The 72,089-nt window shown below is 38.4% G+C and overlaps 1 protein-coding gene across 2 annotated transcripts; it reads right to left on the reverse strand.

Annotated features, from left to right (window-relative positions):
• Nucleotides 1–29,157: 29,157 nt before the first annotated feature.
• Nucleotides 29,158–58,589, reverse strand: RASSF9 (Ras association domain family member 9). Of its 2 annotated transcripts, none has more exons than XM_009674579.2 (2): nt 58,339–58,589; nt 29,158–32,829 (listed from the first exon to the last, which is right to left on the reverse strand). In XM_009674579.2, the coding sequence occupies exons 1-2, from the start codon at nt 58,383–58,385 to the stop codon at nt 31,560–31,562; spliced, it is 1,317 nt and encodes a 438-aa protein (XP_009672874.1). In that variant the 5' UTR covers nt 58,386–58,589; the 3' UTR covers nt 29,158–31,559. The 2 variants fall into 2 exon arrangements, with proteins under 2 accessions (XP_009672874.1, XP_009672875.1); XM_009674580.2 differs by lacking the exon at nt 58,339–58,589 and adding an exon at nt 57,907–58,189.
• Nucleotides 58,590–72,089: the final 13,500 nt, after the last annotated feature.

Consider the following 72,089-nt stretch of genomic DNA (forward strand, 5'->3'; position numbering starts at 1 on the left):
ACTTACTGCACCACTTTGACAGCCTTATCAGCTGATCTGCTTCCTGCAGGAATAATGGCAGGGGTTGCTCGGCCCAGCTTTCCTTGGCAGCTTTACCTGCAGTAAGACTGTACCACAGCTATGTCTATTGCTCTTGGTTGGAAGAAAGTCAAGCAGTGACATAGCTGTTGCTGTGCAGGAGCGTTCTCTGGCTGGAGCTCAGCTACCAGGGAATAAAGCTTGGAAAGCTGCCAGTTAAAGTGACTTTTCCTCCTGCTGACTGTAGAGAGCTTAGGCAGGGAGAAGCAGGGCAAGACAATTCTGGGAGCAGCCTGGCAAGGGGTGCTGGCTGACACACGGCCTGTACTGTGAAAATACGGCCTATATCTCTTGCGCCTTCCCTGGAATCCATCCCTCCCCTTGGGGTGAAACACAAATAATCACTGCACAGCTCTCACCAGCGCTCGTGCTGGATGTCATAGAACTCAATGGAAGCTGTGGGCAGGGAAAAGCATTGAAGCTTATCAATCAAGCGTATATTGCCAGGCTCAGCCTCAGACAATGATATTGGAACATAGTCCTAATTTTTATACTTTCTTGCCAGAAGTCACATGGTATAACAGAATATAATCACTTATGCACACGATATTAACAGATATTAACATTATATTAATAGAATATCCAGATCAAAGAGAGACATCATGGTATTCTCCTGGCAAAAAAAAATTGATTCGACTAGACATTGTGTAAACACATCTGATGAGCTGGGGGTTTTTTTGGCTTTCATACAGGGGTCCTTCATCTTAGACTCAAATTTGCCTAGCTCCTTTTATACCTAGTAGTGGCATGCTGCTCAGCAAGCTGCTAATCCTATTGGTGGGAAATCCTCCAAATAGCAAAATACAGTTTCCTCTCCTAGTGTAGCCAGGTCAGAACTACAAATTCCTCTGTTCCTGAGGTCATCCACCTGTATCGCAGTTTCCTTTTCTTCTGGATGGGAGGAACAGTAAGCCCACACACTAAAGAATAGGGTCTAAAATTCAGAAAGGACTACTTCACAAAATGTGAGATTGATACCTGTATAGTAGTTCATGTGAAATGTAAGATTACTTCAGGTCTTGCTTGGCTGGGACATGCATTGGGAAGAGCTAGAGTGACTTCCTCGAGCAAGGAGAGGGAAAAACACTGCACCTGCCATAGTATACATCCACATTACCCTATGTTCAGTGCACAGAATAAATTTTTTACATTAATGTAGTTTTGTCTGGAATAATTGATATACAATAATATAAAATAACTGATTTTGCCAGTCTAGATGATTGAATAATACTCGCACAAGGTTCCAAAAGCTGGGTAGTGCCACACCCTTGTGGACCTAGCTTGCATTTCTTTGCAGTTATTGCTATCTTGGCTGACTAGAGAGTACTGGATTAATTAATTTAAAAAAGCAATTTCATATGCTACTTTTAATTTTACCAGCTGCAGTAAAATCATCCATTATTTCTTCTCCTGTGTACAGTGCCACAGGAATGCTCTCTCGCCTGGCTAAACAGTCTCATTTGCATAACTGCAACTTGCAGATGTGGCTTTTTGAGATTTTAGTAATAGGAACATGATCTAGAATTTGATTCTATCACATTTTTTCTGTGAAGTCATGTCTCGGTAGATATTTTCAGATGGATTAGTTTTCTCTAATAATTGTCACTTAGCTTAAAGTCCTTTTTTGGTGTTTATTATTTACTTACTTCTAATTCAAGATGAAGGTGTGCAGCTCTGTCACATCTGCTGTGATAGCTATACTATCTGAAATGCTTCACCGATCTAAGTTGATCTTCTACTTTTTGTAAATTGAATAGAAATTTGAAATTACTTTTATCACATCCCAGAAGATGCAGCTGAGCTGTCATTAAACTAGTTGTCTAAGCCTGAAGATCAGGCTTTTAGGTAAAACTCCTGTCTTTATTTGCACTGAAACTGACAACAAGAATTACTCAAGAATTTAATAATTAATTAAGACTTTTATATTGTTTTTGTTTTGGGAATAATGTACTGATACTGAAAAACAGGTTATATCAGATTATAAAATTCAATAGAAATTAATGAGTCAATAAACATAAAGAAATTAGTATAAGCTTTCAAAATTTCAGGCAGAAGCACTGGTTTAAACCGAATTGCCTTTAACAGAACTTGAGTACTTCCGCATTTCATGGGCAAAGATGCAACATTTCTAAGGGGAAATTCTAGATCCATCCAGAATCCAGTCAGAGAACCGATTTTTCTTTCTTCTTTTTTAATAGTACATGCATAGATCAGTAAAGCGTCAGGATCAGGTTGCTTTTAGTTTCATCCAAAATACTTCAGTCATCCAACAGATCAAAGGCTCAGCAAGGGAATAGGAGCTCAGCAAGCAGAAATTCCTCTACCTTGCAGCTTGTCAGTTCACAAGTAGCTGATAGCCTTTTTTTAGTTAGAATTTCAACAGTTAGTAAAATCCTAAATCTACTTTGCACACATGCTAGGCCTAAACAAATAAAGTGTAAATTCTAGCAGAAAATGTGAATATGAATGCCATTAATGATATATGCAACCACATTCTTTGTGACTCTGTATGTAATATATTGACATCAGTTAACATCCTTTCCATCAAGATACTCTTCAAAACATTTTCTGAAAGATGGATATTTTCATTTATACAGCAATTTAGTCATGCCTTATGACATGGAAGAAAAAAGATTCATAATTACAGTTAGATGGTTACTTAGAAACAACATCAGCCTTTTTTTAGATTAAGCTATGTCATTTGCTCTATACTCTTGCAGAAAATATTTTATTCCACTGAAAGTTTCTATACTCCTCACTGAAGAAAGGACCCAAGCTGCATTAATCTGTATTGTGTCTTAGATTAGCTGACCTACCTCACCTCACTTCCAACAGCAATACTACAGGGTCACTTCGTCTTCTGGGAGAATATTTCAAAATTCCTAACACCTCACTAACTAGAGTGTTCTAAGAGCTGGTTCGCAAAGTCATTGCGAGGTAGCAGGGCTGTTCTTCTCAGATGTGGAAATGGTCTGGATCGTTGTTACTTATATCTCAAGCACTCCTAGCTCTGCATGTGCTCCAGGTGAGGGTGAAACCTTGAATCCACTGCAGAAGTTGCTCTGCATGTCTGTTTTGTATATGGAATAGGTTAGTTGTGTTAAGCGACTGAAGGCTAATCCTCATAAAAACTGAAGAGCAGAGGAACAAGGGCAGGTGGGGAAACCCCAGTAACTTCAGAGCACATGGAGCACCTTGACCAGCTGCTCCCAGGGCTGTCCCAGGAGGGCGACCAGCCCTGCCGTCCAGGAGCGACACCCATTGTGATAAGTCAACAGAAGAGTCTGTCTCCAGATCCCCTTACAGACAGAGGGACATTACTGCCTACAGGGGTATGGGACTCATTATGGGACACCAGGAAGACCATTTGGGGATTTTGCAAGACTTATTATGGGATGTTTAGGAGAAAGACAGGGGAAGTGAGGGATAAGGTAGACTGAGGAGGAGCAAGCTTAGGAAAATGAATAAAAGGATAAAAGGCCAGACACCTGCAAACAGATTGCTGGTCAGTATGTTTGGCTGGCCATGCTCTTCACCTAATAACTGCAGTCTATCCTGTCTTTTCGTTAAACTCCATTTCTAACTATTTTCTTGTGTAAGGGGACTTTCTACTCTGTGTCCAAGTAGATATAGAGAGGTCTAAGTTTCAGCAGCTGGAGTCAAACCACAGGTCATACAAGCGTGATCATCTAGGGTGCCAGCAAATGGAGAGACTGGAGTATGTGCGTGTTGTATGGGCATGTTTGCCAGTGTGTAAGCGTTAGGGAACATCAAGCTGGACTAACTGATGAGCAGGATAAGAAGCTTTAGAGACAGGTATCAGTGGAGCCTGAGTCTGAGAGTTGGCTACTGGAGGTACCAAGGTTCCAAGCCAGCTACTGGAGACACTGTGGGGTCTGAGGTCTGGCTACTGGGAAGGCAGTGGATCTGCACCAGCTACTGGAGAGAATGATGTGTGTGTGTGTTTCTGTGTGTCTGTGTGTCTGTATATGAGTCAAGCGGGAAACCAGGGCCGACCACTGTTCAGATTAGGTATCGAAGAAGGGTTACCGGAGGGATCCATAGTTCATGTATGGGGCATGCATGTGTGTGTGGGTGCATGTATGTGTATCTGTGCAGGAGGCGGTCTAAACACCTGCAAATGGAGTGGGGCTGAGGGCCTTGGAGGCTTGCATGTCCAGATGCCAGCCACTAGGCTGCCCTGGATATTCAGGGGCCAGCTACAGGATAAACTGAGTATCTAAGATCAGCTACTGAATGCATGTATCCTGCATACAGTCCTATGTAGTCATATGTACATACATATACATGTACATATTTTCCACTAATGGGTTTGATTAGCCTGGCCTGATCAGCCAGAAAAGGGAACAGAATCAGGCCATTTGTGTTGTTTGTGTTTGCACGAGGGCTCTAAATTTGCTATATGCATTGATCTGTATGGTTGTGTATGTATGTATATATTTATTGTGTTTGTGTGTGCATGTGTGCCTATTTTCTAGCCTTGCTGCTGGCTGGATGTGGGGCCATGGAGCTGTGGCAGCCTTGTCTCTGGTGGGTGACCAGATCCACCAACTCCTACAGGTTGTTAGAATCCAGGTGACCTTCAGCAATGAGCTCTGAAGCACAGAAATAGTGAACCTGCATTTGCAGTGGGACATAAAGCCTGGATCCACAGTATAGTTGTCAGTGATTCTCCTTTCAAAAAATGACTGAAAATGACAAAGATTGTGATTAATTTCTAAAAGATGGATATCCCAGAATGTTACCAGCTGATTAGTTAATTAGAAGACAAGTGCCAAACCTGCAGTGGAGATTCATTAAGTGATGCCAAATGTGGTCCACCAACAGCAGATAGGAGTAACTACTTTATCTGAAAGAGAAGGCAGCTCTTGGAGAATGGGTTTTTCTGGCCTGAATGGTCATCAGTGGCGCTACAGCTACTTGTCCACCTAAACCCAGCAAGTGAATGTTAATTTCAAAAGATATTTTCAAATCTTTTTGCACCAAGGACCAATTTTGCAAATACAAGTTTAGGATGTAGGTGTTGTACAAAACCAGTTTGGCAAAGAGAACGTGTTTGTAACTGTTTGGTAAGAGAATATTATAACTTAATTATCAATTCAGTTTGAGAGACACAACCAATCTCCCTCCTGCCTCAGTGGATGAAACTAAACCTTGATCTAAAAACCTCTGGCACACTACAGTTGGATTAACAGTTACAAGAAAGTGTTGATGTGTGCTTTTCACATGTGAAGAGAAGATACCCATACCTTCAAAAGCACCTAGATGTTTTGGATCAAAGCTAGGTGTATAACCTTGGCTTAGTGTGCCCTACGTAACATCTTCAAAGCTAAATACGATCATTTTACACAAGAGGGTATCAAAAAACTGCCGGCCTAGTCCATGCAGTCAGAAACTGCTAGAATAAGAGCAGATGAAGCATGGAGAGAAGAGTTATTTTCTGGGTCCGTACTTACCTTGTAAGATGATTTAATTGAGCAGTGAGAAAATCTGTAATGGAAAAATATAACTTTGTGTATAACCGTTGTATAAATCTGTCTCAATAACTTTTATACTATCTTCTTCTGCAATTACAACATTTTATTAATAAAAATTAAAGTACAAAAGGCAAAAGCCATATTACCCAAACCACTGAAGGCTGATGATTATATAATGCTAAGAAACAACGTAAGTAAAATAAAGATTTTATTATTCTATTATGGTTTATCCCTTTGATAGATAGAGATGATGCAACTAGATATAGATTTTATCCATTAAAAAGAAAAAAAGGACTATATTTCGCTTCACGTTCTGCTACAAGATTATGGCCATAGTTTAATATATTGATTAATTTTGCATAATACTAGCATTTATATGCTTTTTTAACTGAAATTTTCTGGTAAATAATATCCAGATCAACGAGAAGTATGTTTTAAAAGGTACATTTTTAAATAAAAACTCTGAGCAGAAGAAATATCATTACAATTAAAAAAAAAAAACCTACAGGTGTCGTTAGATTGTCTGTTTCAACATCCTTTTAGGCAAGGCAAGTCTTGCAGTATTGTTCTACTTGTAGTGGAAGAAGGAAATTTTTCACTGTCCAGGACATGAACATGTCCTTTAGTATCAGGCAGTGTGATAAGCTGGTTAGATTAGGACTAAAGGACATCTTCCTTTAGTCATGACAAGAGATGATGTCTTCTGTCTACATTCTTGCCTCACAGTGACTTGGCTGAGGGAAAAGGGCATGTCAGGCAGAGAAAGGGAAGTGTAATGTGTTCAGTATCTTTTGGTGGCAGCAAGCACTGGGAACTCCCTTCCCTGAGGAAGTTCAGCAGCTGCTCTGAGCGTCCCCTGCGTCAGGCAGGTCCTGCCAGGAGCAGCGGGTGGCCAGAACACATTGACTCTGGATCCATGGAAATGACACTAACGAACTACCTGAGAACAAGCATAGGTACCTGCAATTTACTGCCTCTGCAGGGCACCATGGATGGTTAAGGATGGAAGTCGCAATTCAGCAATGTTCTTTGCACCATTAAATTTAAAAATGAGAATGTCATGTTAGGTACAACATATGCCTGTCCTCTATGCCTGTCTATCTGGGTTGTAAGGTATAAATAGGGATGGGGTTTAGGTAACAGCTGCAGCAAATCTGCAAGAACAAGGTCCAACAGTGTCCTTTTTCAATATGCTTTCTTAGTCCCAAGGCTGATGTTATAAGTGCTGTGTCCTTGTAGCCAGGATTCCAGACATCAGATAAAGGGACTGGAGTTTGCGGGGGGCGGTGGGAAAGAAAGAAAAAGAAAATTTGAATAGTCTGATGACATTCTCTATACCCCGGGAGTTTCCAAATTAGACTGTCTCTAAATTCAAGGCTAGCTCATTAGTCTTCTACTTTACTTTCTCTGTGAGAAAGTTTCTGGTTCCTGCTTTGTTCTGGAGGGCACTAACAGTCTTTCTAAGCTTTCACTGGCAATAGGAATTGCAGACAAAGCTAGACCTCCTTCTGCAAGGATTAAAAGTAAATTTTTGTCCTAAAATCACTGTTGTAAGATGGAAAGACTAGTTTGGCTTGCAAACAAATGGCATGTCCTGGGAGTTTCAAAATGTATTTTTAGAAAAAAACATATGCTAATCAAGATATGCCCTAGATAGTTGAAACAGCATGATTCACAAGGGAAATTCATTAGCCCCAGTGCTGAGTAGTGTTACAGCTCTCAGGAAATCCAATAAAATAGGTGATGGCTTAAAGAAAAGAAATAGCTTTCCCCTAGTTAACTCCTGTGGGCTTCTAGCCATTTTTTTTTGGCTCCTGTCTTTTCCTTAACTCGTTTACTGTCACGCAGAGGATCAGATTGCCATCTAGGAAAAGAGCAGCAGCACTCCTCACTCCACCTAGAACAGACCAGCAGATCATTAATGGTGTATATAGCTGCAAACTAAATATGCCCTGTCTTCCGCAACACAGTTCATCATACAAAGGGGACTAGACAGGTACAGTGACAAAATGCAGCTAAATCATAAACCCAATGGACTTACTGAAATAAAATTAGGTGTTAGTTTGTAGGTAATTTGAAATATCATGCTTCAAATTTGATAAAATAATGCCTGTCATCTCTGAACAATAATAAATAACTAATAAATCAGTGATAATGTAGAATATTAAGATTCATTTTATTCCTTCCCAATTTTTGAAAGGTGAACGACTGACAATGGATGCAATGCAACAGCTCTTGTATACCTGCTTATCCATGATGACGGTTATGACTGATATTTATTAATATAACTTCTCACATTTTTTTTTCCTATTTTTTCTTTTATTAAGAGGGTATTTCTAGAAAGTGGAAAAGGAATAGAAGAGAAAAACATCCAGGAAAATGTTAGCATTGTGCCAGACTCTGTGAGTTTGGTCTGGAACAGACAAGGCAAGGGGCCAAAGGGACAACTGGCAACCTACAGGACTCTTTTAAACCCAAAATCAGCCTTGGTGACAGGAAAAATTCTAAGATACCAGAGCAAATTCACTCTTGGCAAAGTTTCAGAGAATAGCCTCAGGGCTTCAGCGAGGAGTCATTCTTCTACCTGAACCATGAATAAGGACATATGAAAGCTGTTTCAGAAAGGCTGGGAGCTCCTGCACAGTCACCATGTCTTCACTGCCAGGTTTGAAGCCAAACTAACTGACTGTCCAGACTCCCTTTACCCTCCAGAGATCACTAAGGACAGACTGAAGAATATTTACAACTCATAACATTTTCAAGCATGTCCTGGGCAACAGCACAGCCACTATCGTATTTGAGTTGAACATGCAGACTAGGGGAAGAGGCAGGTGGAGGTGAGTCCCGGATGCTTGCTGCATTTCAGACCAGACTCAGCTAGCTCAGGAATGCAAAAAATTATCATGTATCCATGGCCCATTAGTCTCATTAATCCAATTCTCTTTAGCACAAGCTGAAAAAAAATCCTCTATTCTTAGGCGGTAAGGTAGGCTTTTCTTTGCATGTATTGGAAATTAGCAAGGCCTTTCCCTTTAAAATAATTAGTAAGACCTACCCAAAGTAATTTAAAAGTTTCCACATGACTACCTCTTTTAATGTATGTGGGCATTTTTCCATGAAAATAGTTCACAACTGCAATCCAAACTGAAACCAGTTTGCTAATGCTAGGCACTGTTTTCTGTGGTCATTCTCCCAATGCTCTGCGCTCTACGTCTTTCAGTCTGAATCTGGTGTAGATTATACCACTATTTATTTTTGAAGAAACACACAACCAAGCTATTTCTTTTGCAGTGAACAAAAAAAGTGCAGAAGAAAACATCTCTTGTTCACTTTGCTTATTGAGTGTAGAATGTGATAGCCTACGCTTTCAACTGCTCGTCCCCTGAGCATTATATTACAGTGTTACACATATTTTCCTGTTCAACTCCAAACAAGTTCTCACCAACATCTATTTTGATTAGTATCCCAATTCATCAGGCTTTGACAAGTTGAGTTCTTATTAAGTTTCATATTTATCTGTGTTGTCAGCTCCTCTGTGCCATTTTTCAGTGGTGTGGACTTCAAAAGGGATGCTTCGGTAGCAACTATAAAAAATAAATATTGTATATTAGATAGACTTTGCAATATTAAATGGACTTTGCAATAGTAAAATATTGTGAATACATTAAGCATATTATCTACCTTTTATTCTACTTATTTATTTAATTTACTCTATTAATAAAATATCTCTTTAAAGTATTTTTCACTAAATTAAATTTCCCCATTAAAATCATTTTCGGATCTATTAAGAATGAAGGAGAATGACAAAATCGTTCCACTTACCACTTACTAAAAGTATAGGAGAAGAACAATGCAACATGAAACCTCATTACAAAGCATTAGAGCTCTACACTTTGGTGAACCTTACCCAAAAATTTTGGTGTATAGAAGAGCTGTAGCTTGTACTAATAAGTTCTCTTAAAAATCAAATACTTCTCAAAATGAAATTAATAAACACCAGCTAATTCACTGTGTATAATTTCCAGTCATTCATGCTTGTAGAGGTCAAAATAATTATAAAACAGGGCAGAAATCATCATCTGTGTTAATTTCTTTTGGTTGAACATTGTACTTTTCTAGCAGTACCATTTTCCTTTTATTACGGCATATTTATGTTTTAAAGATTTTGGTTTACAACAGTAGTGAACGCAAGTGAGCCTCATGAAGTGTAGATAACAGCAAGCAATGCTGTGTCTACGTGCACGCAGAAATAAAGGATCGAGCTTCCTGTTGCAGATTACGCAAACGCCAGCCATTGTTAGCCAAAGGAAACTCCTTTCCCTAGTATCTCAGCTTAGATCTGATCAAAATGTTTCAGAGAGCCATTAGGGCTTGACAAAGTTTTACCGACGGTCATTTTTCTGGCAGATTTCCTCGGAGCCTTCTGGGAATGCTAGTCTCCAAGGCCTCGTGCCTGCAAACGGTGCAGGGCTCGGGGCTGGGCACCCTCAGCCCCAGGCTCTGGGCCAGGCGGTCTGCCAAGTTCCCAGGGCCCCTCCGGCTCTCGCGGCCAGAAAGCCTCAGAGCACCAAGAGCCCTGCAGCTGCAGGCCTTCCTCCAGCGAAAACAGCCCAGTATGCCAACCACTCCTCAAAAGAAGAATAAAATAAAATAAAGGCAGCTGCATATAACTGCGCTTAGCTGTATTTACACCACCTGTTCTGGATGGCGATGTATGAGCCATTTTTGTCCATGTTGTACGGACAACACAGGCAGCTGCATGTTCTTCTTCTCGCTCATTTGTATGAAAATGTCACAGGAAGGGTGAAGCGCTGGCAGGGTGCTCTGAATATAGTCTACTGACTTTCCAGGAATTCTTCCATTTAAACCCAGCTGCAAACATTTCCAAATAATGATTTTTTTCCTTCTCTTATAACCAGGAATAACATTTGTAACAGTGATAATTAAAAAAAAAAAAAAAAAAAGACCAGACAACATGGCATTGGTTTTAAGTTGACTCTGCATTCTTTAGAGAAATACAAAACATTGTTTGAGATTCTTTTAAGAATCTCAAACAATAAATATTGTATACAAGTAGCGTAATTATTCACATCGGATCCCACTGTTAAACAAGAAATAATGAACTGTGAACATAATTTTAAGATATACATTAGGAAAAATAACTGTTAGTACGGGTAGTTTTGTGTAATGAAGTAGTTATTGAACCATTTAAATGCATATTCCCATTTTCAGTTTTATTTTAAATAATTTATCCAGAATTCATTTCATTTGGAACACTTTTTTTTGTCTCATTATAAATTATTTCTACTTCAGTTGTTTTTCTTCTTTTTTGCAGCTCTCTTTTCTCTGTCAGTATGCTTAAATTAATGACATTTTCATTTAATATATTCCTATCCCTTTTAATTTCAGATATTGCATTAGAACAGCAGCATATAATACACAGGACTAGTGGAATATTATATATATTGATATACAATAAATGACTTGATCCTAACCGGAAGAATTTGATTACCAGCCAACATTTTTTTCATTAAACAGAAGAATCAGAGATTTTTTTTTTTTAATCTGGCACCCTAATGGCTTATTGAACATTTAAAAAAAAGAAGGTAAAAGAGCTGAGTAAAAGCCACAAGGATAATATAAAGCATTACAAGGGATCAGCAGGAAGAAAAGAACTGAATTTTTGAGGGCAGCATATAACTGCAAACTCTTCACCTTTTCTTACTGAGGCATTTTCAACTTGCTTCCTTTTAACTTTGCCTTAGTTTTCTGCCCATTATGCCTCTTCAGCTCTTACAATGTTTCTGATTTTGTTATATATTTCTTTTTCAATTTCTATCCCTTTTTATCCCTGACAGATAATCGAGAGGAACCAGACTGCCAAAAAGAATTTTGAGTCCTTCTGTGCATTGTAGAACATTTTCAGTTATGTCATTGTAACATTAGAAAGCCATTTTTAGTATTTAAGCAGCTTACCAATTTATTTATTTAAATTTAAACATTTGTTTTTAAGCACAGATAACTGGTCGAAACAGGATTTCGGTGTTTTGTTTTGTTTTGTTTTCTTTTCTTTTCTTTTCCTTTTTGTTTTTCACTATAAATTATCTCTAGTAAGGAAAATGTTCAAGTACATATTAAAATTCAAGTGTATAGCAGCTTCCCATAGAGGTCAAAGTGAAATTGGTCACATATATGTGTTTTGATTAGAACAACAATTACATTAATGTTCTCAATGCACCACCACCATCCTTCTAAAACTGGAAGCTTCCAAAGGAAGCGATCACTCACAGCCAGCTCTTTGTAGGTCTGCCCATCTGACCAGTCTGCATGTACCTTATTGTACTTAGATGCTTATCAATTAGAAAACTGCTTGGAAATGTAGGAGATTTATCTATAGGCCTCAATTCTTAAAGGTACTTGCACATCTGTTGAAACTGGAGGTAGTTAGGTATATAAACACCTAGTAGTTAGCCTGAAATTTAGAACAGTGTTCAAGGATCTAACTTCCATTGGTTTAGGTTCCTAAATGCCTTTCAGGATATTTGCCATAAAGGCTTGAAAATTTTTACACATTTAGCTTAAATTTTATTCTTCACTACAGCCTTACATTTTTGGTTGCATGCCTTTTATCATGTGATGTAAAATTCCCTCAGGTTTCCTGTCCTCACAAGCAATAACTGCTGTGTAATTTTAATAGGCTTTACCATGTGTAGTAATTTACTTGAAGATGTCTATGGCATTAATTTCTATCTTTTAAAAATTCTAATATTAAGTATACTCTTTGACCTGCCTTTACCTGTCATGCTGGGCCTGCTTTCGCTTCTAGTAAAGTGGATTTCAAACTCCCCTTGACTTCACCAGATGCTAGAATAGTCCAATAGTAATGTTTATGTATAGTAGGCCAAAGGAAAGAAGTCTCCACAGTATCTGTGATGGACTATGTACTATCTCCCTAATGGCACAGTAACAAATGTCCTGCAAATTAGGAAAACTAGCATGAGTATGCACGCACTAATGTCACTGTGTTTCAGTATTTCTGATGCTTCCTCATTGCTATGTGATCAGCATATTATATGAATAAGTGTAATCCACAGGTCATTTCCATGAGAATGAATTGTTCAGTTTTACTGTTTACTTGGATAGGCTTTCTATAAAAAGTGTAAGAAACATTTATATTTCCTTTGTATTCTATGCTGCAGTGAAGAGCAATATCTGTTTCCATTATGAATCACTTAATCAGACGGCAATGCTAGCCCTGCAACATAAAAGCATAAGAAAGGCAAGCCTCTTGCTATGCAGAAAAGGTACATTCAGGATCCTGGCAATGTGAGAAGATCATGATGGCTGGGAAAAAGCTGCAGGGCAAGAGAATTGGGTGGAGAGAGGAGGGAGGGAACCACCTGTGGATCAGCTTTTAGCAGCGAACTGGCATGGCTCTAGGTATTTTTGAACCCTTCCATTTAATTCTATCATGGAAGCAAATTACGACTGCAAAAAAATTCCCCCAGAAAGATACTGCTATCTCAACAGTGGTAGCACTGTTGAGAGCAATTTCAAAAGTAAGTACTTCTGAATTTCAATAGAGCCTTGCCACAGACGAGAATTACAGTCCGGTACGTTGCGTAATTTTGCACTAGAAACCTTATAAGAGGAGCTGCTGCATAGCTAGGAAAATAATCTGAAGCCTATTATAGAACAAGAGAGTAACTGTTTGTGGGAACTGTAAAAGTGCTAGCAATGAAAAATAAAACAGAGAGGACAATCCTTTAAGAAATCAACACAGTAAGTTGTGCATCCTAAAAATAACTACGTGAAAGCATCAGAAATCAACAGGTCAGTTTACAGAAAGTATATAATAATTCAATTTGTCCTGATGCCTGAAAAACTGGAGCAAGAAAACGAATTCACAATCTGTCTAACATAATTAGGTCAATTTAACCTGGAAACAATTTTATTTGGCAGGAATCAATAAATATTATATTGAAGAGAGCTCTGGAAGGGATTGTGTTCTGATTCACGAGGAACTGAAATACTACAGCAGACAAAGGCTTTGGACCCAGTTCTGATATTAAGTATGCCACTGTTAATAAGACTAACTTTACTAACGGGTTTTCCAGTGCAAAAGTGAGACCAGAACCAAATTTTTCAAACTACAAGACTTATTTGGAAGAGGTCAAAAGTAGGTAATAAAGAAAATAGCTTATTCTTCTTACAAGTTTTGGTAATCAGAAGAGCCACTGTGGAATGTGGAATGAAAAATACAGACAGTCTGTTATTCTCAAAGGGCCATGAGAGAAACTGATTCAGTTATTTCCTATCAGAAAAAAAAGTTGTCAGATACTATGTTCACACTTTCCATGCCCGCATAATTTATTTCACACGATGACCTTGAGTATGACGTGTTAAGTAGCATATGTTAAAAATGATAGCACAGATAAGTGTGACAGAAGCGAAATGACAACTTATTTTTAGTGGAAATTTCCAAAACAGCCTCAAGAGGTATGGCTCACTGGATGGTTTTCTAAGCGAATACAACATAAACTCCATAAATAGTACATCTGGAGATCTCATCACTATATTAAAAAGGGGGGGAATTTTTATTGTTGTTGCCTATAGCCTCTGAGTTACAGTTGGGGCAATAGGATGTGTACAGAGGATTGTAGGACTTGGGTAGCTTTGCTGTGCAATCCTCAAAAGTAGACTCTCCCTCTACACAATCTATAAAAGTCACACAGCTCTACCTGTGGCGTTTTGAACTCCAAACAGCCCCTGTGTGTCATAACCTTACAGCATGTTGCCACAGTATATTTTTGCCAGCCTCATCAATTATTTTCTTCACATTTGTTATTTCTCTGAGGTCTTGTATCCTGGCCATATTGCCAAAGGCTCCTAGACTGTAACCTGCCCTATATGAGAATTTCAAAAGCATCATACTCCATAGAAAAAGCATGAAAGAGTCCTTCTTGTAGTTTGGAATCACAAAAGAAAATAAAAGTGAAAGCTCATGTTACTGTCTCCCATGCTACTTTGAACACATGCTTAAAACGCTTACAAACTGGAATGCTGCTACCCAGTATAGCCACAACAAAGAGTAGTTCTTTTTAAAGTGTGATGGAAAGCTATTTAGAGTGTTATAGGCAGAAATGTCTGTTTAACAATTTTCTTCACTTTCCATCATTCTAGGACTCCAGCACAGGGGACCATTTTATTCAAAGCGCTATTTCAAAGCGAGATTTCTGAGATTTCTGTGGATAAATTCATAACATGGAAGTCAAAGTAGTAAATGCAAATAGTCCACATTTATACTAACTAGAGATATATTCTCATTTTTAATTGCTGTCCAATTCACAAGAGCACTTTAAGCATGTGCTTGCTTGCTTATATTACAAAGTTTTAACATTAATGGCCCCATTGGGATTATTACTATTGACTTCAAAGGGAACCAGATTAGGATTTATACAGATTTGGCTGGTAGCACTGCTTATTATTAAAGACCTTCTTTTAAGTTGCATAAAACTTTGCCAAACTTCAACCATTTAGGCTGAAATTCCATATGCTTCATAGCTGCCTCAGGCTGAATTCCTCCGGAAAACTCCAAACAAAACAATTCAGTTCTTTTCAAGAGCTAGGACTGACTGGGCAAGAAGAGTGGGACAGGGAAACCAGGGACTATGAGTGGGATTGGGGATGTCTGGAAAAGGAGACTTGACCTGGGAGTGGCAGAAGTAATTTGGGACTACAGGGAAAAGCTAAGAGAGGGAATCAAGAGATATGTGGTAGAAATGACAAAGTAGTAGGGAGGAGTAGCTGGGACTAAGATATTATGGATAGGAAAATATGGCTAGAACAAGACATCCTGAGAGGGAAAAAGGTACAACTGGGAAATATGCATGAGGTTAGAGAAGCTGGAACAAAAGGGTGGTTTACAATGCTAGAATAGCCTGTGTTGTTGTGTCTTCTCTGCAGCTTGGAGCAGAACCCTGAGCTGCAAATGAAACTGATGGAAGCCAGTACTTTGAACTTGTACCTGTTACTGAATGCCATATGTTAATGCCATATAAGTGAAGTTCTAAAGAATCCTCATTAAACATACAGTATTAATGGATATGCATGACCATAATCTCTTTGTGCTTCAGCCTCTTTTCTTCTGAGAGTGGCTTGTACCAAGAAATTTGTAAGTCTTTGTGAATCTTTGGTGAGTCTTTGATTCCAGTGGTGCTTTCCACAGAGAAATCCAGGTGGGATTTATTAAGTCTTCTGGATGTCTGAACAGAGTGCAATTCATAGCAGAAGGCCATAGAGGGAACAAGAACAAAATAATGTACGAAACAGTGGCCCATTATATGGTAAGTACTTTTGCTGCACTGAAAAAAGGAGGGTCCTGCTGAAAAAACAGAATGCGTTAATGTGATTGGTACCTGTATATTATAATGTATGAAGCCAAAGGAAGTGCACTCATTTTGTGAAAGAAAGCTAACCCTGACATTTGAGTGCTTGATATTGCAGTTAAATAATATTTTTTAATGTAGTTTTTTTGGATAGTATACTTAAAAAAAGAACTCTGATTCTGCAGTCTCCGTGCAGGTGAATGCCCTTTGCGTGACTAACATAAATATGAAAAAATAGTAAGCTATTTGTATGCTCAAGATGTTAACGACTACATAACTGATTCTGTTCTCTAAATGGAAATATTATTTTAAAAATTGCAATTGTGTTTCCATATACAGTACCTGCGCATCTACAGAGGAGAAAGGAATCACTGTATTTACTTTGTTTTTCATATAATGCTATAAGTTATCATTTAAGTTTGTTGCTAAAAAATTCACAAAATATTTTTACCATTAAAAATGAAACTTCTGTGTTGGAAATCCTGGATTTTTTTTTTACAAATGGCTATATTTTTTTTACATAATCCTAGAAATCCCAGAAAAGCTATTGTTATCCTTGTTGCTACTACCTGTGTCTCTGTGAGAAAATGGATTAAATGGAAAAAGTCTTCTAGAAAGAAGGCAGATTTTAAAAACCTCTAGTCCCAGCAATAACTGTACTGTGGATCTTTTCATCCTTCTAAATGGGAATTGATACAAAATAATGAACAGAACACTATTTTCGGACTCCGTGATCTCATTAAAAATCCCAACTCTACCACTGACTGTCTGGTTGAGTGATCCTGGCCAACTCTGTTCTCTTCCTCTGCCTTGCTTTACCTTGGAAAGAGTGATACTAACATTTTTTCATAAGGTGCTGTGAGACCTCACAATGAAAAGTGTTAGAAAAGCAATTCTTTCATAAAAGCTACTACTGAGATGGTCAGATGCAATTAATTTGCTACTACGTGTTATATTAAAATGCAGGTCACCATTTTTCCTGTCCTGCCTTCCCAGCGTACGCTTGCACGTCTAAACACGTGCATGAATCCTGTCCCCACATTGTGAGTCAAACGGCTTCCCCCATATATATCTATGGAAGAACTCGTCTCTCTCAGCAGGTGCTCATACAACATAGCTTTTCAGTTCGGATGCCATATGAGAAGGAAAATTTTCAAAACAGACCCCATGGAGTCACTGTTTAACAGAGCCAAGTCACTGAAGCAAGTGGCAATGATGCTAACAGTAATAGCTTTGTCTCTTGCTTTTGCTGTGAAACTGTTTCAAGACATGAGCCTATGGTAATAACAGAAGCTGTGACATCTTATTATATTTTTTAGCAATGGCAGGCCCTATGTCATTCATTGCCACAGCAGGACACTTCTGAGTATGCCCCATATGGTATATCATAAGCCAGAAAATTCAAAGTGAATCCTACATGCTATTCTTAACTCATATGCACAGCATGTCCTTTTCAGTGTGAAACAAAGTGGTTCCACAAATGTAATAAAGAAGCTGTTGTCTAACTTCCACACACTTGGCTTCTACACCCAGCTATTGTTTTTGGAAAGTGACTGTTGGTAAACACTGAAGAACTCTGGGCAATGACTCCTTCAGCATGAGGAAACAATGATCTACTAAAAAACTGATTGTTGTTTTATTGTATACTTAATTGATATTCAATGCAAATAGACTTACTGAAAACAGACCATGATGCCTATCATACCTCCAGTTAGTGGCAAAGTTATGGGGAACACACTCAGCGCAGCCTTCCTGGGGCCTGTGGTCACCAGTGGCTGCAGATACCAGATTACAAGCATGGCGAAAGACCAGGTTGAGGCCTAGATGAGAAATTGGATAAGACCAGATCTTTTCTTCCTTTGAAACAGGAAGCCAACCACATTATATAGTAGCCTCAAATCATTGTGTCCCAGGATCTCGTAAGCTAAGTGAGCCCACTTCTAAGGAAATAAATCCATATACGGCATATTCATTCTCTTTCCTCTTCCACACCTTCTTGTTAGCAGCAGAGTATGGGGAGGAAATGTTATTACTAGTGCTCTTGTCCTTGCTTCTCCTTCCCATTTCTTCTTTACTCTTCAGAATTCACTCATAACTGGAGAGTCCAACAGAGGCCTGCTGTATTGGATGTCTGGATTATCGCTGATCCAGGTTCTATCAATGGACCCTATTGAGCTTTTGCTTCTGCAAGGACTAGCTCCATCCTTGCAAATCCCAAGGTATTTTAATTGGGAGATATTCCCAAAGAAGGTTTGAAGGTGTTTAGATATAGCTGAGATGCAGGTAAAGCAATCTGAATTGCATTAGATATGCTAAACCACCAATCACTTTGTTATTTTGTTGTGACATTCAGGCTTGGCTAGAAAAGTCTAGTTGAAAAAATTGCAATTTTGTTTATTTTATCATTCAAATTCACTATCAAGAATTGCAGCCCTCATAATATCAACATTGTATTATGACCTGAGCAAAGAGTCAGTGGATACTATGGACCAATCATATGTCTACAGATGCTGGACTGCAAAAATCTTAATTTACTAGTGGAATCAATAATTTGGCCAATATGAAATAATGAAATCAGCATGAATCTTTCCCTTTTGTAGCTTGACAGCCACAATAAGACTGTGACCATTCTGATAGTGCAGCTTATCATGTGTGAAGTAGGTATTAAGCAAAAATTTGCTTTTTACAAGATCAGATGAGTATGTCTAAAGTGAGAAGCAACTGAAGAATTAAGACAGATTTCAAACAATGAGTGAATATTTTTCAATAGTTCACAATTTTTATTTCTTTCACTTGTGAAACAACTTTTTTCTTAGAAATCTGCACTGCCATAACCGGTTTTGAGTAGTTATTCCTGAATCTGTTTTCTCTCTAGCACTTCCTTCCTCTGATGTATTTATAAAATACCTTATGTTCCTTAATTCTTTTGCCTACCAGCGTATAGCTGGTTTATGAATGACTTCAATGTCAATGTTCCTGTAAAATTTTACACTTCTAAGTCACATGCAAATTTTTGACATGTATTAAAAAAGTCTATGCAAATTAAAAAAAAGAAAAGAAAAGAAAGTTACTAAAGTTTTCCATTTGTAACATGAAATCCATAGCACAGACCTGCCAATGACACAACGCTTTCTTGTTTTGGACTACTAGCATCCTAAATTGAGACACCTTTGTGCTGAACACTGCACAAACACATGATGCTTCCAAACAGCATAACTGAAAAACTGCTTCTGATGCTTGTGACATTCTATTGTATTCATCATCACTGTATTTGCTGCATCAGCCCTGACATTGCTTTGGGATGCAGCATAAGGTTTCCTCAAGACTCAGCCCCGAATTAAGTGTGCCAAATTCCCTGCCAATTAGGTACAGTCGGATTACTATTTCCACCTTCCCAACCCTTGAGCAACTCCTCTTATTTTTTAATGCTTCATAGCTTTCATAGGCCTCATAGTGAGATTGCATTTCCAAGAACATCTCTAGGCTTTGAGAAACTCTCAGAGCAGCAGTTCCAGTTCTTCTATTGTTAAGTATTTGTCTGTTCCCAAGAATATTGTATCATTTGCAAAGTTAGATAAGGAAAGATGCATGTAACTTACTAGAGAGGAAAGTCATGCAACTAACTCTGTGTGAAAGAGCTGTTCTTTTAAGGGATAAATTGAACCTAAATTGCGGATGTTCTTATGCTTTCACATGCAATTTGCTGCTCAGCATGGGTGTGTATATTCAGAGATCAACATAGTTCTTGAGGGAAGCAGGCTGTTTTCAAATAACTTTATTTAATAAAAGGCTATTTGAAAAATTACTTTCCAGAGGCTGCTGTCAGAAAAGCATGACATTTGCACCAATAGTCTCTCAACTTTGATGTATAGTAAATTATCCAATTCCCATTTCAACAGATGGAGTGCAGCAATTAGGTGATGTCTCATATAGGACCATCTGAATTTTATTAGCTGATGCCTTTGCTGAAACTAAAGCTGAAGAATACACTGGAGCATTTCTATTTCGTTTGATCACACCTTAAATGAGATCTTTCATCTTATTTTTGTCATTCAGGGTAAACTGCCATTGTATTGAACTCTTCGCATGCTGGAACTTGAACAATATGTGATGAATTGTGGGTTCAACGCACAAACATAACAGCAGATGTACAGCAGGAAGTATTTACTACAACCTGCCATTCCAGTGAAGTTCTACTGATAATTTAAAAGTGATTAGAATTTGCTTAAGCCTATTTCTTAATATTTTGCTGGAAAAGCTTTTGGTTTGTTTTGCTTCACTTTGCCTGTTTTAACTAAAGGCTTTCTGCTTTCAGTATGGATATAGCAGTATCAGAAGAGAAGAATGAGAAAGTAAAAACAGACATTGATATTAAATGAGTTTCAATTAAATATACTGTTGTTGACCTAAGTAGTTTTCATAAGGTGCTTTACAAAGCATGAGCGAGAATACCATGTAGGACAGAATGTTTTTGTTTAAAATATTGAGAGAGAAATTGATCCTTCTCAGTCTGTTCACTTAATTGACTAACTTGCTTCAGCCAAAGCCCCACCAGGTCTCTTAAAATAGGTCTCAGGGGTATTAAAATTCCCTGTGTCTGTGAAGGGAAATAATTAGACATCAGACACCTCTCCTCCTCTATCACTTTTTCAAGTTTTTGATCAACCCCTCCCTACCATCAGGTCAGATACTTTATTTATTAAGTGTTCTGATATGCCTCTTCTTAACTTTTCTTACCAGGGATCAGTTTTCGGGCTCTATTTTTGTGAAATTTACCCTAGATTCCTCTCCAGCCATGACCAGCTTGTGATGTACAGATAGCTACAAGGAAGGTAAGTTTAGATCAACAGAGGAAGAAATGGAGAAGGGGTAGAAGAACTTTTGTCCTGCAGTTTTCTGGGATGGGGGTCATCTGAAAAGTCCCTTGTGTGTAAACTTCTGGAAACGCTCTGACTGCAAAAGATGAAAATGCCCTTTTTCCATTACTGACACAAGCTTTCATTTTTCTCTTTTTTTTTTTCTTTTTTTTTTTTTAGGCAAGCACCAGAGAACAAATCAATGGCTTGTGATTTAAAAGGGTATATGTCAATATTAAGCCCTATGACACTGTGTTCTGATGTTTTTGACATTTGTTCTGAGCGCATTTAATGTACCTCTTATTCTTTAACTTTACAACAACTTCTGAGAATTTACTAAGCTGGGAACTAGCAGTATAAGCCTGACATGACTACAGGACTTCTGTTCATATGCTTGATGATTATAGTGAAAATATAAAGAAAAAAATGCAGAAGTCATCTTTGCAGCTGTAGTTTTATAGCAATAGGTTGAAGAGACCTGAGTGTGACTGTATGACAGAAAGTTAAAAGAGCCTAAACCCACTCAGATTTTAACCCTAATAAAATAAGACCAAAACTGTTTTTTAAAATTTTATTTCATGTACTCACATTCAGCAAGTCCACGCCCAAAGTGAAATAGCGAATGGAATATTAAACACTAAGAACTAAAACTGAACATTAAGAGTTAAAGCTGAAGTAGTTGGAAATTTATAATGCCTTCTAAAAAAGGATGTGGCATGCAGCTAAAAGCTAAAACAGAAGACAGAAGAATAAGTAATGCATCTGGGTTATAGTATTTCCCTTCTTTTGCACAAGTAAAGAAAAATTAGGAGCTTACTTCATCTCTCTTATTTTATATGGCAAATTATTTTACCTTTAATTCATTCTCCTCATCTTCTTCCCACCCTTTGTCAGTCTAGTTCACAAAATACTCCTACTCTTTTTCAGCCCTGTAATAGTACCTTAATTTCAGCAGGAAGAAGTAGGAAAGTTTACTGTGTGGCCAGGGCTTTGTCAGTCTAGTTCCTCAGCACCTTAGTTCCCGCTTCTCTTCTTAGGCTAAAGTACTCCATGGTGTGGGAAGGAATGACAGAGTCTAGATGGGAGGGAAAGTCTTATGTTAGCAGCTTATGACAGGTCCAAAGCTAACTTTGTTTATTTTCTGGCTCTGACAGAAACGTCACAATTTTGAATGGCCCAGTCACTCTGTGTCTAGTAAAAAGCTGATGTTTCCTTTGTCTGCTTAGGCAGTCGTTGTACAGGCAGATGAAATTTTACACGGTTTAACATCATGGCTGATGTACATTGCAGAGTAGTCAATACTTCTTTCAACTGCCAGAAGGGAAAGTAGGAAAGAACTCCCAGTTTGACTTTTTTATGTAAGAAGTTTTTGGTTAGGCTATGACTACGACCAAGCCTGCGAACGTAACAATTCCAGAACAAGTAAACTAGCCAGTTTCGGAAAAATGGTGCTTGTTGTAAGGAAAACATGTTATGCCAGTGTTTCAGCCCTCCTCTTCTCCTTCATCATTTTCTGGTAAGATTTTGTGTCCGAGCAGATGAAAATTTTAAGTGCAGATTTTAAGACCTAAGGATCATCTGGTTTGATGTGTGCCTAACACAGGCCATAAAATTTCACCAGTAATTCTTGTAGCGGAGTATATCATCTTCCCTTACTATGTAAGGGAATACTGTCAAGCCCAATAATTTGTGGTTTCCTAGAGCATAAAAACATCCTGTCTCAATTTAAGGAGTCCTGGCCATGATGAATTTCCTTCTTGCTTGGTAATGGATGATTACTACTGCTGCAGAACAGTTGTTTCTAATTTTCATTTTGAACCAGAAACAAATCTGGGGCTGCCATATGATATTAGTGGGCATGGCCTGAAAGTCTGCCACACCCCCAACAGGGGATAAAATATTCTGCTTTATATCTATGCATATATCCTCACTCTGTTGGCTTCTTCTAACCATGAACATTTTGGGCATCATCTGTTATGGTTGGGTCCCCCTTAGCCCTTACTCTATTTTCAGCTATTTTATGTTTTAAAAACAGCTGAATTAATTTCTCCTTCAGACCTCTCAAAAGCCATCCCATACCACAGAAAAGAGAAGGCAGGGATTGTCTGATGTGTCATGGGATGTAACAGACAGTGGATCATGTGATGATGGTGCTTCCAGCTTATATAAGATTATGGTACCACAGTTCAAATGTGAGACTCACAAGTTTCTGCCAGACAGCATAAATTTGCCAACTTCTGCATAACTTTGCAGCTTCTCTCACTCTGGGACCTCAGCTACCACATGCAACTGGTCATATCTCAGCCTGGCTGACTGCATCAGGCACATGGGAACAGGGAGCAGGAGCGTGTCAGCACAGGGAATGCCTGAAATACTAGCACTGCAGCAGGGAAATTTGAAAGGGGAGGAAGACAAATACAAATGCATGAGTCATAACAAGTCCATTCACAGTGTATTTCCATACCTTGTTCACTTAAAAAAAAAACAAAACAACTTTCCCACAATGAAATCATGTAGATAGTTTCTTTATGTTCTTTATGACTTAGTGAATTTCCACTCTCACTGCCAATCTCTTCTGTAATCTGTAAAATCATGTATTTGTCTTATAAATATATTTTGAAAGTATTGTTAAAAAGTCTATCTCAAAACTGTAGTGGCGGCACTAACAAACTAAGGTAACCAAGGTACTGAGTAAAAATGCTACTTGGGGAGAGTCATGGTCTAAAAGGAAGGAAAAAACAAGTGTAAATCCACAGAGTATAGATCTAGATTAAAAAAAAAAAACATAAGAATATTACTTAGCAATATAAAAGATGAGGTAATTCAATAGTGTGTAAAAAATCACCATCGTTCCCCCCCCCCCCCAAAAAAAAAAAAAGGGAAATCACATACAGAATGCTCAGAAACAGTGGAGGAGTAACTGGGAAACACAGCAAACCGTTGCGCTTCTATGTAAAAATAACAAGGATATTGACTTATTTTTAGAAAACAAATGCATATATTAATTCATTGTGTTATTCCACTAAATTTACCACGAGTGTAAATAGGAATAAGTATATTACTCACTTGAAATGAGGAGGAACGCAAAATATTTTTGAGGAAAATTCTATACTTTCTGTGTACCACTTAGGAGAGTCCAATGATGGCATCAAAGCAATTTCTCTGATGCCAGATGTCAGGAAGCTGTTCTGATGGACATTTTTTTTTTTACATATGGCTCTGCGACTGCTGTGGTTCAGTAAATTTAGCAGTGAAGAATTTTTTGAGGAAGCTCCATGACTTAAAACTACACTATTACCAAGCCAAGAATTCAAACACATTAGCAAGACCTCCAGACCATGAATTTAGCTTAAAGATCATAAAAAAATTGTTGTTTTTGAACTAGCTTCTTAGGTTTGAGCAAAAATGATATGTGGATCATTTTTCGTCTTCTGCAATGCTAGATCTGGAAGTTTGCTTTCTCTCCACCACTGAAACCGGTGTCCCATGTATTCACAAAATTCCAGAAGTGAGCTTACTGGGAAATTGCAAGAGTTCATAACAGATACTCTTGCCATCTTCACCAACATTCAGCTGCAGAAAAGAAACTAACGTTACACAGCAGATGCTGTGAAATGGCTTTGTTTTCCACTCAGTAGTCATACGTAATTGATCAGTCTTTTCTGAATCTCATGGAATTTTACAGCAACGAAACAGTTACTCAAGCACAGAACTTAGCCTTCTTCTAAATGCCTATGATTGCATAGCTCAAATATTGACTTAACTACAAACACTCTCCGTCTGTAACTTTAGACATCAAAAACAAATATATGAAATATGTCTTGGAAAACAATACCAAAAGCAGCAATATTTTCGAAGTGGCTAATCTTTATAGGAAGGAATTGTATGATTTTTCTTCAAAACATTTGAGCTAAAATTTATTTATATCATCCCAGCTTCGCTACGAAGAGAAATGAAAAGCAACTAAAGACCTGCTTGTTAATACAAAGTCCTTCCCAAAGAAAGAGGTTTAAAACTACCGAATAAAATTGTTTTCATAGGAAAACAATGATCCAGATGGCAAAAAGTAAGCAACCCTTGAAATGACTAAACTTTAAGAGGAAGCCTGTGCCTCGTGGGGTCCTCATCGGTAACAGTTTCATAGCAACCATTTCAAGCTGTCCCCTTTGAACATACCAGAACAGACTAGTGAACATTAGCTAATCCATATATTGCTAATCAACTATTCTAAAAATGTGTGACTGTGCAGTACAGCTCTGGGTTTATGATTGACCTGGCCCTTTTTAACATGAAATGGACAGAAAAGGAATAGTACCAGTTCAGTATTTTGTTGTAGAACTCCTCCGCTGTCAGAATTCACTCCAACTATAAATAATGTTGGAAATACTTCAATCAGGACATTCCCATGTTGCATAAAATCATCTTCTGATGCATTTACATTTTTGCTTACATAAAGTGAAAGTAAGAGTAATCTACAGTATTCACACTATTAAGAGGAAAATAGGCTTGGTCAACTGAGATTTAAGCATTAGTCTCCTTCTCCAAGGAAGTTCGTGCATCTATTTTACAGATATTTGAGTAAAATAAAATAGGAAACAGCAGCAATGCAGGTACATGATTTGCATTTTAAAACAAATGCATACACTCAGAAATAAGAACCTGAAATATAGCAGTTCTGACAAAAAATAAGAATGAAAATAAAACAGAAGAGCAAGATACTTGACGATGGAAGGAAATATAAAGAAATCTAACTCCTGACGAATTCAGTAAAGTACAGGTATGGACATAATGAATATTGCATGGAACTGCAAATGGACAAGACTGGTAGATATTTAAGCAAAGCATGGAGATGAGAGTCAAACCAGAAATGGGGGAAATAATAGACAAATAAGCTTCAGGTTCACAGAGTCTGTGAAACCCTTCCAAAAAATTGAAATGACCAAGACGGCTGTTACTATAGTCATCTGTCACTATAGTCTAATATAAAAGGAGTCCAGACTACTTCTAGGTAGACAAAAGCACTTTGCATCAAAAGATACCTCGCTAATAGCATGCCTAACAAAAACTCGGAATACCAATAAAAAAGAATTAACAACTACTTCCTCATGCAAATAACTCTTTCTACCGATAATCTAAAACAGAGTTGATGACATTTAGTATACTTAAGAATGCACTGTTAAAGTGCTCACATACTCTTGTCCTTCTAATGTTGTGCACTGTGGAACAACATAAATTTTGTTTCACAGCAAATAACTGACTTTCTCTGTTGTTAATATTGTACATCCAACCTCAGCACCTCTTAGTATTAAATTGAACTTCTAGCTGAAAGTGATATAGGAACCCTTTTGTACCAGCTAACGTTTTTATGTTCTCATTTTAACTGGATCCTAGCAAGAAGATCCCAGTATTGTTGTCAACAAAGTAATTCACCTCCGCCCCACACACCACCAAAGACTAATTCCTGAAAAATAGAAGTCAATGAATGGACTGAGCATCATAAATTAAGTTTTCAAATATTCAGGTGAATTAAAATCTCAACCAACAAGCTAGTCAAGTAAAATATGCATAGGCATTGCACAAGCAAAAACCTGTGTTTACACGCACAAAGATTACATTTTCCCACCCTTATGTGGGATTCAGCTAACAAAGCTAGTACAGCCAATAGTTTGTGCCATTCTTACTGTAAATATTTTGAAAATGAATGCTCATTTGATGTTTGGACAAATCATTGTTATGAAAACCCTCAAATACAAGGTGAATAAGAAAATTGATAGGTATTCTAGTTAGATTTGAATTTGGGGGGTTTCCTTTTTTTTCCCTGACAACAAACGTGGCATAAAATGTTAAGTACTTAATTCCAAAACTCAGAAAAACTTAAATACTGCCAAAACCTGAGTATATGCCTGTGATATGGGAATGTTTCCGTAAGGCTTGGAAAACATTATGGACAGCGACTGAACTCCAGTGGGACCTGAGTTGTCCGAGATGCAAGGCAGCCACAAACCTGATTCCAGAAGCATCCCTCTGAATGTAAGCATCCCTCTGAAAAGCTATGTCTGATGTAAAACATATTAAGAAAATATTAGAACTTCTTAAATATTAAAAAGAAAATCTTAGTGGGTGTATTTTATATCTCAATAGTCTTCTCTTTGGAAGAAATTCATTTCAGTAATGGAAAGTTTTGTTCGAGAAACGACTGTGAGATTATGATATAATATAATACACTCTGGGATTGATTGTTAAATTTAAAAGCAATTATTTGGAATAATACTATTACATTTTAAGAAACGCTATCACAGAGGCAATATAATTTTAAGCAAAAGATACTATAATCATTTAAAGGCATTTCGGGATTTTTTTTTTTTTTTTGCTGATTCTAATATATAGAAAAAATTGATTTTACATTACAGACACTGAATATTTAGTCATATTTGTTCTGAAATATGTTTATGTTGTCAGACAGAGCCCTGAGAAAGATACTGAGCAGCAACTTATTTTCGGGAAGTTATAAAATGCCAAATAATCTAGCTGTCTTTTAAATGCTGTACTAACCTACCCAGAAGGATAAACATCACAATCCTAGGGGAAAAAAAATTATATGTATTATAATTATGTGTATGCTACTGTTGGAAGAAAACAGCCATTATTTTTCAAGCTAACTAAACTGGCAAGGCAGGAAGAGATGGTCTAATGTAAGCTTAGAAAAAAGCCTTTGGAATTAGACACTTCAGGTCTTATGTGTACATTCCACTTACACTGTTAATGTAAAATATTTATCATTTGCAAAGATATTACAAATATATTATTTGATGAGATGTTTCATCTTAAAATGGAAAGTAATTTTTTACCAGAATGAGCAGTCACAAACACATTAAAAATTTAGCAAGGAATGTTCACATATTATTAAAGAAAATGAGATATGCATCACACATGAAATCATTCAAGTTACTATTTACTTAAGGGTAGGTGCATTAGCACTTTGCTGAACTAGGTTCATAGATCTGGGCCTTTGTCCCCCCAGTACTGTGAACACAATTAGGCAATGAGAAGCAGAGATAATGATGATTTTGTTATAATCATTTGTTACATTCCATCTGCTTATATCTTTATATGTTTGGAAATATGCAAAAGTTAATAAATGATAATTCTGGAAATGTAGTGAAATGTAAAGGCTGTTTATTTTAGCAGCCTAAACCTGCAAGTTAAAGCTCTCATTTCTTGGAATTTCAATCTATCAGTATCTTATAATTAGATACCCTGTGTTAGCACTCTGTATGTATGTATGGGGCAAAAGATAGCCATTAGGACAATCCCTGAATCTCAATCTGAAGATAAAAATACAATTAATAAGCTTGAAGTGATAAAAGTTCTAGAGGATTGCTCAACTTTGCAGAATTAAAAAAATGCAATAATTTTGTAATTACACTGTAATTTTTAAGCACATAAATGGGTGGTAAAAACTGTAAATTTCTATATAATCAAATGATAATTATGTTCTTTATTTGTCTTCTAAAGGAAAGAGTCATCAACGACTGAAGCTCGTAATTAAATTGACTCATCTGCTTTCATCAAATTTGTAAAAACACATCATAAATCATGTAGAAACATGAGATCTGGGTATACAGTGTATTCCATTGAAGTTATCAGAGTTATATTGTTTATAAATATAAATGTGATGCTCTTTTGGTATGTAGGATCCAAGTTGTCAAGCACTATACATTGGGCATGTCTATCCATTTCCGTGACAGTCACTGAAGATCTTTGCCTAGATTCATACAGGGAACTAAATTATCCCATCCTAGAACAGTCATGACACCTACTCACCTTGTTATTCCTCTCACTCTGAAGAAAAAACTGTCTTCCCGTCAAAACTCCTTTGTACAGATCAATGCAATGGGCTGAATTTCCTTTTATTTCACTTTGCGCCATACATTTCCACTCCCCGTGTCGAATTTTACTGTTCTCTTATGCAGGACTTTTGTGATCTTCCTCCTTGCCAGTAAGTATAAACATACTCAGTGGAAATTTTTACAAAATAGAACAAGAATGTGGAGATGGAAAGGAATTGAGCTGAAGTATTTGAATTTCCATTTTCTTATGGGAATGAAAAAATCCTAGACAGCTGACGCAAGAGAAGAATGGTTAAGTAAGGAGCAGAAAGTGCTATAAAGTGTACTTTTAGCATCCTAAAACAAGGATTAACAAGTATATGTAAAACGTAGAGGCAGCTAAACAGCAAAGAACACACATAGTTTTAAATTATCTTGTACATTCATCTAAATTCTCAAAGAACCAAGTTTGCTTGAGATATCAAAATATAAACTTCAAACCACTGTAGATTTTTTACTTTTTATTTTTTGTTAAGAAATACTCTCTCCTAGTCTATTTTTCCCATTTTCTTCTTAAAACACAGTAATACTCTTAAAGTCTACACATTGCAGGGGATGTACAGTAAAGCACATGGTATAGGTGAAAATCACTTCTGAGAACCAGTACAAATTCCTGGGGGTGAAAAACATGTGGGAGAGGGTGAGTAGAAATTAGTTCCCCCACAGGTTTTGTACTGGCCTGCACAGCCGTGAGTATTATTCTCTTTGAATTCTTTATTCCCAAGTTATTTATATATAAAAAAGACTCTCTAGAAATAACTGTTAACTAAATTCACAAGAACTCATAGAACACATTAGCCTACTCTCAACATCCAGAAATCTGTGCTTTCTACTTGTCAGAGTGATACCACAGAGTTCAAAAGATGCTGAGTTGCGTTAATAAATTATTACAAAGTTAAGATAGTATATTTGATACATGAGTTTCCATTAGGAACTGATGAGTCTAAACATGATATTATTGAAGTGTTCAAATAACATTGTATGATAAAAACATAACATAAAATATATTAAGGAAGCTAGCACACATTCATGGAACAGAAAATCTCTTCAAAATATTCAGGACTCAAAAACTTAGACACACAAAAATTGGCTTTTTAGAAATGATTTTCTCCACGTCAAATATGTGCTAATCAGCAGTCCTAGCACTTTGATTACTTTAGAAAACAGATAGTTATCAGACATGTAAGGAAAGAAAACTAGACATTACCAAAGTCCAAAATAGTCCAAAATATAGGAAATAAAAACAGTGTATCTGAAATTATTTTACATTTATACCATCTAAGTACTGTCCTTTCATTTACTTCGTAGGCTTTTAATTCCATGATCTGTTTGAACTTTGCTGGAGTTAAACTTTGTTTAGGAGACATTATCTTTTCATCTAATTAATTTAATTAGATTTTAGAACAAGTTTTCAAAAGTGTTAAAAAGACTGATCTGCAAAATATGAACACGGTAACCTTCAGTGTGCAACCCAGAAGTTATTCACGTTCCCTCCGTTAGCAGTCTCTAGTTCAGAGTTAATCTTATTCAGTAACTGAGGAGACTTATACACCTCAACCTGGGACTTACAGAAACTAACTGGAGAAGGATTTGAACTTAACTGCAACATCCTAGGTGACATCATCTGTCTTAGCACATAGTTGCAAGATTCTCACCTTTTGTACTTCTTTCCTTTTCTATCCCCCAGTATTTAATTAGCTACATGAACTGGATCAGTTTTAGCAGGAAATATGAGATTCACGACATAATATCTAGTCGCCCTCACCAAGGAAGCAGGTAATGTAGGTTCATATCCCTGTTCCAAATCAGTATGAAATAGGATTTGAAAGTCTACCTCTTATTTGAAAACCTTAACTACCTGGCTATTGGGAAATACTGTCCAGCCAGGGCCAAAAATGTCTTGTTCCTGCCTGTCTCTTGTGTTGTGCTTGATTTGGTAGTCATGGTCAGAGGAAGTCTAAGAGACTAGATCCTGCCGGTGAGACAGGCAAGAGAATGCCTTGCTGGAAATGCCCCTGGGGCTTACTTAGGTGTGAGCTAGGGATGTGAGCAGCTCGCAGAAACAGGCCAAAGGTGGTTCTGACATGCTCACTGGCAGAAACTATGTGGACTTAACTATCGCTGGGGCAACTACAGGGTGACAGCAGATGAGCAGGGGTGTTAGCGATCTTAGTAGCTGCTGGATGCTTCTGAAAGAGAATGGAAGTTAACAACCTACGTATGTAAAGTCATTTTTTAAATAGGACTTAGGTGTTTTTGAAAATGTCATCCTGATAACTCCAAACTAAGTTTAAATACACAGCATAAAAGCAATTGCCTTTTTTTGTCCTACAGTATCATAACAACTAATTTTAAATAGATTACATGCTTGATTATGCACACCTTTACAGCAGCTTCATGCCAGGGAAACTCCAGCTGATTAAAGCTAATGTAACAGAGCAGAAAATCGAGTTCTTTGTCTAGTTTGAGCTATTCTCTAATTCACATTCCTAAAAAGCTACAGAGATGTAGAGGCGGACCCAAAGATTAGGGGATATCAAATCCAGACTTTTGGTCCAAGCCAATCAGAATGCTCCTGTTTCACTGAGTATCAATGTAACACGGTCTAAACACTGCTCTGATCTAGCAAAGCTAACAATCTGGCACCCACTAGCAGTTAACCCATGAGACTGCCCATGCATTTAAGAACAAGTATAATTTTAAGCACATAAATAGACACTATTTACGCTGCTAGTTTGGTGCCACAGTTTTAACACCTTAAAGCACTGAACTCTGAAGACAACAAGGCTTACTGATGCTTATAAATATCCTCCAAAAGATGACTTTTTAAAAATGCGTGATTGTTTTCAACTATGTCGACAACAGGACCATGTCCCCTGAAGTTATTTCAGAGTCCTGACTGTGGGTAGAGCTGATTCCAGTGTCAGAGTCTGTGTCGTTTATGTCCAAATTTGTCACTCTGTGAACAAAGTCAGGAACTGCCGTGCTGGAGATTCCACTGCCCTTGGATGGCTCTTCATTTGATGGAAGCCTGGTTTCCACGTTGTCTTTTACATGTAGCAAATTAAATTCTTCTGCAAGAAGTTCATACTCTTTTTCCTTCTTTTGAAGCAGTGAGTCCCTGTATGTAAGCTCTTTCTGAATGCAGCTCAAGTATGAATTGATTCTCAGACCATCTTTCATACTTTTTTCCAGCTCACATTTTACACTTTCCAAATTTGAGTTTTCCAGTTCAGCAATAGCAGCTCCTTCTGTGTGCGTCTCATCTCCATTACTTTCTGTGCATATACCACGTACCTCTTTTTCAATTTCAGCACAAAGCTTTTCTATTAATTGTTTGTGATGTTTCAATCTCTCTTCAACCTGTAAAATTCCCTCACTTTTGTTCAAATATTCATGCATCTCTTTTTGATCATCTGGCCTACTCCTTTGCTGCTCAGCATCATTTGGATTGACCATTAAATAAGAGTCCTGCACATAATTTTCTCCATCATTGGCTACACGATCTAGATGGAATTTAGCTTCACATTTTTCAATTTCCATATCTAGTTCCTTCATTCTAAGGACTTGCTGATGAATCGTATGATCTTGAGAAATGATTAGATGAATCAATGTCTCCATATTATCTCTCTCCTGTTGAACGCTGTCCTGCTTAAGTTTGGCCAGTTTCCGGAAAGTCTTCCGGACAATTTTCTTTTGCTTGTCTATTGGTAACATCTTCATGTAATTTGCTGGACTGAGCTCCCACTGTTTTTCTACATTTTGTACTACCTTAGCTTCAGCTGTCTTCCACAGTGGAAACGAAAGGAAAGCATCTGACTTTACCAACACAAAGTGCAAATTAGGCTGCTCTTCCCCCCAGGCCTTCCAAAGTCTCAGAATCCTTGTCAAAGGAGGAAGGACTCGCTCGGAACCTCTCCATTTTTCTACAATACAGTAATCACTAGGTTTTCCAAAAAGGACCTTTTTCTCTCCAAATGTTGCCTGATGTTCCTCTAGTAGCGCTTGAATCACTTCTGCACAAGTTGTGCGCTTTGTCAGGCCACATACAATCTTCTCCTCCTGGCAAACCCAAACCACAATCTCTCTTTCATTTGAAGCCATGTCCTTGCTGGGAGATCTGGAAAAAAAAAAGATACAAAATATAAATTACATTTCAATGGCATAGACTATGTGAATAAAAACTATAGTTCTGATATGACTACCAACACTGAAAATTTTCCATATTCCTGTACATTTTTTTTTGTAATTACAGGAAGAAATACCTTTGGATTAAGTAACAGAAAAGCACACCCATTCCAACTGCTGCTCTAAAATTATTGCTAGTACAGATGGATGTAAATTTCACACAAAATATCTTTTATCCCTTTTTTGGTATATTTAATAAGTGACACAAGTCTGGCAATCTATATTAAATATCCAGACTCCACCGGAGTCACATAACTTTCAGATCTGCATATCAGCTCTCATCAAACAAACACTGCATAAACACTGATAGCCTGTTAATGTCACACAGGCTTTTGAAGGGAAGAATCAGGTTTCCAAATGCACACTGAACATATGTGGGCTTTGAAATACCACTGAAAATAAGAAAAGATGATAGAACAGAGTCTGAGTTAAAAGAACATGATGGTAAGACAAAACTATAGCTTTTCTGCCACATATGCACACTCAAAAGCATAAACACCATTGTTTACCACTGTGATTTTCATTAGCAAGTTTCGTGAAATTTGGTGCTGTTACTAAAGTACCAAACAGCCTGAATCCCAATGACTTAGGAGAGAATAACAGCTTCGAGAACATACATATATATATATTTTCTAACCTTTGGAATGACATAGAAATGCTTCAGAATCTAACTTATATAAATGCTATAAAGTTTAAAAATTAAAATGCTATACAATTTAAAATTTATGAATTCCAGTGAATATGGCATTAACTTAACACTACCAGCTGGTACCAACTAATAGATACCTAAAGATACCTAAGATACCTAAATTCAAGTACCTAGGATCCCATTATAGTTACTGTAGCTCTCTAATCAACACCAAATCACTAGAACCTGGGGAGTGATCCAGCTAACCAAATGCAGACGTTCACATTAGAGTAAACTCTTAAGTTTGTCCCCGTCTGTCCAGCCCTGGACTGCAAAGGATTACATCCAGTGACATAAGACCACTCTGCCAATGCAGGAGATGTGGCTGAAAGTAATAGAACTCGTACTGAATCTTCCAGTCCTCTAGCCTCCGCAGGCCTAACGTGCTGCTTGCCCAGACGTGGGGATTTGGCATCTTGCCTAGAATGATGCAGCAATTAATTTCTGAGAAAATTACATTATTTTGCATTTTCTGGTATGACTTTCAGTTCATTTGAATGAATGAGACAGTCCCACAGGGAAAGGCTGAAAATGATAATGACAATTTGGACAATACCCTAAGGGCTTAATACCACGACTGTTCCTATCTGGCACTACTTAGTCACACTAGTTTTCTAGTCTTTTGAGACGTAGTAGGAATATTATTTGACTTAATTAGGGTTATACCCTGTGATTATTAAAGCAACTCAACTTGCTTCTTTTTCTTAATTACTACAAAACTTGAAAGACACACACAATCCAATAAATTGAACTATGATTGACTCAGTTGTAGGTACCACTCTGACTGGGAGGCAAAAATCCTGAAAAGACAGGAGACTGCAATTGAATTGTAATAAAATCTAGAAGAATGAGTTTCATTAGTGTCACTGCACAGGAGAGCTCTGTTCAACAGCATTGTTTCACCTCTTGGAACATTCCTCTCTAAAAATTTGTACTTTGTTAGATTAATCCGAGTGATGACATCATCTTCTCATTTCAACAGCTTCCTCTTACAGGCCAGCATTTTACAGTTATTCTATTTTTTAATTGGTGTTCAGAAGACTAATTAATATTTCCTAGACTATTACCCAAAACAAGAAAATATATGTCAAAGAGATAGCAAATAGCAGAACAGCACATAGAAGCAGAAACATGCAAGTGAGAAATGGGGGGAGAAGTGAACAAAAGAAAATACCAGACTAAATGGCATTACCATTAAATATGTGTCATATGCTAAAAGAACAGTATTTGTCATTTTTGTGACCTTACAGAACACAGGGTGCTACATAAACATTTTTGTCTGATAACAGATTGCTAGTTATATGAAACTTGCATAAATAGATAATTGCAACATAGGTCACTGCAACACAGGTCACTTGTGATCGCCAAATACGTCTCTTCATTTTACATTGTGGGTATAAAAAGAAAAAAAAAAACAGCTGAACTACAGAGTTACATTAGATGTTAAGGATAAAATGATGCAAAATGAATTATCAAAAATACAGAGTCTTAGTGTCAACTACTATTACATAAATAACCTATCTAGAAATAAAAGCATACTATCAGTCAATGTATTTCAACTCAGAAAAACGCTGACAGAAAAATAATTTTAAAAAAAGGTTAAAAATATAAGACATTAGATTGGGACTTTGAGGCAGTAAGTTCAGAATGGCTCTTTCCTGTTGCTTTTCATAACCAGGAAACACATTTTAGAGAATGTGTGTTACCTAAGTCTGTTAGGATTCTTCAGAGATTCTTATGCAATTTGTTTCCACATTGAAACTCTTCTATTTTTTTCTCATTCCTCTTTTTGGTTGACTTCCATATTCCTTCCTACCCAACATCTTCAATGTGTATTGGATTATACGAGTTAGGTAGATTAAATGAGTGAGGCAGAAGCTTACTATTTCTTTTTCTCCTGGCTCCTTTAAAACTTGCGTATGAAGATGGTTTCTACCTGTGATACCGGTAAATCATCAAATAAATTTTAAATCCCTATAGATATAGTATTAGTATACTGATAAACTCTTATGCTGTATTTATTGTACATGGTCTTCCCATTGACTTCAGTAGTAAAACAAGCTCCTGATGAGAACAGAATTGCCTATTACAAAATAATCTCCATATGATCTCTGTAAACAACACAGAAAGGGAAAAAAATCTGTTGTGGAAAGATACTGTCAAGGATATAAAATAATATTTTTAGATCACTGTTTTCAAACATTTAGCTGTTTATCACCCGCTATTATTTTTTTCAGGTAAAATACACCTGTCTACCCCCACTTCACACTGAGTTCTTTTGGGTAGAATTTTTTCTTTTTCTTGTTTAGAGTATTTAATATACTGAAGTCCATAACTGGTAGCAGCACTAGAGAAATGGATAATATATGCATATGCCAAGACACAAAAAAGTCAAGTAGCTTGCACATGCATATACACTTACATGCATGCCTGTATATATATGTATTTAAATGTGTATGTGTATATATATATATATATACACATACCATACACCTAATAATTATATTGCTATTTTTTACAGAAGAGGAGAGAAGAAATAGGAAATTCTGAATTTTGTTATAATTTTTGAATCAAAACAGCACCGTGAAGTGAAATTTTTTTCATTATTTTTTCTTTGTTGTTACTGTATTTTTGCTCTTACTATTTAATCTAAAAAGAATTAATGAGTCACTTATAATCTCAAAGTGCCATGGAATTCTAATATCTTTAAAAAAAAAATAAAGGTGTTCTTTACTATTTTCAACTACAAATTGGTAAACTGACGTGGCCTTTCATGGCCTTTTAAGTAAAATTTATTGCATTATTCTTTAATTATATTTAATCCAGGTAATGCGAAACAAGAAAATGAAGCTTCTGCTTATCAGTTATACCATAATAATTACTGAAGACTTGCTTTCAGGACACAAAAAATGCTAAAACTAGGAGCCATCTTTCATTATGCTATTCTTTCTTCACAGAAGGTACACAGCAGATTCTGAATACACCAGGTGAAACTCAGCTAACTTAGCTATCTGGAAGTTAAGATTTAAGCATAAACTCCTCATCAGGTCTCCTTATTGTCATGAGAGGAGATATGGCCTCCAAGGGGAAAGTCATCATATCCTAAATCATCTATAATAGTTGGGATGAATCCTCAAATGAAATTCCCACCTTTCAGTGACTACAAGAGACCTATCTGATCACCTTCAACAAGCTACCTCATTTTCCAATAGCTAAATACAGGTGAGAATGATCCAATCAGATCTCATTCAGTATCTTGGAGAAATAACAGGAATGGTTTAGACAGCAGTAGACTTACCAAAGACAACTAAACATGGAACCTATGTATTATAACTTCATGGCTTAGTAGACAAGTTAAAAAGGACCATTCACTGCTTAGTTTGTTACTATTACACACAAGAAAATCTATATCTAATCTAAATCTAAATCTAATTTCAATACTAAGGAAGGTATAATCCAGCTTGTCAATCCTGATCTTGAATAAATGTTGCTCTTGGACATACTTTTTTTTTTTTCCTGAGATGTATTATTAAAAATGATAACATTCAGCAACAAGCTCTGCTTTTAGAAAGTCATTTAAATAAAGAGGTAAGCTTCTCATATTTAATAAATCCTTGGCCTTCACATTCCTCAATTTTATAAAGAAAGCAAAAGCATGGTCATTTTTGAGTAACCTATCAGTTGAGTCTGTAATGGCTAAAATATTTTTCCAGTTTAAATTTTTGGCTTTCTTCAAAAACAGCTGCAAGAGCAGCTTCTTCAATACTATCTAAGCATCTTCATTTCTTCAACAGCTTATTGCTGTTGCTGTAGACATCCTCAAAAGCTTACAGTCCTGCCTGGAATTCTGTTTCTCTGGATAGATCACTGAAATGTTCTTTCTCTCTCTCTCTCTATCTATCTGTTTATGATTTAAAAGCCTCAATGATAACGGCAACGTGCAAACAAACCTTTTCTTGTAAACTTATTTGTTGCTTAGGAACAGATAAGAATTTAAGCTCAAGAATGGTCAAAAGTACATTTCCTTTTTTTTTCTTTTTTTGGCTGCTAGCTTCATCCTTCTATTCTTTGCTTCTCTTGTCACCCAAAAGAAAATCTAATCATGTTATAGACCTCACACAAAGCCTTGACTGTGTCAGCACAAGCCGATTGCTGAGTATTAGATATACACTACATGAATATATTATTCATGCCGAGGAGAAAAAGGGTAGTATATTCCAGTGGTGCACAGACAAAACAAAAACATGCATGTATGTCGCAAAAAGTCAAAATATGAGATAATTTAAATGCTGGAAGCAGCACTTTTGATGTTCCCCAAATTTAAGGGATGTTCTCCACAAAGAATGCATGTATTAAACACATTTTATGAGCACCTTGCTAGCACTACTGCTAGTACGCTTTATCAACTTTAAGTCAATATGACCAATTTCCTAAACTAATTTTTGTATACTAGTAGTGCTTCAAAACCTGAGACCATATTCATGATCAGAAATGTGATTAGCTGTGTCCCCTAGTCATTGCAATCATTAATACAGAATAAAAAAAACCTGCAAGTGAAAATAGATGGCACACAAAGCAGTACATCAATCCTTTGATGGAGAATGCATAAAACTGTTAATGATTTACAAATTTACCATCACAGAGCTCATGCTGAAAAGCCTTTGTGTGAAATAGCTTAGTCTTATTTTTTCATCAACTTATTAGTGAAATCAACTTTCATAATTTTGATTTTCAGAGACTGAAGAATTTTTACTTGTTATGTATGAATTTAATTGCTGTTAATCAGATGCCATAAAGCTGTACCTGTTAAAGAGCACAAAATGTTTGTAGACCGGAATATTCTCGTACCTCTTAGTGTAATGTCACTTTTTTTGTTGTTTTCGTTCATCACTGCAGCTGCAAGTGGCACATCATCTGTAATTACTTACTCTGTCAGGAGGATTCTTTCCACTGTTTTGCTAGTAGATCACATAACTGATTCAGCCCATTCTAGCATAAAAAAGAAGCTAACTTTATACTTTTGAGATCTTTTCTTCTCTTCATCTAGTTTTTCTTTTGAAGCTCTGCTTGCATAAACACATTTCATCATGCAGGAGCCCCAAAAAGCCACACAACGCAACAACCATTTGCAATGCCAAAAAAAAGCAGCATAACAATCATTTATACACAGCCTCCTATTGACAGTATACGCCCTATCGATGGTGCGACTGAATGGACGGTCTGACCTGCAGCAATGCAGATGATAACTGGGGTTTATTGTTGACTGGCCACCACACCAGGCTCTGCAGCTGGCCCGAGCTAGGAGGTAGGGCAGCTGCTGTCAGAAGCTGCCCAGAGAAGACCAAAATGCTTTCCAACGTCGAACAAACAAAATCTAATGTTTTGTTAAAATACCAACTGGAACAACTGACTTCCTCAGTGGCAAAACTGAAAGTGACTGAGTGACAGGAGAGATATAAAAACGGTTTAGAGACAACCTGTTGAGGCTGTGAGGGCACTGCCAGGCCTCCCTGCCTGGCCCTGCAGCAGTGTGGCTGAGGCTGCCCCGGCTACCCCTGGTGCCCTGCTCCCTCGAGGTGGTGGGACCCTGCCATCCTTGGTGTCTTCCTGGGATCCCTCTGGACACAACCCCCCCTGATGCCTTCTGTGTCATTGGAGCTGCGTCCTTCCCTTGGGCTGTGATGTCTATCATCTCAGCGGCTTTCTGGAGTCCAGTAACATCTACGTAGGCTCCTCTAGGAAAGTTGGGCTTCCACTGGTGTGCTGGCCCTGGCAGGGCTAGGCTGCCAGCTCCTCGCAGCAGGCTTGCCCATCCTTCTCCTGCTGCAGGTGGCAGCCTTGATGCCACCCGCCACATGGGGAAGGTTCCCAGCCTAATGTGCTCAGCCGCTCACCATCTCTTGGAAAGAGTATGATGCATAAAACATCCTGGGGAAACAAGAGAGCTCTACCACAGCTGCCTATAAAAATGTGGTGTTTTCAAGGGGATGGTGGTGAGATTTGCAAATCTGCCCAACTGGATTTTGGCAAGCGGGAATTTGTGCTGTGGTCCTCTCTTCGTTCTGCACCCTTCACTGTTTCCTTTGCTTGCAAGGACACAGAGAGCACATGCCTTCTTTTGGCACTCACCAATGAATCTTGTTATCTCCTTTTACCTCTGCTCCTCAGATCTTGGCGATAATTGCCTATCACAGAAATCTGATAGCTTTCAGTTGTATTTACTCGTTGGGAATAAGGAGAGGCTAAAATTTCAGGGACACCTATTTGATATGAACAACCTGCAGATATCCTGTGGGCACATGCTCATACCAGTGACATTTATAAGTGAATGTATATAAGGGCTAAGTACTTCATCAGTCACCACATTCTACTTAGAAATGATAATGTAATTGCTTTGATTATTTTCAAAATCTCAGTATGATACCATATATATACACACAAGCATATATGAAACAACAGAATATTGTTCTGAAAAAAGGGTCTAAACGTATTTTGGCCCTGTGGGATTTGCAAAAAGGAAAGCTATTGGTGCCATGTGTTGCAATCCTTGCTGGAACGAAATTAACTTAATATAATCCAATGGGATTTTTGACAGAGTAAGTTTAAGCACTAAAGATATAAAGAATACACATTCCCTATGAAAGTCCAGGTCAAAAGTCTCTCAACCTTTCAGGCACAAATGGATCACATTAAAAGTTCACACTAAGTTTATTCAGACTGTCCACATCTAATCCACTTTTTTATTCAACTTTCTATCGCCTTCTGGATAGTCACTCAGAAAGCAATAAAGGCCAAATCCTATACACAGTATGTCTCCTGCCTAACTGGATTACATGCTTCTGAGTTTCCTTAAGGGCAGCAAGGAGCAAGTATCTATTTTCTCATCACCCAATGAAGCTGGAATTACTCCAAACCCTTAGAGATCCTAGACAGTCTGTTCACTAACTTCATACCCATTCCCCTTCACCTATCCCTAGCAAAACAATGTTTATGGAGGCACAGTTAATGTCCATGTCACTGGGGGGGGGGGGGGGGGGATATAAATTCCATACGTGATATGCCTTTTGAGAGGTATGTTGTATAATATGCAATTGCACTTAAAACTATAACTAGTTCTATATCCCTTCTCTAAAGGGTTGCCATCACCTTAGTTTGCTGCTGCACAGAATTGCATACATTACAATTCAGCAGTGATATAAGGTAGAAATTTCTGTTTAACCAATCATTTTACACTATTCTAGTCCTCTATGATAATTTTCACTTAAATAATTAGTGACTAGTTATAAAATAACATTATTGTGTCATAATATAAGTAACACGAAAAGATAGACAGATAAACAAAAGTTATGTAAAATAGATATTTTATTACAAGTAAGTCATTCACACCAGAATTCTTGCTGACTTGAAATGTTAAACTCCAGTAAAAAAAAAAAATATGGGAAATTGTGTCCCTTGTTCCAATATCTAATGCTTGGACGCTGGTGGCTGGGAATTGACTCATAAATAAGAAAAATAAAAATGAGAAAAATTGATAGTAATTACAACAGATATAAGAGAAAAAAAAAGCAATAAGCAAGAACATGGGACTCTAGTAGTTGCATCATCTGACAAGCAGACAGATAGCAGAGTTTATCCTAGGTAAAAATGAAAGCAAAGAAATTGTACTAATTCAGTATTTCACACGAATAGAAATAAATATATACAAGACATCGTAAGAGGAATTGTCCACCCTGCGCACTAGATAAAAAAGATACTTATGGAAGATTGTCCTGAAAAAAGATTGTTTAATAATGACACAATAACTATCTGTCATTGCTCCAGTGGTGGCTATTGTTTGCAAACTCTTCTTTGCTAAATTCAAGTACAGCTTTTCAGCTGAGATGACTAAAGGGCTACTATATCCTCTCCTTCACTTATTAGCTCTGCCCTATGCCATGTTTATGCTCTCAACCACTTAAATTACAGTCAACTGCAAAAGCTGCAGAGTCCCCATTAGGAGAAAGACTGCATCAGCTCCTGTCCTTTTCTCCTGCCTTAGCTCTGAAATTATTTCCCTCCCCCTCAGGGTACACATTCTCTATAAATTACATATACACTTTAAATCTGCCTTCCTGTCAGACAAATCATAATTTTTCCATTATATATTCAAAGGCATAAGTTTAGTAAGTGGATATTAGTCAAAAAATGTTTGGATTGCAGTGAGTAACATTAGCAAGTTTGCTAAGTACCCAGAACGCCATGACAAGTAACTTGCTCATCGTATCACGTCTCTAGCTGTGATGGCCTGCCAAAGTGGAGGTTTGAGGACACAGGACAGCTAGTTGCCCACCAAAATATTTTCCAAGATGAGCAACAATAACATTAACAATTTACTGGGAAAACATGCTTTGATGTACATATTGCAACTGCTACTGAGGAGGCAGATGTGATGCTGTAATGGCAGATCCATGAAAAGCTCCACAGCCAAAACAAACACTGATGTACCCAGTGGTACTAATTCTTTGGATCATGATGGGGTGAATGGGAAAGTGGACATTTTCAAACTCTTCGGTGCTAGTAAGCAACATGCAGTTTAGGAATATCAACGTTGCAAATGCTGCATTTTGATTTTGGGCAGTGGTCAGTTCCCATAGCTCACAAACAAAGATACCACTGAACTTTAGCTACCACAATCATATTGCAAAAATATAATTCTTTGTAGTGCTCCTTTGTTTATTTAAGCTTATGCATATTTAAGCATCAGTTAAACTGTACCATTCTTACCGTGCTCCTAATTTTCTACCATGGCCTTCAGTAACACAGAGAAAGTAGAAACATTTACAGCTCATTTGGGAGACAGACCTCTACACTACAAAGTTAGAACTGTTGTTATAAGCCAGCTAATAGAAATTCAGTTTATCTTATTTTTCACATTAGATTTCTTGTTACAGTTGTCCTAGCAGCACCCTTATTTACGAGCTTTTGGCATTAAAGAAGTGAAGGGATTTCCACGGGTTGAAAGCACGATTTTTTTGTTGTTGTTCAATTAAATTCTGTTCAACCTTTCTTGAAAGGCAAACATATACTGTTTCCCTGCCCTGGCCTTGTTGACATCTTGTTCAGTGAATAAACAAACATAGAACATTCTGAGGTTGGGTTTGTACTGCCAAAGCATGAATGAAGTACACTATATGTAGAGCAGTCATACCAATGTAAGTTGAATAAAGGAATAAAGTTGAATAAAGATACAGACAAGGAAATCGTAAGAGTTCATGCCATTCTTCTGATGGGATCTTCTTATGATCCCTTGGAAATAGAACACTGTTCAAACAATTTATCACCTCTTCTCTACTGCTGGTGGCACTGTATGAGATAGCTGCTTCCATAATTCACAATGAAAGAAAAGAAAGTCCTGATGGACTTTCCGCCAATTCCTCAAACCTAACAGGCTCAGCAAAGCACCTTTTCTTTTCTTTACAGCCTTTTCCTTACAACTACCTACTGTAACTACCTCTGTAGTTACTCAAGCAACAGCCTGTGGTGAACTTCAGAGCTTGGATGCTGCAGTCCATGATTCTGAGAAGGAACATCACAGGAATCAGTATTTTTATCTTCTCTCTTTTAAAAAACCCAACACTACCAAAGCCCAACCCTCAAAATACATAAAATTATTTATAAAATAACTACCCTAGGCAAATGATTATCCTAAATACTATTTTTACTGCAAAATCCAGTTTTATAGGTTATCAACTGTGTGACTTTAAGTTTCCTCAAGCAGCTTAGGTAATCTGAGGGCAAACTGCTATTCCCACCTCCTTGCTCCTGCCACCTCTAGTGTTAATCTGACAGAAGGGTTTTCAGCTTGCTAAAGTGGCAGAAAGCTTACACACACACCCATACATACACACACACACACACACACACACACACACACACACACATACATATTTATTTATTTATATATTTATATTTATAAATATATTTTTATGAATACTGATCTCTGAATAGTGTCCCATGGTGTCAGGAGAGAATGAGTGCTGGTGCAAAAGAGATGGTGGGGAATGGCTGACCTGGTGGGGGTTAGGAATGCCCTTTCAGCAAAAGCAACCTTTTAGAGCTGCATGGCCATCTCCTGAAACATCACCCATAAAATTTCCCCTTACTCTTTCAAATCTATTCTATTGTACATTATTAAATTAAAGGTACTCCATACTATTTTTTTAAAAAGGGCCAAAGCATGGTTACATGGACATCAAAAATCTGGCATTTCATACCTCTGCTTCCTTGACTTTTTCACCTCTCATGCTCTTTCAAAATAGCCCTTTTATATATCATTAAACCTAGGTCAAGCAGCAATGCAGTTTGCCAGAAGTGAGAATGGCAGGATGGGCTTGAATTTTCTTCTGTATTTCACTATTGTAATAAATTTTACAGACAGTCAACCATCCCACTTTGAAATTATACTGTATAATCTTCTCTGTTTCATTTGCTTTCATTAAAGTATATTGAAGATGTCACCTCAAAAGGAGTTCTATCAAGATCTCATTTACAATCAAATTCTTTTTGGCTTTTTCAAATTTCTCCTTCAAACTTTCTGAAAGATAATTCAATGACAAATGTGTTCCATTACTTACAATATTTGAAGAGCTGAAAGAAAAAAAAAAGATGAAATGATGAAGTGCACTCTTATATAACTCTTCACCCTGAAGAGCTAAATTGAGTACTAGATATATAATTATATTAATAAGAAAAGTGAACATAAATTTTAAAAAAAGAAACCTGAAGCAATCTGAGAGATCTATGTGCAGCTTATGCATTCTGGTAATTTTCCAAAATTGCTTATCAATGAATGCTTCAATATGTAGTTACTCAGTCACAGGCTGATAGGGGCTCTGAAATATCACCACATCTTCTCTGAAAAAGCTACTGAGCAAACAAAATAAATTGTTAACCTTACCGACCAGACTCTTCCCTAGCAAGGGATATACTAAAGAAGGCACAGGAGCTTGCAAAACTAGTTCTATTCAGTTGAGGGACAGAGATGGTGAAGGCAACGAGGGAGGAACTGCTATCTGAAAGCAAGGTTCATGCTGGATCATAAAGATTAAGAGAACTGGGAGATTCACTGGATTCCTCTAGAGAGGAGCGTATAGGCAAGAGAGAGATAGAGAGGCACAGAATGGTGTCTCGTAGCACATGCACCATTTTTAACTGTGAGAAGATGAAGGAAGCTGTCTGAAAAGACATTCCATGATTCAGATAAAAATCCATTTGAATCCTAAAATGTGTGACTGATCATGCCTTAACACTAGGGTGTTCTAGAACTATGATGAAAGTGTTATAATGAGTAAAAGCATACTATTTTTAACTAAATTGTTATTTTTATTCTCCTTCTTCTAGCTGAAGTTAGGAAGGGCTTGTTTTTAAATCCTCACAGCCTGTTTACAGTTTAGTTTTATTATCATGTTTACTTGGGGAACTAGCCTTTACATTCAGGCTATCCACAAGACAGAAGCTCTTGGAAAAATCTGTAATGAATTCACTGTGGAGGCTGGAGCCAGTAAAATAACTGGGCCATGAGGTGCCATTTCTATGAAAGAACAGTAGACAAAATGCTGGTGTACAGCAAGTGTGTCAGGAAAGCTAAGGGAAAGTGATATAGCGCTTCTTAGAAGTCAAGAAATATCCCCCTCTGTTTTCAGCTGGAGCCACCTGAAGAGGTTCACAGCCATGTCAGTTGTCCATCACAACCCTCCCACTGGAGCTGACTCTCTCTTAGATATGCCATGCTGCTTATCTGACCGTTCTCCAAACCACATGAGTCCAGATGAGTTAGATCATAAAGATAAAGGCTTCTTGTTAAACTGTCAATGACAACCCTCCTGAATGTGACTGAAGAAATCATACAAAAATTTCAGGCAGCTAAACTGAAGAGGCAGTAACCCCTAGCAAAGGATTTGTAATGAACAGTGAGGAGCAGGTGGGACCGAAGAAACTCTGCAGTCAGCACAGCTGAAGTTGGAAGAGGACATGTGGCGATAGGACAAGAGAATCCCAAGAAATCATGGGTCTAGTTTTGTGAGATGCCATTTCCGGCAGAATAGCGATTATCCCAAGAGAATTTTAACACCAGAAAGACACTGCAAACTACTTGTCTTTAGTTCACAGAAAGTCAGACTGAGTCAACATTCAAATTAAGCTAATGTTTCATTATTTCACACATCCAAATGTCTTTGCAGCTGGGGATCCTTTCAACGTATGAGCAACGCAGATGACTTTATAGCTCAGGGAGGATAAAAAGACAGTTTACTTCTAAGAAGACATTTCATAAGCTGAATGGAAACAGCAATGACAGGTAAATGAAGGCATTCTTTCTTCTGCCATGCAAACAACTGTGATGTTCAGAGAAACACACTATTCAGAATTCTCCTGTGACATGTTGACATTCTACGTACTACCTCTGACTTTTAAAGGACCCTTGTATGTGCCCAGTTTTATAATGTTTAGATGTATATGTACGCAATTTACAGAAATGCCTATTTCTGTGTTATGTATGATAATCTTGTTTTTGTAATACATTTTATTGCACACTAGATGTAGATAAAATTTATTTAATACATGTTAGATCACGGAATCACAGAATGGTTGAGGTTGGAAGGGACCTCTGGAGATCATCTAGTCCAACCTCCCTGCTCAAGCAGGGTCCTCTAGAGCATATTTCCCAGGATCACATCCAGATAGCTTTTGAATATCTCCAAGGAAGGAGACTCCACAACCTCTCTGGGCAACCTGTGCCAGGGCTCTGTCACCCTCACAGGAAAAACGTTCTTCCTCATGTTCAGGAGGAGCTGCCTGTGTTTCAGTTTGTGCCCGTTGCCTTTCGTCCTATCGCTGGGCACCACGGAGAAGACTCTGGACCCATCCTCTTGACAGCCTCCCTTCAGATACTTGGACACACTGATGAGATCGCCTCTCAGGCTTCTCTTCTCCAGGCTGAACAGGCCCAGCTCTCGCAGCCTTTCTTCATAGGAGAGATGCTCCCGTCCTCTCATCATCTTCGTAGCCCTCCGCTGGACTCTCTCCAGGAGTGCCACGTCTCTCTTGTCCTGGAGAGTCCAGAGGTGGACACAGTAGTCCAGGTGAGGCCTCACCAGGGCTGAGGAGAGGGGCAGGATCACCTCCCTCCACCTGCTGGCAACACTCTGCCTCATGCACCCCAGGATCCCATTGGCCTTCTTGGACACAAGGGCACGTTGCTCACGATCACCTTATTGTCCACCAGCACTCCCAGGTCCTTCTCTGCAGAGCTACTTTCCAGCAGGTCAACCCCCAGCCTGCACTGCTGCATGGGGTTATTCCTCCTGAGGTGCAGGACCCCACACTTGCCTTTGTTGAACTTCAGGAGGTTCCCCTCTGCCCAACTCTCCAGCATGTCCAGCTCCCTCTGAATGGCAGCACAGCCTTCTGCTGTGTCAGCCACTCCTCCCAGTTTTGGATCATCAGCTAACTTGCCGAGGGTGCACTCTGTCCCTTCCTCCAGGTCATGGATGATTATGTTGAACAAGACTGGACCCAGGACTGACCCCTGAGGGACACCGCTAGCTACAGGCCTCCAACTTGACTCTGCGCCACTCACCACAACCCTCGGAGCTCTGCCATCCAGCCAGTTCTCAGTGCACCTCACTGTCCACTCATCCAACCCACACCTCCTGAGTTTACCTATGAGGATGTGATGGGAGAGAGTGTCAAGAGCCTTGCTGAAGTCCAGGGAGACAACATCCACTGCTCTGCCCTCATCTACCCAGCCAGTCATTCCATCATAGAAGGCTATCAGATTGGTCAAGCATGATTTCCTTTTGGTGAATCCATGCTGACTACTCCTGAGCACCTTCTTGTCCTCCATATGCTTAGTGAGGACCTCCAGGATGAGCTGTTCCATCACCTTTCCAGGGATGGAGGGATCTATAATAAGATATATCTATAATAAGATATATGACAGTATACTTTATGTGCTATACATATGAATCAATTATGTAATCATATATGACACAAACTGTCTCATATACGCATTTATATTCTAAATATATACCTACCACACACACTTTACTAAAAAGAAACGTGCCTCAGTTGCAGAGTCACACACTCAAAAATTTTAGGCATTAGTGCTTCCCATGCTATTTAGTTCAATGAAAATGAATTCAATTCAGTTTGTTCACAGTGAGATGAGTCCTTACTCTTACATCCTGAACCCTGCCTCACTCAATGTGTACAATATACATTTATACTAGAGTCCCAGAAGGTACTGAGGCATTGCAAATACTGAGTGTTAAAAATTGTAGGTGCATTGCCCACTGCTGCAATTTATAATCCCTTCTTAGGCACCTAAGCTCCCACAAAAAGTGCCACAAAAGAGTTAGGCCCCTAACAATGGGACTTGTTGACACCAGCAGGCACAGCAGGAACTGATCTAAAATAGTCAGAAATGCAAACAAAAGGGTAGGACTTAAACATTTACAGTTAGACCGCATTCAGATGTTCCACCTGCATAAAACCTTACAGTATTAATTAAAACCAGAACCAAAAGCCTGAACTCCCCCAGTGAAGCCTTTAACATAAGTCTTTGTCTTTCTCCTAGTTACTATAATTAACTTATACAAGTTAGCACAAAATGAACAGCTTCCACAAGAGATACTGAGAGAACTCCCGTTGATTTAAGGACTTTCCTGACAAATAGTGCTAAGGATCCAAATTCAAGTATCTCACAAAGTGTTCGGACCACAGGGACACTTGACTGCGCTTTGTATATCACTAGGCATGCTCTGAAGAGGGATATTACACAAAACTTCATGGTTGAAAAAGGTGAAAACCTGCCTTTCTTTTCATTTTGGTAGGGTATGAGCAAGATGCACAGCTGCAGAGTTTTCAGGACCTGTGTGAGACTAACAATGGTAGTAAATGAATCCGGTGAATGCTGCCCGCCAAAAGATACTACCACAAGTTTTAATTATAATTTTGTGAACATCAGAAGTTCCTAACGCTTGGCTTAGGTGACTGCAATGGCATTTAAGTACTAAAGTCTTCTTTGTAAATCTAGCCCTTATTACTTTCATTCAGGATGAGCCCATCCTACCTTCTCTCCTGTGCACAATACTACCCCCGATAGAAGAAACAATTTTTCATTTTATTAGGTCTTTTACCTGGTGTCTTTTATGCTTTTTATCACTAGATATACAACTGCTTCAACAACATTACTGAATTTATCTTCATACCCTCTTCTAGGAAGTAAAGAACTGCACTACCTTCCTTTCACAAATCCGAAGCTCAAAGAGACTTAGGCCAAAGACATCCACTCATTCACAGTTTGGATGACTGAACTGGTATCTGTAACAAAATATGTCTGGATCAGGACATCTGTAAACTTCCTTTGTCCCTGTGAGTTTTTAGGCCTTGTGCAAAAGAGATTACAGGACATCAAATTAGAAAATGAGGAACATGCAGTGAATAACCACTTTTGTAAACTGTGGTTTATGTGACTTGCCCAGCACCACGTAGGAATTTTGTGGCAGGAGCAGGGAATACCATCCAAGTTATTCGGATGGTTCTCCCTTAATCATACATTAGTCACCTGTAATTCACTGCTCCATTCACTACCGACTTTGTAATTTCTAAAATGAATTGTACAAAAGATGGTATGTGTTCAGTACAGTGTTAATTAGGTCCTCTACAAAGTTTAAGCATGATCCATGAAGACAGGATATTCAGAGATGTTAACCTTCCCTTTGAAAGTGATTTAGGTGGAGCTCATCTCATCTATTTAAAATGTAAACGTGTAGTCAAAGATAATTCTCTGAGTTTCCTCTATAATCAGTGGCATAAGATAGATACCTCCAAAAGGATGACTAATCCCATGCTAAGATAGATGTCTATGGCAGACTGAATTGCCCTCTGGAAGTGTTTAGCTGTACTCTTTAACTACAAAGAGTACCAAAATGATTAGACACATATATTTCCAATGGCTAAAGCTGGGTAAGATGCAGCTCGATGTCTGTGCTCTACTGTCTACCTGAATCTTAGAAGCAATCTGACTGTCAATAAAAGTAAATATTCTAACCACACCCACAACTACAGTTCTAAAAATAACTCATATTTTTGTCTGACACTTCTAATGGTCTTTATGAGTAAATAAATACCAATAGTTGTCTACCTAGAGCTTAAAGCAGCAGAAATAAAAATCTAGGAGAGTACAATAAAGTCAATAGCGATCCCAAACTTCTGTTAGAAACTGGGTTTGTACAGAGCCTTTTTTCTAAAACAAGATACTAATAACAGTGGCCCGGAGAGATACAGGCAATACTTAAGTTAAGCAAGTATAGTTAGTCGTTTAGCAATCAGTATACAGGAAGTCTGACAACAGGCACTGTCCAAGTGAAATAACAGTTCAGCACATCAGTTTACCAATTATAAAGCCAACAGAAACAAGAGTAACTGAAAATCAGCATACAGTCCTGCATTTATAAATATCACTAAGCCACTCTTTGATCAGTAAAAAGAATCTGATAAATTCCTGTGACAAAGGAGGCATAAAATATATCATCCAAATACTGCCTCAACTGCTGTTCTGAATTTTTTTTTAAGTCTAAAGTGCTTTCACAGCAGAAACGACCCTCAGTAGAAATAAAGTTATATTGAACTTGAAGGAGATTAGGGAAAGCAAACTAGGGTGTTCCACATGGGTGAGGGAATCTGTTAACAAAGAACAAATGCAAGTTCAAGACCAAGGGCAGACTCTCTTAAAAGTTAGTAGTCTTCACTCAATTACACAACTTGTAAGCATGCGTGACATAAGGTCATAGATGCTTACAAGTTAAATTAATGTAAACACATTTATCCCTGACAAAAACAAAACTTGGCCTACTGGATTATTACATTTCTAAACAAAAAATGATTTTATCCCTGAACAAGAGAATGTTATGCTTTTCCATATTTAATTTAAACCTTGTTAGCTGCATATTATTAAAAGAAGGGCAAAAGATATATATCTGGTGCTTGTCAAGTGAGCTGATTATATTTGCCATTATGATGGGAAATTCATAACTCAAAATTCTTTACATTAATAAATGAGAACAGATGGGGTGGAGAATAAAAAAAGCAAAGTAGTCACATTGACAGTTTTGACCCTTAAAGTAGACAATTCAGATTTATGCATCTCGTTCATAGCAAATTTTGTACCTCTGTGTAAATATATTTTCCTCCTATCACTACTCCTAGTAACGCAGCTGATTAATGAATATAGGAGTTAAAAAAAGAAAAAAGGAAAACAGAGGTTTACATCACGTCCAAGATAACAATACAAAAAATAAATCGGTGGCCTGGCTTCTTACCTATAATCCTAATGCTACAACATACGTCTAGTAACCACCTATAACTTGATATAAAATGATTCAGATTGACACACGATGCAAATGGACTCAGGTAGACACCTTAATATTCAGTGAAAGAGAAACACGTTTTTAAATAAGGTGGATTTGAGAGGTATGACAAACTTATAGTGGCAAATGGTCTTTCAAGTCTGGTGTCTTCTCTTCCTCTCTACATGGTATCAGGACTTTAGGACTTTTTATAACATTAAAAATTAAATTGCAGGACAACTTTATTATCATTACTAATGAAGACCTTGCATTCTGATTTTTTACTTCAAAAGTCATCTTTCTCTCCTCACGTTTACCTCACAAAACCACCTCGCAATGTGTTAAGAAACACATGACAATTTTCATTTATTTCCCTTTCCAGGATTTTGCAGCCCTCCCCACAAGCTGTTTTATCATTAGAAGAAACCTTAGACTGTAGGAAATTTCTCAGTGAGGCATGCAAACTCAAAACAACACAATCTGTGGTGTACTCTCATTTCTCTGTGTGGCAGCCAGCTCTAGTGTACTCTACACAGAACAAGAAACAAGGAACTCCCAGATTTCAGTCTTACCTCTCCTGCTAACTTGCTTTCACATTTTGGACTTCTATAGAATTTACACCATCTAGTCATGTCCTACTTATTCTCCTGAGACACGTAAATATTATCACCCAAATTACAGCTAAGGAAAACCAAGTATGCTTAACGGTTGTCTGAGGTAAGCAAGCAAGTTGGTATCATTATCACTATTACAACACGTGCTTGTTGAATGTATTTCTGGATAGGCTAACACAGGAAAAAGCAACTAGTGGGTGGTTCTGCTGCCCAGCTGAGGCAAGTTCCAAAAAGGTGCTCAACAATTTCCAAAAAATGCTTGCCTTTTGACAGGGCTCCCTGAAATCTGCAACTTCCAAAATCACTAATTATCTCTTGGCCTTTATATTTATGTGTAACACATAAAATGAGAAATGATTTCTGAAAATTACTTTTTTATTGCAAGAATTCTGCAGTTCTGTGGAAGACTTACAACCCTGAAAGGAAAAATTCCCTCATCCAAATTTGCATGACAAATATACTGCACTGATTTCTACGTAAATTTTGTGAGAGACATAGATGATAAAGAAGTTCAGGTACAAACTGATGTGACAGAAACTTTCAGAGACGTCGGTATGACATTTGCCTGTAACACAATATCACATCTACCTGAGGATTACACTGAACTACTGTTTTTTAATACCTACACTCTGTGGAGGATTATTCTGGCCTTTACCAGACAAATAAACGTCGTCATCTATTTTTTGCTCTAATTCCAGTAAGTTGTTCACTCTTTCTTTCTGTTCATCATCTAGAACCCCTTTGACTTTTTATCTATAGTGTCCAGTTGGATACTTGCGGACTTATCAGCACAATAACACTGCAAAAAATGCCAGAGAGTCACCATCTTGAAAGTATCGTAACACATAAGAGAAGCAATAGAAGTGACACTAACAGCTCAGCTATCTGTGCAAAGGACTGGTCACCAGCATGTCCAGATTCATTTCCAGGCTTAAATTAGTGTGTGTTCTCAAGCAAAAAGTTTATCTTGCATCATCCTTTCTGTCACTATTAATAAACATTTATCTACATACCAAATAAAGAAGTTGAAGGAACTAATTAACATTTGTACAGCAGTTGTGATGTTAATGCCTGCAAATAATAACATTTAAAATCATAATTTTAAGGTATTGTTATTCTCTGTACAAAACCAAACCAAATTAAGATTTTCTGAGCATACAGGCATACCTCTGTGGGATATTCAAGAGGTTCTAGCCTGTGATTACCACTGACTTTTATGAAAGTTACTAGAGTTAAAAAGAAAAATCCCCATCTCTGAAAGTCATTATTCATGCAGCAATGTCTGATCCTTTTCCCTGCATGCAAAATATTACTTTTTCACCAGTAAAATAGGAAATCACCATTAACCAGTAAGATTTTTCTTCTGTTACTAAAAACATTTTTTTTTTTGTCTGCAGTGTGTTTTCTCAGCTTGACTGTACATTATATTAGTCCTTCAGATTAGCTTCAACTTAACCTAAGTACTGCTCTTTCTTCAGATGGTGTAGTATTACATACATCTATTAGTCATTTTATTTACTCCACTGGAATGAAATTGCTGTCTGCCCTCCTGGGATAGTAGATAATTAACTCTTTAGAAATAAGGTTAGTATTTTGCTAGACGAAAAGCTCTTCCTGAAAGTGAAGTGAACAAATATGTACAGAGATTACTAGAAGATGTATGCAACCATTTTGACCCCTGAAACAAAGCTGACAAGCCATACCAGTGAATAAATTTTAATGGATGCACTCTGGCTCAAAAAGGAACCTCTTCTTTGATAGTTCAGTAATGCGACTCACACACAAGGCAAAGGGAAAATAATGAGAAGAATATGTTCCGTCATTACCTAAGCATATCAAACAAAAACCATCCTTTCATTTAAAAAATTTAATATAGATTACACCATTGACTCTAAATAAGCTTTCATCCGTCCCCTACAACATACATGCCAAGTTCCAGGTATTCTTGGAGCAAAAAGCACTTTTATAACTTCATACAGACTTCTCTCAGGGTACGCTCCTCTGAGAAGATGAGACCACGATCTCATTAGACTTACAGTATAGTTCATATGCAGTTCATTCAGACAAGCAGCTGATCTCCAAGCGCTTTTCCAGCCCAAACCCAGATGCTGAGTATTTTCAGTTTTGCTTCACCAAGGCTTAAAATGTACCACAGTGCACTCAACTGTAAAGCAGTAGAGGTGTTCAGAGTAATACTCAAGTCACTGAGCTAACTATGTACAATGAGAAACTACTGGAGGGAGGGAGGAGGGGAGGGAACATTATAATGTTGTGTCAGTATCACATAGATGAAGTCTCTAATCTAATTCATTATCCTGCACTATAATATAAATCCTGAGAGAATAACTGAATATTACTCGCACTGGGAGGGGCCTCTGACTCTCAGGACAGGAAGAACTCCCTCTACGTGCATACTAATGAATGCATATGCATGGTCTTTCTGTCTATCTGTGAACCAGAGTTGAGGATATGATTAAAGAGAGGCAAACAAAAAAGAGAAGGCAAAGTAAATTATTGCCTCCTGTACAGAAACACCATGCTAACTACTGGGGGGCTGAGATTTTGAGGGTAAAATGTGGAAAAAAATCAGGAAGGAAGAGCAAAAGCAATAAATACTTTTAAATAATAATAGATTTGTAACACCACTGTTTTATCATCAAACAGTACTGTGGGTTCGGATGTGTTGTATGTCAACAGAGCATACAAATGGTTGTGGTAAATTTAGGATCAGCGTGAATCACATCGGCAAAAATATTTCTCTGTTTGTGCCTAACAATATAGCCCTAGAGCTTCAAGGACAACTATGTGAAGAAGAGTGATTCTCCCTTTTGGCTTGCTTTTTCCCTGGCCTACAACCAAACATTTGCATGGAACACTAGAGCTCTGATGAGTTTGGTTAAGGTTTAGATGAAAATCCCAAGGACATGGCCTCAATGAAAGAGAAATGGCAATGGAATCAAACTTTTGGAGTGAGATCACTGGGAAGATAACATGGTGACAATGATACACCCACAAATCCCTGAGATGATGAGTAACATTTGAAGAAATTAAATGAAAAAAGAACCTAAAGACCCATTCTCAGAAGTCATCAAATCTAGTACCCCAGAGCAGAGTAGTCTTAATCTTAGAAAATAAATGGGGCATAGATTCCTGTGTTACTTAGCAACCAGGAAATTTCATACAGTGTAAAACCATAAAACATATGCACTGTAAAAATATATGCTCTGTTTTTGTTGTTCACACTTGGACAGGCAGCTGTTTTGTGTCTGTGAAGTGTAATGCATTAGATCAATACTAGACATTATCTATAAAGAACTCAATACCCTTTCTCATACTCAGTCTTTGGCTGAGCATTTCCTCACATCACAACTTTCAAAGAGTAGCATCTTTAAGAGGTTTACCTAAAAATAAATCCCTTCAGGTTCAGTCATGTCACTGAGGCTGAGTCCTGCAGGAAAAGGTCCTTTTTCCTTTAGTGCCTTATAAGGTTCAGCCTGTCCTCATGGAGCATATTTGGATTTGTAGATGGGTGGAGCTTTGCTATCTTTTGGGTGTGTTGTTCCCCAGGGGAAGTATTAACAAGTACGTACTCGTTCTGGGAATTATAATTATTTCTGGATGCCACAGGAGATCGGAGAATAGTATAAAACACTCCTCACAAGTCTTGAAAAAAGTATCAAGATATCACTCATGCTCTTTCTGGCCAATAAAATATGTCAGAAACAAATTCCTAGCTGGTACTTCTCTGAAAACAAACCAGAGCTTATGAAGACCTACCTAATGGCTACCTAAGTATTGTGCCATCTCTCTGCATGAATTAGATTTCAGCAGCCCAAGAGAATAATACAGACCTCAACAGAGGTTTGGCCTTCTCGGGGTTTAATCTTAGTTTCTTTCTCTGAAGGCTTCTAGCATCACAGCTCACACACAGAGTTAGAGTTAAACTCTTTGTTTACACTCTAAGTTCTTTGGGACAGAGACTGACATTTTATGACCTGGGTGTGAAGAGTCTACTATAAAACAGGGCCCTGATCCTTTATTAGGACCTCTAGGCAATGCTGCAAGACAAGCACTAATTACAGAGGTGTCATCTTGTTATCTGAGCAAATGACTGTAACTCCTTCATTTTCTTTCTGGCTCTTGTTCCAACTACTTTTGTTGCTTTGACTAAGCCATTTAACTCAGTTTTATGTCCTCCTCGTGTAAACACAGGTTTTAGTCCTCATTTGCTTATCTCCAGGAGCTATGTTCCGATGTAGTTAATGGTCGTTATTCTCAGTGAAAACGCAAAGTGGAAAGGAGGGGAAGGAGAGTGCTTGCTTCCCTTGTACTCCCCCTTTGCTCAATATTTCTTCTTTTACAACTGAGTTTCTCAAACAGATGGGCAATAAATAAATAGTATATTAAATTCCACATGCATACATACATACATACGTGTGTGTCCTTTTTTGGTCTCTCTTTACAGATAGGCAAACTAAGGCATGGTAGACTAGTGAGGTACAAGTTCTAACTTCACAGCTACTGCTCTAAACACAGCTTAAGATTTTAATGTCACTTGACTTCCTATTCAAGATTTCAGATGAGTTGGCAAAGATACAATCATAATAAAAAAAAGAATTATTTCACAGTTCTATTGTACTATTGTACAAGACCCATTTACTAACTCTACAAGCAAAGTGTGAATTCTCAAAGTTCAGTATTGAAAGTGAACTTGAGATACGGAGAAATTTAAATATTTGAATACGTAATAACAAAATCTTTAAAATAATTATGTATTTTGCTTTGTTCTTGGTTCCCCCCCCCCATTTCTATAGTCACAAGACTTTCATTCCCTTCTTACCCCTCTTGCCCCAGCAACACCTCTCTGCCCGTAAAGGCATTCATTTTGGGGGGGGATCAAATGAAATGAAAATGATAAATGTTCCCTGTGGTGTTGCCTTCAATATTTCAATTTTTAATTGCTATTTAAAGTTTTGGATTATGACCTTTTCCAGGGAACACAATGTCACATCAGTGAATGTAATGAGATTGATGCAATTAGTATGAAGGTATTTTAAATGTCCAAAGAGAAACAGATGCATAAAAATGGAGTGAAACTGTGCTTGGTGATTTAGTATAGTTATTCAGATAATTGCAATAGCAAAACTTATATTTTAATAGGAATAAATATTCAGCTTTCTGTAAAATCAATTTGATAAAAAACCTCAGGTATCCCTTTCTAGCTGTTCTGAACACAGAATGGCCATGCAAGGAATACTTTAAAATATTTACATTTCCAAACTCATTAGCAAAATACACTTATGTAAGCAGTAACCTACAGTATTAATGTTTCTAAAAGAGTACCATATTTTTAAAACCTTGATTGATGTAGTTGTTCTATTTTTTATTTCATATAATGTTTTAAGTTAATCATTTCACAGACTCAACAACAATCACATCTCCAGAACAACTCTCAGTGTGTCAAATAAGCAGAGAAAAATCTAAAAGCCAAAACCTGCACTTGGATCAAAATCAGGACATTTTTACACATCTTTTTAGGGTCAAATCCTATTCCCTCTGAAAAAGATCGTCCCTGGGGTGCCCTTAAATATGAACTAAATTTCACTGGAGAACAACAGTTAAAGTGGGGAAGAGATCACAACTGATCTGTGAGCTTATCCCTGAGCCAAAATGTCAGTGATACTTTTTTGTAAATCTTAGCTAGACAGGTTGAGCCACTGTAAATTCCATAGAGACCAAAGTAACATGTTCACCCCAAGCAAATTTACACTTTAAAACTTTAATGCCCTCCTAACCCTCAAAATGATTACATACTTCCACACGAGGCATTGCTTGTTCTTTTTACAATTCATGTGGATGGCATGTGGAAGCACGCACAAAGTGAGGGGCAAAGTCCTCGTAAAGAAACTTCGCAGGAGCCAACCTGAGGAGCACAGCTGTCAACCGGAACATTCTTCCGGGCAAAAAGAAAGGCAGCGAAGTTGAGCTCAGGGTTAGGGGGTAACCAAAAAGCTTCCCCCCTCCTCATGCTCGGTGCCCACACGCGCCCCCCCCGCCTCCCAGCCAGAAGACGAGTTCAGGGGACGGGGCTGATTCCTTGCAGCTGCAGCCTGCGGCTTTCCCACCCTGGGAAAACTGGGGAAAGCAGACCGCGGAGGGGCCCGCAGCCCGAGCGCGATCCCGGCCGGTGCGGCGCGGCGCGGTGCGGCGCGGTGCGGAGCGGCTCAGCCCGGCGCGGCCCCGCCGCAGCCCTCCCGTGAGAAACTTCGGCGAGTTTTTTCCCAGAGCGGGTGAAGGGCGCTACGGCCGCGGGCACTTACCGCCCTGCGCAGGACCCCTGCACACCGCGGTGGCAAACTCTTCTTTTCAGCCCCGGTCTAGTCCCAGCTTGTTAAAACGAGGGACTTCAAATGTTCGCGTTGGTTTGGACGGGGGAGGTTCAAAGTTAGGAAGAGTAGTGTCCTCCCTGCTGAAAGTTTTGCCTAGGACTTAAAGGGGCCAGGGCGGAGAGGGGAGAGGCAGGTAGAGGAGCGGGAGAGAGGAGGAGAGAAGCGCCCCTCGCCTGCCTCCGCGTCCCTGCACACGCTCCCCCGGCCCCGACCCAGCTCGTACTCGCAGGTGAGCCCCGAAGTTGCAGCCCACGGGAGCTGCGTTGTTCCAAAGCAACACGTCCTTCCTCAGAACCGAAAAAAAGTATAAGAGAAATCCATCCCTCACCCCCCGCCCTTCCTCCACGTACGCGCAGACTTTACCTGTTTTTATGCCGGGTTTTTAATAAATTCCTTCCGAAGGGAGCCATGATCCCAGCGGCAGAAGCATAACATCAGCGATCCCCAAATAATTCGAGGGTGTTCCTTTCTCCCCTATTTTTCCCTTGAGCGCCTTCCAGCTTGTTAATAGTCACCGAGCGTAGCGATGAGCTGGAAGTTGTGTAATTTACTGCTAACTTTGAACTCCGGCTTGCTGCTGCTGCTGCTGCACCTTTGGAGTCCTGCCCAGCTGCAATCTTGAAGAAGGCGTTTAGGAGCAGGAAAAAGAAAGGGGGGCCGGGGGGGGGGGAACAAACCCCACACTTGCTTCTGTGATGTGAAGTTATGTACAGAGCTTGCAAAACTTTCCGCCTCGTCACCCTCAGGGCACCAGCCAGCAAATGGGAAAGAAGGGGTTTTGCTCCGGTGGGGAACTCGGCAAAACACACAACAAAAGGATTGAAAACTTTCCCTGGGAGGTTCCAGCTACTTCAGGTCAAGTCGTTCAGCTAAACAGCAACGTTAATGAAGGGCAAGCAACAGTTGCCACACCAGTTCTTTGTACATAATAACCTGCCTTTCGGATCAAGGAGCAATACGTCTTTACAGGGTGCTGGACAAGTAATGGGAGGATGAAGGGACAAAGTCAGACCGCTGTGGTCCCTTTGCCCTCCCTGTATTCTTAAGTAAACACGTGCCGTTTGCAACAGAGACCTTCACAGACCTTGGTTTGAGCCACTGTGACGAAAAGCACCTCTGAAAACCTCTTAAACGTGGCCTAGCAGAGAACAAGGGAGGCAGCAACCAGAGGCTCAGTTCGTACTGGGATGTTGCAGAACCTTCATTATTATTATAAGCTGGCTTCGCCAAAAGGGAAATGAACGTGCATTAAAGTTCCTGTTTGCTGCAACCCCATGGGGATGAGAGATTCGTAATAAAGCTTCAGAATGGAAAACTTTTTAAAGCTTCAAAAGGGAAAACTTTTTTTTTCCTTTCTTTCCCTCCACTGAGCACACCGGCTTCGGAGCGGAGCAAGGGAAGGCAGACCCACTGCGCTGCAAAGGCGGACACCCGTGGGTGAGGGTTCCCGGCCCGGTAGGCAGGAAGCCCCGAGCGCAGCTCACCCCAGCCCTCTGCTTTGTGCACTTATTTTAACAAGTTCATATTAGATGTAAATCACTCCGATTTTTTTCCCCTTTCTCTTGTTTCTCGCGTTTTACAGGGTAAACTCTTTGTGCAACTGCCCAAAGGTGCAGCACAATGGGGAATTGTTTTATTAAACAGGAGAGATGACTGGATAGGAGTCTATCAGACCTTAGTCTGAAGGCTTATCTGAAGGCTTATCTGAAGGAGGCTTTTTCTAAAATTCCCTGTTCCTCCCTCAGTCAAGACAGTGACAGCAGCCTAAAGAAAACAAAGTGAGGGCCTGCCTATTCCATGGGTTACCTATTACTGGCAGCTCTGGGAATACCCCACATATTTTCAGTGCAGTCCCACGCCTCTAAATTCCCTGAGCTGTGACTACAAAGAGAGGGATTGGAGCCTCTTATAACTTGTTTGGGTAATCACCCGAATAAAAGAAAAGTAGAAGCTAAAACAAAACACCTTTCCTGCTGCCAAGGGACATTCTAAGAAGCAATCTGCTTTTGGCATTATGAACATGATCCCAAACCCATTAAGTTCATAGAATTCTTTCCTTTGACTTTGAATCAAGTCATATCTGCCACAAAGAGGGGATTTTCTCATATCTAGAGGACAGCGAAGATTTTCCAGTCCCTAAGACATGTTCAAGTCATATTTGGCACAAAATTCTGATCAGTGTAAAATTTCCTAGAGAAGAAATAATGTTCATATAACCATTTTTATTGGCAAAGGTAAAATTAAATAGCTTTATCTGCAGAATAATATTCAGTTTTCTCCTTAATAAAGAATAAATGGGAACCTGGCAATATCTGTAGCTGTTCCAATAGTCCTGAATAGTTATCTCACAATTTTAATTTATTAAAATATTAAAATACCATGGAAATTGTTCCTCTTTTACCATCAAATGCAAAATAACTTTAAACCAAAGATATGTAATGTGGGAACTGGGAACCTCTATACATGTAAATCACAATGCTTCTACGTTCAGTGTCGCTACACAACAAGTTGTACGAAAGACTCCAGTATTAATAAGCAGACATTTCCCCCACGGCTGAGGGAGAAAAGAAGGCTTTCAGACTTTCCACTCTCACAATTAGGCTAACCAGAACTGGGAAGAAAGTAAGTGGGAGTAAGATAAAGCCTTACAAAATAATAAAGGAGAGAATCCTGAGGAACAAGAATTATTGTTCTTTACTAGAAATAAGAATAAAGGGCATTCAGTAACCAAAAAGAAGTGAATACCTGCTGTTTCACAGTGTATTCAATTAATCTACAGAGCTCAATCAAAAATATAGAGGGCAAAAATGCTTGCAAGTTTATATAAGTATATGCATTAAAAACAAAAATAAATGGGTATTTCTCTTAGTAACCGAAGGGACATGAACTTTCATTCCTCAACACATGACCCAGTTTCTGAATATTGGGAATTAGTAGAAAAACATTTCAGAGGGACCACTTAATTTCGTAGGCAGTGTTGACACAACATTTTAGTTAGCTTACCCTTACCCTTCCAAAATGCCTCAAACTACCTGTATCTGTATGTGCATGTCTTTAGTTTTCTTTAAACCTGAGCTCTGATCTTCCAGGAATATTGGGCCAACATTCCAGACCAGGGCCCTGGCACTTCCCAGCATAACATGTGGACATAAAAAGCAGCCAAGACTCATGGCGAGCAGGATCACCTCCGAATCGCAGTTGTGCATATCAAAGTCAAAAAGGCAAACAGCTGGTAATGTTCCATTTTTCACTGACGGTGTGAGGCTTAGCCAAATCATTCTCCTGCACAGTTTCTTTCCCCTAGGAGAAGTGATGAAAGAAGGGCAGATTGTTCTGTTCTCAGGACTCATCTTTTGAAAACACTACCTAAAATTTGCACATACTGAGCTTGAGATCATCAGAAAGACTTGTCAACAATTGACTGTGGTATTTAAAGGGGAAAGGAACTGCAAACACTTGAGTAGTACCTGCCATCTGGATAAGCTTAATGAACAGGAAATCTGGATGCATATCTTCGGTGCTTATTCAGAAAGTTTAAGGTTTAAATTGAAACATTTCCCTTTGCCATCTCCCAAAGCAGCTCACACTGAGCATTGTGTACATCCCTTTGGCAAAAATACTGCAGCATGGATATGTGCAATCGAGCTTTAAACTGCAGCAATCCGAGGGTATGATTTCACAGAATGCAAAGAGTCAAATGAACTTCTTACGCGCAAAAAAAGGTGTGTTCTTGCCCTCCTCTTCCATTTCTTCCCTCTTAACCGGCACACGGTTCCAGTGCTCATCTTATACAGTCTCTGGGCTCTCATCTGATCTCATCATAAGCTGTCGTAACTCACTCAGATTCCAACCCAGCAACAAAAGCTTGGTCCTTCTCTGCTTTGGACACGGTCACTGAGGTGAACTGCCTTACCTTGGGATCAGACAAGATCAGTCAGACAGTGTGATCTCTAGAGCTGGTGCAAGGGAGGAGCTGAACTAGAAGCAGAACTAAAAGAATGAAAGAGAAGAAGCAAAGTGAAAAGAAGAATGGGGAAAAAGGGAGAAGGAGCAAGACCTCCTCCTTTGGTAGGACAGCTCAGCAGTCCTGTGAAACTGTACCCTAAGAATGGATTTACATGAAATGGCTCCAGCTGATCTGGGGCAGCTTTCACTGTCCTTAAAAGCAGGGAGGTCCCAATCCTCTCCGAGCAGCCACAGGCTCCCCCCACTTTCCTTGTGCCAAGTCTGATTCTCATCAGGCTTTGTGCTTACATCATTCAACTCATTAAACTGACCTGCCACAGGAAAGTGGATAGTTTTTTGCTAAGCCAGCTGGCTAAATTGGCTTGCTGAGGTGTCGGGCAAGTGGTAGGACTAGCATGAGAAGAAATAGGACCATGTGGCCAAGCGTGTGGGCAGACAGATGTGGGAGAAGGACCTCCCATTTGAGCAAATTCCTCATTCCTCGCTCTAGACCACTGCATCTAGGCTAATTCTGGCACCATCAGAAATACTTCTATCTGCATTAAGTGCAGACAAGCCTATAAGACCCTAGACTAAATGGTTCGGTAGGATAAGAAGGAAAGGTAAATGAGAGACTGGAGTTTACTCCAAGGATCTCTGGAGGACTTGTGCTGCTGAACACAGGCAAAAGGCAAAAAATATCCCCCCAAAACAAACAAACAAAAAACAAACAAAAATCAGTTATTCAGAAAAGAGAGAACGAATGAGAAAACCTCATTATGCCACTGTAAAGTCATCATGAGCCCACTTCCTGAATACCACACATACCCCATCTGAAAAAGGATATTGTAGAAAGGAAAAAAAAAAAACAAAAAAAAATCAGCAAATGGCAAGGAGAGAAAGAGATTTAATATACAGAATGGCTTAATATATGAGGAGAAATAAAGTAGCAGAGGTAAGGCTCTTCAATCTGAAAAAGCTGAATATCTGATTATTATCAGATAGATATATGTGGCCTATAATCACATATATCACATATATCATGGAGAAAATAAATAGGAAACAATTATTTTTTTCTCACAATATAAGGGCCCGCTGAATGAAATAATCAGGTAGAAAGATTATAATAAACAAAATAAATGATTTTGTAGTTGCAATTAAATTACAGGACTGCCCCCTGACTGCAAAATATCATAGAGAACAAAAGTATGAGTGAGTCCAAAAAGAGGTTAGACAAAACCATGGAGGATATGGCCACTAGAGGTCATTAAAAATCACTGGGTTATTGGACCCTTCCTGCTTTGGTTCCGCCATCATTTCCCAAACCTCTTTTTGTTCTCTTTTCATCCTCTGCTGCTCACTAGTCTCTGGCATAGCCTTAAATACAGTAAGCCTTACCAGTTACTTTAGACTCGCAGACTGGGTCCCCATGTAACATCACCTCAGCTACTGTCACCACTGTGGAGCAGCCTTTCCATGTAAGGATTTCCCCTGTACTTGAATATAGCAGGAAACAAAACAAGCAAGTCAGCTTGTCCCCACGTAAGCAGGTTTTTATTCAGTCTTGCATTTTTAGAGCACAAAGAGCATTTTTAGATTCCACAAGCCTCAAGTATTCCTCAGCATATGTCACACTCAGTCTCAAGGCAGGGAGCAGCTCCCCAGATGTGGAGTTGAGTTCATGGTCTCCCCATGATTCTCCCAGTCAGCCCCCAAATCTGCTTTTCTTCAGCCATCCCCCAAATCTCCTCTTCTTGCTTTCATTAGGTAAGGAGAGAACGTCCTGTGACTGTATTTACCATTTTCTCCACTTCCAACACTCTGCTCCCTTATGTGTTCCCACTCATTCTGTAATGGTGTAAATATTTCTCAGGTAACTAGCAAGTCTGCAATAAAGAGACTGAAGCAAATGAAGTGAACATCAAACTAGATGAAAGAACATCCTTCTCTCTATTGCAGGGACTATTAAACTGCTGATCACCCAATTGTGGGAGTAAAAAGGCCACCTCCTACTTGCCTTGATTTTATACTCTTCCCTAAACATGTCAGAGACAGAACATGATGCCAGCAAGGCATTTGATCTGACACAGTAGAGCAGTTCCATTAATGACTGGATGTAGCATGACAATTAGTCCATTCCCTGTGTCTTTCTCCAGCTCCCTAGTAGATCTTTTTTCTTCACTCTGCAAATTGATTAAAATGTGTTAAGAGACGTGAATTAAATTCTCAGTTCCTCCAGAATTGCACAGTTATCATGGAAACATCAGACAAGGTTAAACGATCTGCCTAATACCCTCCTTTTTCTTTTTTTAATCCTCATATGAAAAGTATTTTATAATTAGTTTTCACAGCAGTTCTTATTCCATACTGCAATAGTGTTTTGGGGTTACATTCAGCCTCTTCAGTGTAAGTACCTGACGTAGTAGCATCTGTGACTACTGTGGCATCTAACTCAAAGAGAGCAGTTTGGATGAACTACTGTGTCCTGAGCTACCATACCCAGATCCTTAATAATTGGTGTAGAGGATTTATCACAAAACATAAGACTGATCTGAGTGCACCTCTAGGAGCCCTAGCTAAAATTGCATCCATTGTGAAAGGTACGTTCTAAACACACCAGGAACACCAAAGAGATTTCCTATTCCTGGAAGGGTTTAGAAATTAAAGAAACAAGAGAAACAAAGGAAATCGGTTACTTTAGTTAAAAATATGCCAAAAATACTTTTTGATATAAATATAGTATAGGGCTCTAAATATGTTCAATGAAACTTTGTATGTATAGCAATTTTCTCTTTCAAAAGACAGATACTATTTTTCCTCATATGTTGTAGCCTATTTACATGTTCAGAATAAGTTGTTTATGTTTATGCTGCCTGCATCCAAGGATAAGCAAAGACAGTCCTTCCAGCACTAAATGAGAAGAGATGAACATATTATGCAGATAAGCAATTGACAATATTATTTTCAATGATATGAACACATAGAAAGCAAAGGAAAACGGGGAATCTATGTAAATGATTCTCAGGACACTCTCCCTAACTTTAAACCTCCAGTAATGATGATATGCTTGCACTCCACTATGTGAAAAATAAAGAGAATATTAATTATGTACCTTTGGGCCTGCAATGATAGGTTGCAATGCAATGCAATGATTCATTTCATATTTGATGGTTTTATGAAGTTTAAATTTCGGTTAGAGTTAGGACTCTCCCAAGATCTTGGCTCAAACAGAAGGAGAATAAATGGTTTCAAACCACAAACTGGAGAACAATATTACTGTCCTTCCTCTGCCCACCCTGGTTTTAAGCAGGGTTTAATCAGGGTTTTAATATAAGCATTAAGAAGAACAGGGACCATAGATCTACCAGACAACGTCAGAGGCAATGAATCCTCATGCCCTGATTGAGAAGTAGTAAACTCTATAATAGAGTTTAACTCTTTTTTGAATGTTGTACTTAAAATTGCTTATTAATAGAGTGCTATGTTCTCACTAGGATAACAGATAAACTGTTGATATGCTCATGGTCAGTCTTCATTCCTCAAATGCACACATTATAGAAGCTGCAGAGGTAATATTTATTTTTCTTGTAGTGGCATTGCAAAAGGTTTTTTAGCTCAGTTGAGTGCAGATTTGGATCATTATTTAGCTTTGGGTCATTATTTAATACTCAAAGAGAGCAATTAATTTTCAGGCAGTTTAAGTAGATTTTACAGTATTCAGAAGAACTAACCTTTTCAACTGAAAGTGATTTTCAGAAAGAAATGAGATCTGTTCCTCTGAACAGCGCTGTTGTCCACTGAGTGAGAGCATCTTTTAGAGACGAACATCTGAAACAAATGCCCTGAGAGTTGTGCACTACGCCAGTCATTACAGAAATAGTTCTCATGTTCTTCTTTAATGCCAGTCTCTGAGGTCTTGTCAGTACCTGCACCCATTAAGCCTGTCACTTTTGAACTTTACACCGAAATCACTGACGTTATGTTCTTGATGTATGCTTCCAGCTTGCCTTTTCTTGGCTTCCTGCACAGAAAGATCTTCTCCAGATGTTGGCTCACCTATGGGCCAGATGTACATTAAGATATAAGCTCTCTCCCCTTGCCAAATCCCAGCCCATGCACAGGAGATACTCAGACTTTATCTAATTGACAAAATACCTCAATCCCTCAAGTCCATTTTTGTGTGCAAGACAGAAATAAAGATTTACTCCCCTCAGATCCCATCTCACGTAGGGGAACATGGAAAGTGTCACAGATAATTCCACAGTGGCAGAAGGGTGCTATTTCATAATCCTTTACTGGCATGCTGCCAGTTCATGAATTACTTTTAAAGGAAATTAGTGCATCATGAAGAATAATAATAATAATAAAAAAAACTTCTGCTATACAACATATGAAAATTCTAGGCTACAGCAGCTTCTAAATTTTTCTCTCACTCCATTTCTTATATAAAAAAAGGTTTCAGTAGGGTAGGAATCTGCATATGATGTAATACCTGGAGACAATTAAATACACATTTTTGGGTACTTTTGTAAAGCTTTTGCATTGAAGCCAGTGGGAGTTTTGTCTGATCAAGGCTTTCTTACACAAATGAACAATTGCAAATGTGTTAGGAAAGATTGATCTCTGGGACGGTGAATCACTGGTGTTTTGCCTTCTTTAGGGGAAAAAAAAGCCCTCTTGAGACTAGTTGGTAATTCACATTCGAAAGAATTCTTACTTTCATCCTAGCTGGAAAGCAGATTTACTGCACAGAACATTAACTTAAAAATAAACCTGATGTTAACTTCAGAATAAAGCAATGCAAATAGCAACAATTGAAGATCCAGAAATGAAAAAAAAATGACAAAACTGTATTAAGTCTACTCTCTAACTAGGGCAGAATATATATCCAGTGTATTTTTTAGTGCTTTGCCCATTTCAAAGTTTTAGTAATATAATCAAAACAATCTTGGTCCTTTAGAAGTCTAAGCCCCATTAGCTCTTTCACAGATTTAGTATTAGATTGACCAAGAGACTAAGGAGACTCTCTAAGGAGACTTTCTAAGAGACTCCAAGGGACTATCTAAAGAAAGATTTAGGAAGATTTAGGAAGATTTGACATGCTCAAATGTTTATAATCCAGAATTCAAACTAAGAAATGGCATTTCAGGCCAGCAATCAGGAACATTTTCAGAGGGCATAAAACTGTATTGGACACAGGCTTGCATCTGACAGAACAAGAAGCAGCAGCAGGAGGGGACAGTTTATATATCAAAGAAATGTACTTCAAGATACCTTTTCCTGAAGGTGATATTATCCTCGATTGAATTGGGGTAGAATTCCTCACAACTGTGCACACTTGCCTCCTTCTAAGGGATTGTTTTTGTGGAACTCTTTTGGGGCTCTTGAACAAGTATATGTTCTTTCCCTGGCTAATTTGTTAATTATTATTCCAGCAAGATAATTGCCCAAGGCCCAGGCACCTAAATTCTGGAGGATAATAGGAATGTACTCTATTGGTTTTCCCTACAGCCTGCTGGCTACTACTATACTAATTCCTAACAAGCAGAAAGAAGGGAATATTGTTGCTTAATACAGGGATATAGATCTTGTGCTTTTGACTTAGCGTTCTGTCAGGTCCAAATCCGCAAAGTTGTTCAGGTATTTAACTCCTGCTGATAATACTTTCATTGTTTGAGCCTAACTCCCTTGTGCTAAGAGATGGAGCCTGTTGGAGCCTCTTGGGCTCCTCTTGGGGAGAGAGATCCCTGACTTTGACTATGGCTGACTGTGCAAGCCCATGTCATGGTGAAGCCCTACCCAGAAAAGAGGATCGAGGTGACTGGATACATAAGACCATGGCAGGGCTGGTATATAATCAGCTACACAACCAAGAGGGGTATGATCTTGCAAGAAATTGCTAACATGGAAACATATATGCAAAAGCATAGGCACAGTGCTATAGATATGAATGCCTTCTAGCAGAACTGTATGGGGGGGGGGAAAGCTGGAATTATTATTATACTTAGTGGAGAAGTGTCCTACTCTCCATCTTCTGTACAGAGAAAATTACCCTTAGCATCATGTATCATGCCCCTTGTACAAGGGCTCTAGGCTATGTTACCTTTGCGCTGGTGTCTGCACACTGCAAACATTTCAAAACACAACTATAATCCTTATTCTGTTAAAGGAAGATGTACAGAAAGGACAAAGGATCACCCAGCACAGGCTACCTGATGAAGTTAGCATGTCTCTGAACTACCCATTATAAACAAACGCGTGTGGCCATTATCAGTGGCTGACTCCTTACTTCTAACATTTCTGTTTCTGAGAAACTTTGGAGGTGATTTTTTGAGTGCTACAGTTGGTCAGTGTTGTCCTATGTTCTCTACTGAGGTCAATAAAAGTTGAATATCTGAAAACCAGAAGAAGAAGGGTTAGGCAAATGTGTCTGCCACTTTAACTGAGGCCTCAGTCCATGATGCACATCCTTCTGCTGTGACTTTGGACTGCAGAGAGTAGGAGTTACCTGTACTTGCTTTACCTGGTAAGCCTGCCACAGATAGCATGCCACACCTGTTAAAGTTTTGAACTTTTTCATTCCTTCTAAAACCCTCCTTAGCTCTATAGTGATGCTATCTAACATTATACTTTCTGCATCCAGACCTCAAACTACTGTTCCCATAGCAGAAGGACACTGTGTGAGGAAACAAATCTCTTCCCTTCCATGGTATTCATGGAAGGGGGCAGAGAGGTTCACTCTAACACCTTACCTTTCTTGTAAAGATATGGCCCTGTGGAGTGAGAGTGCTGCAGCTACAACTCTGCCAATCTGTCCTTCACTTATTAGCCCTAAAAGTGAATATCAAGCTGTATCACCAGTTAGCTAACTGTGAAGTGATTGGAGCACTTGTTCATCCAGGGAAGATGGGGGCAAAAGAGAGCAAAGAGGGAGAAAGACTCAAGTTTGCCTCTTTGCTCTCAATTTTTGTTCTATTTTCAAGTCTCAATTTTGCCTAAATTAAAAATGTGAAATGTCACAGGGCACCACCAGGCAAATTTCATGCTCTTTAAACCTACTTTAACCTTTGACTCTTAACATATTTTGTTAGCGTCCAGTCTTGCTCCCAAAGTGTACCACTGAAATCAAGAGGAGGAATCCCAGCCTTACTTTTTAAATCAGCAATTCATGTTCCTCAGCTTGTGTAAATGAAACGTTTCAGAAGCAGACAAGCTTGATCTTTAGCATTGGAGTCATGCTACTCATCTTCTTAAAATTAGACATGTACAGAGGTGTTTGCAGGATTGGGGCTACATCATTTAGTGATTAGAAAACAGTCCCCTATGGGTCTCAATTAAACATGGCTCCATTAGTACAAATCAATGCATCAGAGGGGCATTTTGAAACTGAGATCGTGTCTGCAGCACAAGCTACTGCTGACATCACTACATTAATCTGGGGGCTGCAAGTTCTCAGATGCTAGCTGAATCCCCTAGTTTACTTTCGGTTATACCATCAAAATTGCCCTCTTGCCAGCCTAACATATATCTCTTGGGAGGAAGAGAGGCAGAGAGAGAGAGGAGTGAGCAAACCAGGGCTTTAAGTGGTTATGGTGTGGATGGTGACTGCAGATGTCAAACTACTAGCATAACACCTGGCTAAGAGGATGCACTGCTCTGCAGGGTTTTGATAAGACATAGGGGTAAAGGCTGTAGTTCTTTAGTATTCCTTGTGATAAGCCTTACCAGTACAAACAAGGCTGGTATAAACTGGCCCAGATTAGAAATATTTTTCTCCAGAGTAGTATATATTTATAACCTCTATTCTAGTTTAGACATGAAGTTAGTTAATTAATGTTTGTAAAGCACTGAAATTGAAAGGTATTATGTAAATGCAAAATATTCTTCTGATGCAAAGCCTTATTTTATTTTTCAGAAAGGCTGCTTTATTTATTTGTCAGCTCTGTTTCTGCTTATATTGTAAATGATTGGTTGCCTGTGTTTGCTGTTGTAACATGTATTCTTATTACCATATTGTCTTTCTTTATTGGAATGTCTGCTTTTCAGTCTCCAAGGGATTTCTCAAATGCCATACATGCAAATTTCAGTTCACAGATGTGCAAATTACATAGATGTCTTCCATCCCTCACAGGTAAAAGGTCTGGAAGTTGCAGAGAAGGTGTATATTTGGAATGTGCATGCTGGCACAGTACTGAAACCTCAGCTCTTTGAATTCATAGTTTGCTTCTGAAGATAGCTCCTAAACCAAGAGCAATCAGATTAACAATGATTTTTAAATGGTCTACCCATAGATGGTCAAACCAAGCACCTTGTTTATGAAGCATAAATTTAAATAGAACTAGTGCTTCTGCCCTGCTTGCTGAAGAAAGAAGATAACAAAAAATAACTAACAAATTGAATTAAGAAAATACTTGTATGAACCGAGAAAGTGATTCTTAATCTTTTCTCATATTGCAGTAGAAGAACTGTGGAAGACTGGCTATGACTCCTGAGACTCCCTTTTCTAGAAACAGAAAGAGGAGGGTACTGGCAGTTAGGACTCCCTAAACCGGTTATGGACTCCTAGGATGAACCCATACCTGGCAAAATTAGGGTCTCAGCATAATCTTACTCATTTACAAACATGGTAACACGTTGCCTCTCTCTGTGCACAGAAGAAATACTCCTCAGTATTTTTAGCTCAAAATCTTGTCATGGTTTTGTGATTTCTAAATAGCTAGTTAAAGTGAAATCATCTCTTGGACACAAAGGAAATAACAGCATGGTTATTTAAAAGAACTTGTGAAGGTGGTAGGAAAGACAAAATGGGATGTTTTCAAGAGTTTCAGTGTGGAGTCCAGTTTCTATTTATGTAACATAATTAAAACAGTGTAACATAAGTGTGCATATTGCCTGCCTGCAGCTATAATGTTCCAGGAAAAACTGAAGAATAATTGCAGCCAAAATCCAAATAACATAGGAAAGAGATAGTCACCCCTCTGAATTCAGATTGATTTCATTTCACTCTTTCAGAAATTGTAGATAGATAATCACTGTCCCCTGACCAGTCCAACCATAACACTATTAAAGCAAGAATTTTGCAACTTCTATCAGTTTAACGTAGAATTTCAAAGCATGACCTCTCTGCTGAACAGTGGATTACATGAATATGCAATCTTTAACGAAGCTATATCAGGCTGTTCACCTCTGTCCATTTTATATGTTATATCCTGGAACCTAAACTAAAAAAACGTACAGCTCACTGGAGAAAAATGAAAAATGAATGAAGTTATTTGGGAAAAATGTGTAATCAGAGAAATGAGAAAGATTCAGTCTGGTCTGGGAATTCACTTTCAAGAAGTGAAAGTGAGCAGGCAGTGTCCAAAGCATAACTCCCATGACACACTGTGGTGGCATTTCTAAACTGCAATGTTTGCCCTCTCAGGTAAAAGGACTCAGTAAAAGCAAAAATGAATGGAAAGTGGGAGTAGGAGAAAGATTGTTTTCTTATACCCAGAGGAGACATTTTAAATGGCATTCTTTATCCCAAATCACTTTTCCTAATTTCCTAAACAATTTCCAAACAGATATACATACATATATATATATATATAAAAGTATATGTATGACAATAAGGTTCACAACATTGGCAGCTTTCACTGTACGTTGTGTAGCTGCATACATACTATATTTGCTTTATTGTAATAGAAGGACAGAACCTGTTTTGTCTGGAGAAGAGTTAGGGAATTTCAAAGTCTGGAAGATTTAATGCTTTTGTGGAAAAAAGTAGTATTCAAAAGAAGAAATGATACTTCAGGTTAATCTGTTGAGATGACACTTAAAAATCTTTGAGAATCATGATCCCCTGCGGTATTAAGATGTTACTACCATTTCAAGTGTCCAAGCTTCAAGGAAAGAAGCCTTGCCAAGCATGTAGTCCTCATCTGCAGAGTCTACACAGAAAATGCCAGTTTCACAGTTTCAGACTCCCGAACTTTAAAACACAAAGGAATACCTCTTTAGTCATTAGATGTCCAAGAAGCTTCTGCTGATGCACAGCTCTTCTCAATATTTGATAGATTCACTGCATATTAAAAAACATTACTGATTCAGATCTTAATGTGGTGATGCTTTTTCTAAAACAGAAAATTCTTGCACATTATGCAGCTGCCTCCTTAGGGTTTCCTTGA

Source organism: Struthio camelus, chromosome 1, assembly GCF_040807025.1.
Source record: "Struthio camelus isolate bStrCam1 chromosome 1, bStrCam1.hap1, whole genome shotgun sequence".
Classification (NCBI taxonomy): domain Eukaryota; kingdom Metazoa; phylum Chordata; class Aves; order Struthioniformes; family Struthionidae; genus Struthio; species Struthio camelus.

Coding starts and splice junctions, on each gene's coding strand:
- RASSF9 (XM_009674579.2), bottom strand. CDS start 58,385: ATGGCTCCCTTCGGAAGGAATTTATTAAAAACCCGGCATAAAAACAG. Junction 32,830..58,338: donor AAAACCCGGCATAAAAACAG/GTAAAGTCTGCG, acceptor TTTTTTTTCCAG/ATCTCCCAGCAAGGACATGG.